General features: G+C 39.0%; 1 protein-coding gene across 3 annotated transcripts; it reads left to right on the top strand.

The window, feature by feature from the left end:
- Positions 1–7,578: 7,578 nt before the first annotated feature.
- On the top strand, positions 7,579–43,057 carry LOC113114095 (A disintegrin and metalloproteinase with thrombospondin motifs 2; the record flags this gene model as incomplete). Of its 3 annotated transcripts, XM_026280836.1 has the most annotated exon segments (19): positions 7,579–7,662; positions 20,248–20,404; positions 20,665–20,770; positions 24,937–25,080; positions 25,161–25,293; positions 28,526–28,555; positions 29,950–30,063; positions 30,147–30,292; positions 30,374–30,549; positions 31,638–31,771; positions 31,858–31,978; positions 32,607–32,687; positions 32,784–32,947; positions 33,037–33,202; positions 33,561–33,693; positions 35,589–35,796; positions 35,924–36,053; positions 36,996–37,085; positions 40,726–43,057. In XM_026280836.1, coding segments are annotated over 19 exon segments (3,324 nt in total), but the record flags the coding sequence as incomplete, so codon positions are not given.
- Positions 43,058–66,757: the final 23,700 nt, after the last annotated feature.

The following is a 66,757-nucleotide window of genomic DNA, read 5'->3' as shown; positions in this document are numbered from 1 at the left end:
AACACACAAACACAAACACACAGATTACAAAGATAATACTTGAATTGCAGGATAAAAAATCTTGCTGTCTGTTGACGTGCAATAAATATTGAAAGTTATGTACGAACACTTGTCTGTTCTACTCATTTCAAAAATTTTTTTTTTTTAAATACAGTAACGCAAATAGTTACTTTCCCTGGTAACGAGTTACTTTTATTATAGAATAATTCAGTTACTAACTCAGTTACTTTTTGGAACAAGTAGTGACTAACTATAACTAATTACTTTTTTAAAGTAACGTTCCCAACAGGGTTCATGATTGCAATGCCACCTATAGAATAGGAATGCATATTAAATGTAGAAAATGTTTACATATATTATTTTCCTTATATTTAACAAATAAGAACCTATAAAATTCTTAAATTCTGAATTCAAAATGTTACACCCCCTTTCAAAAACAAAGTTTGAATTTTCTATCCTCATCTGAATAATGGGTTTGTTCAGAGCAGTGTCAAAATTAAAATTATATTATATTAGCGGTATTTGCCCACTGAAATAGATTTTTAAGGGCACTTTGAACCCTTTATGAAGGCATATTTTATGGGAGAGGATAATGGGGTCATCAGATGCCCAATTTTCACAAGTTGAAAGACTGTAACATAGTTTGGTTAAAATTGATCATTGTTAGTGTAAAAAAAACATTTTTTTTTTTACCATGTCAAAAACAGCTCTTTTCAGAGCAAGCCGTTTTATTACATTTTCCTTTTAAGGGGTCACATGATACGTTTTCAGTTTTCCCTTTCTCTTTGGAGCGTTACAAGCTCTTGGTGCATAAAGAAAGATCTGTAAAGTTGCAAAGACTAAAGTCTCAAATCCAAAGAGATTTTCTTTATAAAGGTTAAGAGTTGACCACTCCCTCCTAAAACAGCTCGTTCTAACACGCCCCCAATGTGTCACATTTGGGAAGATTTGCATAACGCCACCCAAATGTTCATGCAAAGAAAGAAGCCATAACTTTTATTTCACGCTATTGCGACCGCCACCATGTTGTGGAGTCGCTGTGTGTTTCGTTGTGAAAGCGAGACTACTTCCAAAAGAGGACACAACTAGAAATCAGTGTTCCAGAACAGTTTCAACCAAAAATATTTGTGTGTCCATGCATTTTATGGAAGATGAGGACTGTTTCCTGAACCAGTAGCCTACAATATATATATTATACATGAAATCTAGTCTGTATTTCAGTTGATTTAAGTTTATCATAAAACAAATCTAATAATGTTACACATTCAGTGAAGTTGTATATTGAGGCATTTTAATACATAGCTGTTCATTCATTTTCACAATATCTGGCATTTTTGTCACAGTTCATATCTAATTCTGGTCTGTTAAATATGTTAATCTCTCTGTGGAGTTGTTGTTTTTGAATGGGATTTTGGTTTGTTCTGGAGAACAGATCCAGTGACTCCGCTCTGCCCTCAATTTATAGAACCGAGTGAAATAATTCTTTAAAATGCAGTAAAATTGATTGGCTTTACATTCATAGGTCCATGGGAACGGATGAGGAATCGATGAGTCAGACAGGGATCAAAAGATCTGGAGGCCTCTTGACTCACGCCTACCCTTCCAATCCACCAATCAGCCATCCTTTACCTTTATTCTGCCCCTTTAAGACCGGATTTAGTGTTGCAGTGTTGAGATAATGGATCATTATTTAATGTGGAAGCTCTTTTTGGTTTTGTTGTTGTTGATTTGCCTTTTTTTTCAGTCTTGGAAAGTTCACAACATGCTGATCTAAGATTGCCTTTAGCTCAAGACTGTAAGTACCTCATCAGATCCAGGAACACGCCACCACAGACCCTCAACGGTGCCAACGGGCTCTTAATGCTTGTACTCAGACTCATTTCACGTATTTGCATGAGCGACCAGCGCAGCCAGCTGTGTAATGGAGCTGAGACCTTTGTGTGTAGCATTAATTGTGTGAATTGAAAGTTGACAATATTAATTGCTTCCCTCTATATTAGTTGCTCCTCAGGAGTAAACAAGACGTGCGGGCGGACGGACCATTATGTAATCAGCTCTTCATAGACACGTTGATCTGGCCCTCAAATGTCAGACAGTAATAATGGTCCAAAATGTCAAGTGAAAATGGCAGAGATTCAGTAATGCGTCTGAGCAAATACTGTCCACCAGTGCGTACCTTCATATCTTTGAGCATTCCTGTACCATTACAGAAGAATGAAGGGGAGTTCTGCCAGCCAAGAGCCTGATGGGATTTCTATACTCGTTCACTTTCATCTCCCAGACTGAAACAGGACGATGATGATTCAGCATAATATGATATTGACTGTAGATTAAAGCATTATTATACTATAAATTACTTTAGTCTCTCTTTCTACATCCACTTTTAAAGAAGTAGTTGAAAGAAAGAGTTTACTTCTTAGTAAAGAAGCAAATCAGTGTCGGTGCAAATAGCCTCGTGGGCAGTGTGCCGACTTATACAGTAGTGCTGTTTTGCCTCGGCATCCTGATTCACCTCTCTCCCACTTCGCTTCCTGTCCTAGCATACTGTACATCCTAATAAAAATGCTAAATGACAAAAATAAAATAAAAATAAAAATACATATATATTGTGCATTATATATATAAGAAAAGGAGTAAATCAATAAAACACACTTGTCTCCACAACATGGTTGGAGGCGGGCAGTAACAATACTACAGTGATAATCAAAGTTACACCTTCTTTCTTTGCGTGAACATTTGGCCAGTGTTATGCAAATCTTTCAACACAGTGACCTAGACATGTGGGGGTGTGTTTAAATGAGGCAATTTAGGAGGGCGTGGACGAGTCTTAACTTTAATAAAGAATATATCTTTGGGTTTGAGACTTTAATCTTCACAACTTTAGGGATCTTATCTATGTACAAACAGCTTGAAACACTCCAAAGAGAAAGGACATTTTTTAATTGCATCATATGGCCCCTTTAATTTGTATAGACTGGATAGAGGTCATTTATGTAGTTCATTTTGAGGCATTTAATTATTGCAACTTACCCTTACCTCATTTATATACGCATTATACACAGATCTAACTAGTTCCCACCTCCACTCAATCACACCTGCTTTGATCTTCTCTGCTTTCACTTAGTTAACTTGAGTAGCAAATACTATACAATAGCAAGTGGAATGTTGGGAGAAGTCGTCACCGAAAAGTGAATCCGTGATGTTTTTTTTTTTTTTTTTTTACAATTTCTGATTAGATTATAGCCTAGAAAGCATGTAAAGAGTGCTATTCTTATAATAACTATTACTAATAAATATTGGATTGGTTACAAGTTTGTGAAGTTAGGAGCACTTTCAAACAGCATTTTTGAGACAGTCACTGCCGTATTCAAGGATAAAAGCTTGGCAGTGGTATTGACTAATGAATTTGCACATGGTTTGTCTTTATGCATATTTAAAGCAGCAGACAGACATATAAAAACCAGGCAGACAATGGTAAAAACTTGATTTTCACCACAGGAGATCTTTAACAGGTTAATAATGTTAAAACACCAAAATGCCTGATTAAGGAAACACTTTGGAACCTAAATCCCTTCTACTGAATTAAATGTTACAGTTTGTCAGGGCCAGATGATAAACAAGGCTGATAAGATAAGATAACATTTGTTCTCTTTTAAAAGGTTTCTTTTCATGGCTCTTTCACACATTTTATTTTGGAATGTTTCCATTTCATGTGCTAATATGCTAATATTTCTCAATGTCAACCCTTTTTTTTTTCTCCTCACTCGACCAATGGCCACACGCACACATACTGTAGACATTTTTTCTCTTCCCCCTTTCTCTCCTCTAACTCTATCTTACTATCTGCACCCTCTGCTATTTTCTCCACTCTCCCCTCCTATCTCTAGAGCGGTGAAGCCACAATGCTAGCCCCTTTTGCATTATTAATGGGATATTAATGATTTTCTGACTTGCCGACCTCTAGGTCTCCATTAGTTACCTGTAGGCTGATGAAGCCCAGTCGTCCTGAACAAGGCCAGCAACCAGGGCAGTACTAATGAGACCTACACTCTCACAATCATTAACATAGAGAGCGAGGGGTGGAAGGGGGCTATAGGTTTTTTGTTCTGTAGAGGTTGAGGAAGAACCATATTGGTGTTGAGATTTGTTGATATTTGTGACTCCAATTTTAATGAGAACAGAATATCAATCCAGCATTGCTTGTGATAAGCTTTTCTATTAATGTGCGCATGTTGGGGTGGGCGGTATACAACAGCATATTAGTGGCATTTTAAACCATTTTGAGGATCTTCTTTCAATACACCTTTTACGAGGTCATTTACTCTCATAATTATTAATATATAATTAATATTTCGAAATATCAATATTTTAATCTCCTAAACATCTTAATTTGCAAAACTTACTTTTATGTAAAAAATTATATCTGTTGGGTTAGAACAGACAGCGTTCAGATTGTGTGTTTTTCCCTGCCCACGAAAAGAAAAAGATATTGGGGTAGAGACACATGCAGTTTGTGTGTCTCCTTGAGAGAGAAGCACACGAATGAGCTCTCGAGGGAGTTGACAGCCCACGTGGCGAGTGTTTGTTACTGCACTGTTTCACTCTCAGAAGGTTATGTTTGAGGAGGGAGCCTTCACTTGTGTCTCTCGCGGTGCCGGCCCTGCTTCCGCTGAGGCGGAGTTGTGGCTGTGCTCACAGGTTTCGCTTTCGGATCCGGTAGAGGGAATGTAGACGGGCGAGTTCCTATCTTCTTCCTCAACAACCAGATCTGGCATCAGTTGGACTAGCATCAGTTACACAAGCATCTTCCTATCTTCAAACATGTTCCCTAGATCTAGAGCTCATTCTCGAGGTTTGGAAACCCGCGCTACGGTTTCTTCCCCCTCTGAGAGAGAGCTTTCTGCTGCAGCCATCTTTCTCTGAGGAAAGTTGTTGTTTGTGTGACTGAGCGGCTCGCGCGCTGCCAAGGCAATGCGTATATTACATAAGATCATTTTTTTTTATGTGAATCTTACTACTCCAGACCGTGTTTACTCATTGTTGTTTGACTGCATTTAATTCTGAGCAATAAAATGAAGTATTTATCTGACTATGAGAAGTTAGATATACACGGTCTCTTGGGATATAAATTTCTAGAGTGAGAAATTTCTAGAGTTCTCTTCCTCTGAGGAGTGTTGAGACGGTCAGCAGGGGCTCCCATGTTCCAGCCTCTCATTCTGGGAGTGTCACTTCTTGCACTTTGCAGAGACAAGAGTCAGAGTGCTGCTCCCAGGCTGAAGGCTTCTAGTGGAAGGCAGTACTAAGAGGCTCGAACATCTATGGAGGTCTCTAGAGCAGCTAGTATGGTCATGCGTCTAGTTCTGCGTCTTTTGAACCACCCAGTTAGAGGAGTTCAGCACGCTCAGCTCAATATGGCACATATATCTCCTGATCTGATCAAGTCGGTCCTCACCGCAGTTGCAAGAGTATGAGAAGGCCGGTCACTCATTATCAAGCAGTTTCAGACACATTAATATGTGCTTTATAAGTAACAATAAACAGCCAATATGCCTGCTAATAAGCAACTAGTTAATTGTGAAAATTGGCAAAACATCTAATGAAATTTGCAAATGTACAGAATTTCTACCCTTTTTACACTACAATACATACTATACTGTTCATCCCCAGCATATGCTGTATTAATATAAGAGAAATAAACTTTTACTGGCAGCCGTGTCTTTTTTTTTTTTTTTCTTCTTTGAAGTGAAGCCTGGAAACAAGACAGTAGTCATATCCCATCATGCACTGCTTCTCCTAATGCAGAGTCCTGAGGTGTTTCACAATGTGTGTTCTCTATGAAAGTCGTGCCTCAGTTTAACGATCATTAACATTCAGAACACTAGAGTCACGGTCACCTGGAAGTCATCTATGCTTTTACCAGTCATCTGTATTAACGCGGTTACTAAGGCAACCGAGCCTAAGAGCTGCACTCTTTAGAATTTCTCAAGAAATCTTGGACGAATGCTACAGAAAAGGCCTATACACTAGTTTGAAAGATTAGCTTTTGGAAGCTACAAACACGCATACTGGTTTAAAACTGAAAGAAAGGGGATGATGAATTTAGTAAAGTTGTGCAACCAAAAGATATTCCAACAGTCAAAAGGAGTGACAGCAAGCAGAGAGGGAATGCCAGGAATACAGACGTCCAGAAAGAGAGAGAAACATGGCCTCACCCCACTCTAAAGTTTTCCGGTTGCGCAGCAACTAGTGAATCGTACAAATAAAAGAGCAGGTGAGTCGGTGCAGGTGACACAACGGTTTCAGAAAGCGCAATTGTTTAATCCTTTCCCATCGCTTTCCTTCTTCACTGCCGCCCCCTTTTAAGCCCCTTTCTTCTTGTCTGTCTTCATATCTTATTCTCGCTCCCCCTCCCGCAGTCTGTCCATCAGAAATCTCATTATTGTTGGCTGTGTATACATCTCGGTGTCTCATTAGCAAGCTTCCAGAGCGGCAGAGGACACCATGTCTGAACTTCTGTACCAATTTGTCTGCCTCTGTCTCCCTCTCTGTCTGGGAACAGCGTTTCCCACAGTGCATTAGGCCCATCCTTCTGCAAACTGAATAAGTAAAGATGGCTGAGGCGCGGGGTTAGAAGTCAACCTGCAGAATCTTGGGAAATGAAAAAGGCTCTCTTAAACATTATTGGGTGCAGCTTTGCAGGTTGTCTATGAGTTGCTATGTGTGTGTGTGTTATACTTTTCTGTCTCTGAGGAATGGCCCCAAAAATTTGGTAAAACCTTACTAAAAATAACCTAGCCTTAGATGGTTTGCTGGTCTTAGTTGGCTTAAGATTTGGAATTCAACTGAAACCTGAAACATTTTATTTCGCAGCTTTAGTAAATAATATGCTGATTTGCTTCTCAGGAAAAATTATTAATTAATAAAAATTCTTACTGACCCTAAACTTTTGAACATACAAATAGAAAAGGTTTTGGGGGTTAGTATTCATAATAAATATATTATTTATAATTAAATCCCAAGACATGAAAATATCCAAATGATGTGTCATTAGTAACCCTTTGAAATAATAAATTATTATTATTATTATTATTATTATTATTATTATTATTATTATTATTATTGTTGTTGTTATTATTATTATTATTATTATTATTATTATTATTATTATTATTATTATTTGTTTAGTTGGAAAAAGTGTATGAAAAATTGTATTTTATGGTCGGTCACAACCGGTGGGATAATGTGTGTACTGAATTAACATATTATTAACATATTATTATAAATCTTAGCCATGCTATCTTAAACAGTTTGATCACATTCTAGGTTGACTATTATGCATAAATCCCCTTTATACAACATTAGTAGATAAAAGACAAAAAAATACATACATCAACATATTTTCTTGGATATCACTTAGTCATAATTCTCACTTAGAGCACTTCTGACCTCTATTACATGAGTTTCAAAAAAGCAAACATAATTTACTTTAATGGAATGTACTCTAAAATTATGCATTTTGCTCTTACAATATCTCAATATTAAAATCTTGCATCTAACACTGCTTTTCTCTCTTCACAGGTGAACGAGATCTATCATGACCATTCTCTCGGGGCACGAATAAACGTGGTGCTAGTTCGGATTGTTTTGGTTGACGCCAGAAAAGTAAGAAGCATTAATTTACCTAAATTATGCGTCAGTTGTCAGATGAAAAGCTTAAATCATTTTTTTTTTTATTACACATTTCTGTATGATCATTATGTTATGCTGCAATTTGCTCTGCCTATGAAACGACTTTACTTTTTTGACTGATGTCACAAATCTCTCTTAATTTTATGAAGCCCTGTCATAATTGTTTATATATATATATATATATATATATATATATATATATATATATATATATATATATATATATATATATATATATATATATATATATATATATATATTATATCGCTCAGAAATAAAGCCTTTCATGCTGAATTTAATTGAGTCATATATCTATAGTTACGTTGGTGAGCTTGGGTGTCATTTTGTATAGTTTATAATGGTTCATATTCATATCAAATGTGAACTGTGTCATTCCGTTTGTTAAATACGTCACAGACAAATATTTGTAAATGATTTGTAGGCTAGCTTCCAAAAAAGTTGTAAACACGTGTGACAGTTGCAGCATTTTTGAGGAGTCCCACACACTGCAATGTGGCTTAACCAGTGGTTTGAGTTTAGGATTGAGCTATCTGTTTTTTATTTGTATTAATATTTTGTTTAATGGAAGATGGATGGTGTTATTGGAAAACTTGTTTGGTGCTGCTAGTAGTGCATAAATTATACACTTCTTTGTAGTTGAGGTTTCATGTCCGGACTTTAGTTTTCACAGTGAGTTAACAATTTTTTTCTCTTTATGCAAATTCCCAAATGATGTATTTCGCTGTCTGTAGCCGTTTAGCAGTTCTGTATCATTACAGTTTGACATATTGCATCAGTGGCAAACGTATAAGATACACACTCCATTTCTCCCTCTCTTCCACCCTCTGTCTCACACTCACACCTACATAAATACATAAACACACCCCTAGCTTAGCTTACATGCACATCTTTTCCCACCCCCTTCTGTTGGGTGCTCACCATGGCCTAGGGCCTGTTATTCCACCGGACTGAGCAAACGGGAACTAAAAGCATAGAGTTCCCATGGGAGTCTTTTCAAAGTCGCACGCCTTCACAGTTCAACACCAAAGCACACAGAGTGCTGATGTTATGCAATTGCCTTCCCAATACCCCCCCCCCCCCACCCCCCAACACATACACACACACACACACACACACACACCAGCACCTCCCCCATGGGACCAAGCAAAGGATTCTGGGAAGAAGAATCAAGAATTCAAGATAAACAATCAATGATGACCCTGCCTCATTCATAAACACAGCTCCACAAAACACTGTTCTTCCTGTAACTGGAGATCAGGAAGAGGCTGATCTCAGATCAGGTGTCCAGTCTCAGATGTGGTTGACCTGATAGTGACCACAGTATTAGGTTCAGCTTTCATCTGACACAGTTACTCTCTAAGAAAATCTCATATCTCTTTAATATCTCACATAAACAGAATTGAGGATAGTGTTAATTAATTGACTCTTTTTACGAGTGAATCATTGATTCATTCCTATTCATAATTAAAGCCTTCTTGTTAATCCCTGAAACAATGAGTGAGTGAGTGAGTGAGTGAGTCATTGAAAGATTCATTCAAACTATTAGTTCACAACACAGATTCATTCAAGAAGTGACTGTCGAGTCACTGAATTATTTTCTTAACCGATTTGCTTAAGACACTACTTAAGACAGCATTATTAAATAAACGGCTTGCACGTATGACAGTTAGAGGAAGTGAGAGAAAATATGAATATTTTTCTTACAAAAATGCATCAGTACACTACAGGAGGTCTTTATTCACCCCCTGGAGCTGAGTGGGGCATATTTTATTATGGATGAATGCATGTAATTTGGACTTATTTTGGACTGTTTAAAAAACAACACCCATCCACTGCCATTATAAAGCTTGAAAGAGCAAGGTAAATTTTTAATATAACTCTGATTGGATTCGTCTGAAAGAAGAAAGTCATATTCACCTAGGATAACCTGGAGCGTGTGTTAAACATGGCCTAATTATTATTATTATTATTATTATTTTTATTTTTTTTGTGAAATAACCCGTTAAGCCTTTCAGTTAATTTGATCTTTCAACATTGTTTGTAAGAGCTATCTGACACAGCAACACTGACTCAAACCATAGTCTGATTTAGTGCCACTAGTGTCTCAGAAATTACACACTTCTAGAAAATCTAGAGACAAACTAAAGTGAGCTTTGCAAGAGCAATTTTCCTCTGGGATCATCTGAATAATACGAAGTCTGGAAATATACATCTTAATCGATATTGAAGTTAACACCTACTCCATTTATTCAATCAGTATCAGGTTCAGGAAGAAAGGATCTTTTCTCCAGGAGTGCTATCTGGATGCTTAACCCATGAGGAAGATATTTTTAAGCCACTTAAACATGACAATCCATCACCTTTCTATCTCTGCGATGGAGCTTACCATTACCACAAATGTCAGTTCACCCAGCAGGAGGAATAGCTCACAGCGCTATGGTGCCCTCAAAATTTGCTCTTCATACTGAGACATTATACCACCCCCAGCCATTATGATAAATGGTGATTTTTCCTCTGTGACAGCTAGTGTGTGGGGTTACATGGTGATTACGTGCGGTTTCAGGTGAGATGGAGAGACAGAGGTCCACAGCGGGTCAGGCAGATGGCGTTTCCTGCGCTGATTGGTGGTGATTGTCCCTCTGGCCTTGTCTTTCCAGGATTAAGTTCTTAAAATGCAAACTGTCCCACATGAACTCATCAGGCGGTTGGCACACAGGTCTCTCTCTCTCTCTCTGTTTATCTGTCAGTTCTCTCTTCATCTCTGTGCCTGTGCTCGTACAACCTCTGCTTTCCTTTCCATTCTGTCTTTTTCCATCCATCTGTTGCTGGTCATGCTTCGTCTGCCTCTCGCTGTGGCTTAAAATTCTGTTTAACTCCATCCAGGGATGCAGTGGCCCTAGGGAGCACCGGGACATTCCCAGTGGCTCGGTTGACCTGTGGGTTGGCTGTCAAAACCGTATTTAGATAAAAAGTAAATATACAATGATTTTAAACAGCAAAAACCATGCCAAAATCATATGGCAGGCTGGCCTCGTCCCTGTGAGATTGGCATAGAAGACAAACTGTAGACACAAAATCAAAGCAATTGAATGCATCACTTATCTGTTTTCATCTCATTTTTTATTCAAATTTACAAACAAATATATATATATATATATATATATATATATATATATATATATATATATATATATATATATATATTTATTTAACTAGTTTTAGTTACCTATTATAACCCTGGTTCCCTTTCAGTCGGTCACGTTCGACGTTACGAATGGGATCTCGCCCGAGAGCCCAATCACCTTCGAGTGGTACAAAACGAGCCAATGGTACACAAAGTACCTTGGTCTGCGGAATTTGCATCGCGAGCTCCGCCCCGCAGAGCGGGTATATAAGGAGCAACGCGAGCAACTCGCATTCAAGCTTTCGCTTCGGAGCCGAGCACATCGCTTGCTGCAATCACCGGAGTGTTTACAAACAAGAGCTGGTGTTGGTGTGACGGCGCGATTCAGCGGTTCGTCTGGGTTTCCTGCGACAGCTCCCGCGTTCCCCTGAGCGCTTCAACACCTCTAAAAGAGACAAATTTCTCTCACAAAAGAGTTACGGGCCGATTTGCGTCTTTTTAAAGATGTCATTTCGCCCGTGTGTTTCTGGGTGCGGTCGATATATCGCTCCTCGTGACGGTCACGATCGCTGTGTCACGTGTCTGGGCTTCCAGCACGCTGAGACTGCGTTCGTGGATGGCTCATGTTCTCATTGCGGGGACATGACCATCTCGGCGTTGAGATCGAGACTCGATTACCTTAAAAGGTATAGAGTCCCCTCTGCCACACCCCGTTCTAGCTCTTCTCGTAAGAGAGCTACTTCGGCTGGTGGCCAGGGTGATCTGAGGGTTACCGTGTGGGCTTCCCCGACGAGCGAACCTCCTCGGGCCACACCCCCCTCACATACGCCGCAGCCGGTTGAGTTCCCGGATGTGTTTGCTGGACCCTCTCAGGCTCCTGACATCTCATTCGGGGCTCGCGAAGAGGACCGTATGTCGATCGCCGCATCACAAGGCGGGCTTGAGTCCTCGGGAGATGAGGGTTCGGCTGCGTTGCCTCCCTCGGGAGTGCCAGCGTTGTCCGAGTCTGATCCCGAGCTGACGGCCGTGCTTTCCCGGGCAGCGGAGAGCATCGGGCTTGAGTGGAATCCTCCGCCCTGTCCTGAGCGCTCGAGGCTGGATGATTGGTTCCTGGGGGCTGCTCGTGCGGATCGCCAGCACCCCCCTCTGGTTCCTTTCTTCCCGGAAGTGCACCAGGAAGTAACTAGTTCATGGAGGGCACCTTTAACTGCCCGAAACCGTTCTGGTTCTTCCTCCGCCTTCACTGCCCTCGATGGCGGGGCGGCCAAGGGGTATGTTGGGATTCCCCCGGTGGAGCGCTCTGTTGCGATGCAACTGTGTCCACAGAGCGCCTCCGCTTGGCGTGGTGGTCCCAAGCTGCCCTCCAAAGCCTGTAAGTTCTCATCCACGCTTGTGGCCAAGGCTTACAGAGCTGCGGGCCAGGCCGCTTCTGCCCTGCATGCCATGGCCTCTCTGCAGGTCTATCAGGCCAAGCTGCTCCGGCAGCTGCACGAGGGCAGTGCTGACCCAGGGGTTCTGCAGGAGGCGCGCACTGCAACCGACCTCGCTCTCCGGGCGACGAAGGTCACTGCGCGCTCCTTGGGTCAGGTGATGTCCACTTTGGTGGTCCAGGAGCGCCACCTATGGCTGAACCTGGCAGACATGAGGGAGTCTGATCGGGCTCAGCTCCTCAACTCCCCGGTCTCCCAGGATGGCCTCTTCGGCGACGCGGTAGAGAGCTTTGCCCAGCAGTTCTCTGCCGCCCAGAAGCAGTCTGAGGCCTTCAGACACATCCTGCCCCGGCGGCCCTCTGCTGCTTCCACCCCGCCGCCGGCGCAACCTCAGCCTGCTCGTCGCCGAGGGCGCCCCCCTGCGGCCTCCTCCACTCCCGCTCGGCCACAGCAGCAGCCTTCACCCCGGCCGCAGCGAGGAGACGGCCGCAGAAGGGCGGCGCAACCCGTCTCTGCCCCTAAACCTGCCAAACGCCAGGCCAAGCGGCGTTCCTGAGACGGGCGACCTGGAGTTGGAGACGTCAGCTCATCAGGAGATGGTAGCAGGACCACTCCTTCCCCCGGAGGAGGGCCGGGGGAGAATCCTTTGTTCTCGTTTTCCTTTTGTTCCGCCCATATCTTCACTAAAAGAGCTGTTTCCTCTACCTCCGGGTCCCAAGAGGCCACGAATGACAGCTGGCGACGTGCTCCTCGCCGCTCTCGTTCCCCTCTCCCCTTGCCAATTTCCATGCAAAGACGGCTCAAGAACGCTTCGCCTTCTCATGCCCTCTTTGCCACTTGGAGTCAGACGAGTGCCCGCACTCCGCCCCCGCTAAGGGACGCTATGCCTCCCATGCCGGGGCTGTCTGCTCCACCACGCTGCCCCACTGTGGGTACGCCTGTAGTCCCCTTGACCCCGCTGGTTCGGTTCCTGGGAGCCTGGCTAGAGCTCCCCAGGCCTTCCCGCTGGCTCATCCGGACGCTCAGGCTCGGCTACGCGATTCAGTTCGCCCGGCGTCCCCCCAGGTTTCGGGGTGTCCACGCGACGATGGTGGGCAAAGATGCCCCTGTCATGCGCGCGGAGGTCGCGACCCTGCTGGCAAAGGGCGCGATAGAGCCGGTCCCTCCAGCCGACATGAAGTCCGGCTTTTACAGCCCTTACTTCATAGTACCCAAGAAGACAGGTGGGTTACGGCCAATCCTGGACCTGCGTGCCTTGAACCGAGCTCTACACAGACTCCCGTTCAAGATGCTAACGCCCAAGCGCATTTTCGAATGCATTCGTCCGATGGATTGGTTTGCAGCGATCGACCTGAAGGACGCGTACTTTCATGTCTCCATTCTTCCTCGACACAGACCGTTTCTTCGGTTTGCTTTCGAGGGGCAGGCATATCAGTACAAGGTTCTCCCATTCGGGTTGGCCCTCTCTCCCCGCGTCTTTACGAAGGTTGCGGAGGGGGCCCTGGCTCCTCTCAGGGAACAGGGTGTCCGTATCCTCAACTACCTCGACGACTGGCTGATCCTAGCTCACTCTCGAGAGCGGTTGTGCGAGCACAGGGATCTGGTGCTCAGACACCTCGCCCGACTGGGTCTTCAGGTCAACTGGGAAAAGAGCAAACTCTCCCCTGTGCAGAGGATCTCTTTTCTCGGTATGGAAATAGACTCGGTCGCCATGTTCGCGCAGCTTACAAACGAGCGCGCGCAGTCACTGCTGAGTTGCCTGAGACAATTCGAGGGCAAGAGAGTGGTTCCACTGAAACTGTTTCAGAGGCTCCTGGGGCATATGGCGTCCGCGGCGGCAGTCATACCGCTCGGGCTACTCCATATGAGACCGCTTCAGCACTGGCTTCACGACCGAGTCCCGAGATGGGCATGGCAACAGGGCACGCTCCGAGTGACCATCACTCCGGCCTGCCGTCGATACTTCACCCCGTGGTTGGACCCCTCGTTTCTACGGGCCGGCGTGCCCCTAGAACCGGTGTCCAGACATGTTGTTGTGTCAACAGATGCCTCTGCCACGGGCTGGGGTGCCATGTGCAATGGGCATGCTGCGTCAGGCTCCTGGCCAGGACCCCGACTTCAGTGGCATGTCAATTGCCTCGAGTTGCTAGCAGTACGTCTTGCTCTGCACCGCTTCAGGGCCCTGCTGAAGGACAAGCACGTTCTGGTTCGTACGGACAACACTGCGACCGTAGCGTACATCAACCGTCAGGGTGGTCTACGCTCCCGCCGCATGTCGCAACTCGCTCGCCATCTCCTCCTGTGGAGTCACAAGCATCTGAGGTCGCTTCGTGCCATTCACATTCCAGGCAGGCTCAATCGTGCAGCCGACGAGCTCTCACGACAGCAGTCTCGCCCCGGGGAATGGAGACTCCACCCCCAGTCGGTTCAGCTGATTTGGGAACACTTCGGAGACGCCCAGGTAGACCTGTTTGCCTCTCCAGAAAATTCCCACTGCCAGTTGTTTTACTCCCTGACCGAGGGCACCCTCGGCACGGACGCCCTGGCACACAGCTGGCCACTGGGCCTGCGCAAGTATGCGTTTCCCCCAGTGAGCCTTCTTGCACAGACGTTGTGCAAGATCAGGGAGGACGAGGAGCAGGTCCTCATGGTTGCGCCTTTTTGGCCCGGCCGGACCTGGTTCCCCGAACTTGTACTCCTCGCGACAGCCCCTCCCTGGCCAATTCCTCTGAGGAGGGACCTTCTTTCTCAGAGACGGGGCACCCTCTGGCACCCACGTCCCGATCTATGGAACCTACATGTGTGGGTTCTGGACGGGTCACGGAAGGTTTAGGTACCTTGCCACCAAAGGTGGTAGCTACCATCACTTCAGCTAGAGCCATGTCCACCAGACATGCCTATGCCTTGAAGTGGAACCTCTTCGTCACTTGGTGTTCTTCACGGCGTGAGGACCCCTGGAAGTGCCCGATTGGGTCAGTGCTTTCCTTTCTTCAGGAGGGGTTGGAACGTAGGCTGTCTCCTTCCACCCTCAAGGTCTATGTGGCTGCCATTTCGGCTCACCATGACCCTGTTGAAGGTAAGTCTCTTGGAAGGCACGATCTGATCATCAGGTTCCTGAGAGGAGCAAGGAGGCTCAATCCGCCTCGCCCTCAGCAAGTCCCCTCTTGGGACCTCGCAGTGGTTCTATCAGCACTGCAGAGAGCTCCCTTCGAACCCTTGCTCTCAGTAGAGCTAAAGTTTTTATCTTTGAAAACTGCGCTCCTGACGGCTTTGGCTTCGGTGAAGAGGGTCGGGGACCTGCAGGCATTTTCAGTTGACGAAGCGTGCCTGGAATTCGGGCCGGCTAACTCTCACGTTATCTTGAGACCCCGGCCTGGGTACGTGCCCAAAGTTCCCACCACTCCTTTTAGGGATCAGGTGGTGAACTTGCAAGCGCTGCCCCTGGAGGAGGCAGACCCAGCCCTGGCGCTGCTCTGTCCAGTACGTGCGCTCCGCACCTACGTGGACAGAACTCGGTGCCTTAGGACCTCAGACCAGCTCTTTGTCTGTTACGGAGGCCAGCAGAAGGGAAAGGCTGTCTCCAAGCAGAGGTTATCCCACTGGATAGTGGATGCTATTGTCCTGGCTTATCAGGCTCGAGACCTGCCATGCCCCCTAGGGGTGAGAGCTCACTCAACTAGGAGCGTAGCTTCCTCCTGGGCGTTGGCGCATGGCGCCTCGCTAGCAGACATCTGTAGAGCTGCGGGCTGGGCGACACCTAACACATTCGCAAGATTTTATAATCTCCGTGTAGAGCCCGTGTCCTCCCAGATACTCGCCCCTTCGGGCCAGTAAGGACCTGCTCGGTGTCAATCCGCTTGATGCGCCATTCCACTCCGCGGACTGGATGCGTGCGCTATTCCCCTCAGGTGAGTTCCTCAGTCAGAACCCTGGGTTCCTCCAGCACTGTTGATGTCCAACACTTGCGTACATGCCCCTTGGTCAGCCATGTGTGGGACTAGGTGCCTCCATGTGTCGTGATTCCCCTTCTGGGTAATCCCACGTGTGTATGTCCACAGTAAGTCTCTCCGCAGCATGTGTCTTTCCCTTGGCAAGCCCTTGCCAGCTCTGTCGTTGAAAATTCCACCCTGCGGGCTGGGTACCTCAGAGTTCTTATGTATCACCACCTTGGTAGATACCTACTTCTGTAAGTCCTCCCACGGGCAGGCAGCCTGCTAGCATATGTCCAGCTGGAATGTGCTACCCAGCGTATTCTGTGCGAGCTGTAGGCCCTCACTCGTGCTGGCCTCACGACAGGGTGCTATCACTCACACGGGTCGCTGGAAGACAGCCATGTGGCGTTTTGTAAGGGACCCCATTCGTAACGTCGAACGTGACCGACTGAAAGGGAACGTCTTGGTTACGTATGTAACCCTCGTTCCCTGAAGGAGGGAACGGAGACGTTACGTCCCCTTGCCACATCGCTGTTCCGCTGAACGGCCGGGTCACTGGCTCGGCTCCTCAGCGAAGACTTGAATGCGAGTTGCTCGCGTTGCTCCTTATATACCCGCTCTGCGGGGCGGAGCTCGCGATGCAAATTCCGCAGACCAAGGTACTTTGTGTACCATTGGCTCGTTTTGTACCACTCGAAGGTGATTGGGCTCTCGGGCGAGATCCCATTCGTAACGTCTCCGTTCCCTCCTTCAGGGAACGAGGGTTACATACGTAACCAAGACGTTTCTGTCCAAGTTAAATTTTTCATAAAAATCTGAATATTTAAAAACATTCATAAATACACCAGCATTTCCATTCTTTGTCTTCAAATGGAAAAAAAAAAACTGTCTGCCAGGGGGTCGACACAAACATGTTTTCTTCTGTGAGTGAGTTATTCAGTCACATGACCTGAGGCAAAGTCACAATTTTTGTCTTACTCAATAACAAATTATCTACCTTCATATTGACACATTGGTCTTTCCACCCAGCTTTTTATGCTATTTTCCATACTCTATTTTTAAAATTCATGCAGACATTTGTTTTAATACAAAATCCTGGATCAGCATTATTGTCCAAAAATATAGACTTAACCCAATCCCTACCCCTAAACCCTAACCCTACCCCTAATTTATTCCTAAAATCAGTGGGAAATGAAAGCTGATTAACAAGGGTGTAGAAGCACCTAACTCTGGTTGCAAGCCTTAAAACAGATATTTTCTGTTATATCTCAACTCTGATTGGCTGATTGGAATGTTGTTCCAGGATCAACAAGGATGTTGATCCAGGAACATGTTGTACTTTGTGAAATCACGCTCGCCATTAATCCTAGTATGTTTGTCCTCTTTTTACACAAGTACAATTCCAGAATGTGTCTGATTGAATATGCATAATTTTTTATAATAAACACATTCTCACAGGATTATCATGATAGCAATTACTAAATACCCAAAGTGCTTTTAATGTAAATATACTAAAAGCAAGTAAAGCTAGTTCATAAAAATTCATCATTTAATTCAAACAAAACACAATAACGCACACGGACATAACTCGATTCATGGCTTCAATAACTCAAACGCTCTATGGTCAATGTGGAAATGTCCTGGAATGTTAAAATCATCATCCACATGTAGCACTTAGAGATACTTTCGATAAATAGAGGCACATTGATGGAGTTGTTCCATTTTAAGTAAATTCAGTACAGTTTTGTTAACCTTTATCTCAACCTCAACCCTCATTCAGTGTGAAAGCCTTTCCATGTTTTTTTTTTCTTATTCACAATCACTCTAGATCACCCACCTATTTCAAAAGCACTGTCACAGATATACATCTTTCTCCATCTGTATCTTTTTCTCTCCACGTCTCCCTCCCTCTTTTCCTCGCTCTTACACAAATGCCTGGTCGTTCCACACCCACTCCTCTCCCCTGCCGCCTCAGCCCCAATCAGCATGCAGCCTCGCCCGTCTTGCCAGCAGGTTGTCCATCATTCCCAATTACTGTGGCAACCGTTGCTGCCGGCAGCAGCACGCACCGATCAACCGAGTGACACCGCGCACCTCCAACAAGGTTCCAACATCACAGTCTCTTCCGCACATCTGTTCCGCTCTTCCCCTCACCTAGCACTGAAAAGATAAAGAGACCCTGACATGACACACCCAGCATCAATCCACAGAGCGTGTGTGCATGTGTGCATCTACGGTGGATCAGAGAGAAGATAAAGATGCCTGAGACGTTCTTTTAATGAGGATGCTTTCACGTCTGTCATGTATTCCGTTAACAAGAACAAGAGGAAGTCTCTTGTGTACAGAATTCTGAGAAAACACCCTTCATGACATTATCAACAAACATCTCAGCAATGGAATGAAGATAAGTGAAGATAAATCATGTGTTTATTAACTAGTTTCCATTAGCCTGCTCTCTGTGCACAAACCTACGGCATAAAAATCATCAGTCACAAATAAATTAAGTGTAATGAGAGAATAAAGCGCTGGATGCACTTGTTTTGAGAGTGATGCTGAGTTGAGTTATTTCTCACCACCCTCTTTCTTCCCATGGTGCACTTTGGAAAGGTGAAGCCTCCCTCTACTGGTTTGTGAAGACATTGCAGCGTAGTTCTCAGAGTTTATGAGCTTGATGGAACTAAAATGCACACGAGTGAGGCCCAAGGAAAGAGAGGCAGTTTCAGGACACGCATCTGGAAAGGATCTCCTACTTCCATGGCTCTCGTGGCCACATCATCAAAACACAGCCACGCATTCCTGTCTGGATGTTGCCTTGCACACATTTATCTCACTGCACAGATTATGGCAGTGTTTACATCTGTGTTCACACAAGCGTGAAATATAGCAATAATAACAGCATCACGGCTGCCGTGGTGCATAATATAAACTTTTTTTTCTGTTGTTGTTATTATATAAACATTTCAAGTCATCATGTTCAGTTTCACTTATTTGATTGGATTGTTCAGTACTTTAAACATCAAAGGACGTTAATGATACTAGATGATACTAGCTGATTGATTAACAATAGTGCTTAGCTTTTGAAGTTTGTGTTAATGTCATTGTTTAGGAATGTGTCCTCTGATTAAAGGAATGGTCTAGGTTCAACATCTGTGATTTGATTACAGAAAAAAAGTTTTGAGTCATCCCTCAGTATTAAAACAAACAACAACTGTTCAGTGTTCAGTAATGTACTAATAATGGATGTCTAAGGGTACATCATATTAAATTTACCAGCTTTACTAGCATTAAATGGAACAGATGTTTGATATAACTAAAAAGACAGTGTTAGTACATATTTCTACTTTAAATAAATGCAGTTCTTTAAATCTTTATATTAATCAGAGAATCCTAGAAAACAAATCAGTTTAACAACATTGATAATGAGAAGAAATATTGATAGGAAGTTTTCTGAAAATAGCTTTGACATCACACGTTAATTAAATTTTGACATATTAAAACAATTTAAAATAATTATTTTAAATATAATGTATTACAATATTATTGGCTTGACTGTATTTTACTTCAGTGAGCACAAGAGATTTATTTTAGAAACATTAAAAAATCTTGCCGACCCCAAACTTTTGAAAGGTAGTGCGCATTACTTGGAATGGTCTAGCAGTAACAATCATCAGTACTTTCAAAAGTTAATCACTCTCATGTCAGTTCAAACCCTTATGAAACCCTTAAAACAAATAAAATGCTTTGGAATTCTAGTTGCTTTTTTCCCTCATGATTTCAAGCTCCAAAAAGTTTCCAAAGCATCATAAAAGTCATCCATTCAATCCATGTGCTGTATCCCAATCCCAGGTTTCTGAAGTCATAAAACAGAAGCAAAAGAAAAATGTTTTATAATAGATTCTTTCAGAAATGGATAAAATGTTAAATGGTAATCTATTCCTTTATTAGTGGTACTGAACCCATAATTTAATTTAATTCACACCTTGACCAGATGCCAACAGCGAAAATCAAAATGTAGCTTTGCTTGTAACATCCTTCTCATGTATGCTTTCAGTCCACGAGCCTCATTGAGCTGGGTAATCCTTCTCAGAGTCTGGAAAATGTGTGTCGCTGGGCTTTCGAACAGCAGAGGAATGACACTAACGACAAAGAATACCATGATCACGCCATCTTTCTTACTCGTCAAGAGTTTGGACCAACAGGAATGCAGGGTAAAATCAACACACATGCACACTAACACTTGTGATCAGCAACCTCCAGAGATTGAAACACGCTGCTAACAAGAGCAGATGATCTTTCAATCGTGAACACGTGTTCAGTTTAAACATATGTATCTGTAAGGACATGCCACAATGATCTTGAAATGACGTTGACTTCAGACCTCATACCAGTGGAAAGTAATTGTTAAAAATAACATGCGATGAAGATGTGAGGAGGACAAACTCAGTCAGGTGTTCTTATGTGTTGCTAGGTTATGCTCCTGTCACAGGCATGTGTCATCCCGTACGGAGCTGCACTCTCAACCATGAGGACGGTTTCTCGTCTGCTTTTGTCGTCGCGCATGAAACCGGCCATGTGTGAGTATCTGCTACAGTATGTCAAAAGATACCTCATATATTTTCATTTATACCGCAGTTTGTTCCTGTGCTTGAATTATGTTTCTTGAATCTGATCATTCGAACAGCTGACTTTCCACTATTTGTGTCGCTAATTAGTGTAGGTGGCGATAAGTGCTTGTTTTGTTATAAATAAATCAATGAATCATTTCCAATAGTTAAAAACAATTTATTCAACATGGATTCATTGACTACATTTACATGTGCATGAATAATGCGATTATTAATTGCATTACGATGTTTACATGTCAAGAGCAAAGCTTTACACTCCCGTTTACATGCAATTTCCATTATTCTTATTATTCCCTATTGGTTACATTTTCAATTGGTTTGCCTACTACTCGCCATTTCTGGATGAGGTTAAGGAACAGATTGGTGGCAGTGAGTTGTGTTTTCCCCAGAAATGCTATGCTTTCTTCCCAACCATTGGGTCTCATTCACTAAATATGCGTAGGCACAGATTTTTGCGTGAAATGTGCGTACGGATGTTTTCACGAATAAATCATGATCCATCAAAAACTATCGTACTAAAATTTATTCTAAATGTACGAAAAGATTCAAGAACAACTTATACCACACGTACGCAATAATCATGTACAAACAGGGGCCTAATAAGCATGTGTTATGAACCCTATATAATTAGATGTTATTGATAAATTATAATTACAGTTCCAATTATATATATATATATATATATACACACAATATTAGAGGTCCAAACAATAATCACCTGATCTATCCTTATAGTGATTAATGTGTCTCATCTTGTGTTTAGAGGCATGGCACACTTGGTACTGCTTGAAGACATCGCGGCGCGTGCTCTTAGGAGAGAGCGCGTCTTTAGAGAGCGCACAGATATGTTTGTGGAGAGTGACGAATAGCTGTTCAGTCGCTTTAGGTTGCCCAGAGAAGTCCTCATTGATTTATGCAACTCACTGGAACCACACCTAAGCCACATCACCAACCACTCTCAGCACCTTATCTCCAAGTCTGTGTAATAACCCATGCTTCCTTTTTACCTGGGCCCGTTATGCCAGTGGATACACTTTTAAATAACAAATAATTTTTCCTGGCTTCCACCTCCAAAAGCAAAACCTCACGTTCATTATCGTTAAAGTTATTTTTCTTTGTCTTTTGTTTCGGTGCCATAAGTGCCTCGTTGGGGAAAGCCCTTATATGGAGCTGGTTTGGGCGTGAATTATGCTAATTACTTACCTCGTGCACGCGGGCGCTCATTTAGAAGACTCCAAATTCACTAACAGAAGAACGAGTTTAAGAACAAGCTCATGTGCGTACGCAAGTGTTGTGAATTAGGCGGAAAGTTCTCGTGAGAAGTTCAAATGTGCGTATAAATAAGAAAATTGTACGCGAAAATTAGTGAATGAGACCCATTGTTTCAAATTTTTCTGTTTTTAAGACTTTCTGTTTTCTACGACATTGAAAACAGTATTTCACAAGCACACACACACTTTATTCAAAGCGCAATACTGCAATTAAGGTGTTTATATGCCTGTATATTCCAATTAAAATCGGCATAAACCACCTATGTGAATACGATTATGCTTGCTGCGATAATGAGTTAAATCACATGATCTAAATCGAAGTATTGTGTTTACATGAAGTAAAGTTTAACCCCTTTCTAGTAACCCCCCTTTTTTGGCATGGAGACCGAAATTACATACCCAAAATAAAAAGGTTTCTGCTCATGATTCTTTCTGACTAGATACATAATCAACCTTTGTTCACAAAGCTGACACTTTAAAGTTTACTGTTCAGGAATCAGAATCACTCAGGACTGTTATGATAATAGAGATATATAAGCTCAAACATAAAAACAAAAATAAAAATATTAAAAACATATGTTTTAAATGTATTTAAAAAAATGTTGATGTAGGAAATGAGTTTGAAAACACAGTGTAGCTAAGGCCACAAGTCTTCCAAGACTTCATAAAAAATTTCATAATCGAATCTGTAAAACTGTGAATTTTATGAAATATTTTCTAAGGCCATGTCATGTGTGTTTTTAGAGAAGGCTAATCAGATTGATTTATGGCCCTTGTCATCTCTGTATTCCACCTTTATTAGCCTTGATTGTGGTTTTTCAGGCTTTACAAAGCAACAAAGCAGTGATCTCACTTCAGTCTCTCTTTGCATTTAGCCCTTATTTATCAAAAGTCTTACTATAAAAATACAACAAAACATTTTCTTACGACCTTACGTGAATTATTGAGACAAAAATGCATTATGAAGAAGAAAAGCACCTGCTATTAGTAGCATTGGTGCTAACGTTAGCATCAAGCTACATCTGACAATTTATGAAATTATTAGTACACTTTTACTCAAAACTCACTTTAAACCCCGATCGAGTGTTTATAATAACTTCCTTTAGCGATCAGGGGTGGAATTTGGTCGTTTACTGTTGTAAAAATATGTTATTTGTAGCCTTTTTCATCGCTGCACAAGTTAGCATTTCCGATGTACATTTTCGATTTTTTTTATAAAAACGCCCCAGATCTCAAGAAATTCTCATACCAAGCTTTACTATCGTAATCGCGGGTTTATTATTCGGATATTTTGTGTGTACAGAGGTGTTTCAGTGTTGTTTTGGCCAGATAACTACCAGGAAGTGTGCAGGAAGCATGTGACACGATGGGGCGGTGTCCAGATATGAAACTCTAAGATGGACGTTTGAAAGACCCAATCAGAGTCTGAGTCACACACCGCACGAGCTGTGACTACTGCACGCACACACAGATCGCTGGGAGAGGCTGTTTATCATCTGATCGCGTAAATCCGTGGAAAATGAATAGAAATGACGATTCTGTCTGAAGAAATATGAAGTAAACATCAGTAAATATATCCATATATCTCCGCAGATATGCATCTTTTGTCTATAAATCCTTATTGACGCTGTTCAGTGAGTCTATGTGAACACAAATAAACCGCTCTTGACGTGATTGAATATGAGTGAGTTGTGAATTTCTGTTCAAAATGTGGCATAATACGGATTTATTATTTTGCACTCCTGACATAAATCACTAAATATCTGTCACTGCAACAATGTTTTATCAAAATATTGGTCAAATATCGAAGCTTGAGTCTTTAAACTTTCCATTGATGCACAGTTTGTCCAGATGAAGTAAGACAGTGATGTTTAATGTGCTGTGAAAGTGAAACAATAATAAACTGGGGCCGTCAGCGATGTTTGCACGCAAAGGGGTTAATAACAATATTGTCAATCTCATTATAATCACATTAAGAGTGTACATGTAAACGCACTCATTGTGTAAATAATTAATATGTGCGATACCACTTATTTTGTTTTTGATATGATACCGCTTCTTTTAAAGACCAGTATCGTTGATATGGATGCCGATATGATCCTTCTAAATTCAAACTTTTAAATAATGAAATGTATTCGATTATTAAATTACTAAGAGTAAAATGGGTAATGATATCCACTTAACTTTATATATGAAATGCATTTTAACATTCAATATGCTTTAATTGCATCTTATTAGGTTATATTTTAGTTTACAATAGGTTAAAATATTGTAGTGGTATCCATGGTATGTTTTTTTGTCCAATTCAATGCATATTATACTCATACATTTTTTTGATAAACAAAATTAAGTTTCAGTTTCGAAATTTTTATTTGAGTATCGATACTTTCAAAACTCACATTAGTGTCAAAATATAGATACTTCAGGATCCATACTCCCATCCCTAGTAAATAAATGACTGACTGCATCTGAAATTGCATACTTCGTACTATAGATGCAAAGCAGTAGGTGGAAAGAGTAGTGTGTTCAGTATTGATAACATAGTACCCAGATGACGTACTACTTTTGGCAAGATTTTGAAGTGTGCATCAGAAAGTACCTCAAAGTTTATGCGATTTTGGACACCGTAACTGTGAGTTAATCGCTGGGTCATTTTCTCAATAGATTTGTTAAAAAACAAATTAATTCAGGAACAGAACAAGTCACAGCCTATATTATTGAATAATTAAATTATTCACACAGGCAATTAATTCAAAACTCTCAAATTCTCAAGTCTAAAAATGCCAAAATAAGGTGCAAGTTGTTCTCAATAAAGTAAATTGTATATATGCGTGTGTATTATAGGTTGGGAATGGAGCATGATGGGCAGGGTAATCGTTGTGGAGATGAGGTGCAGATGGGGAGTATCATGGCCCCACTGGTGCAGGCGGCATTCCACCGCTTCCACTGGTCACGCTGCAGTCAACAGGAATTGGGCCGCTACCTGCAGTGAGTGCTAGACAGACATACACAGACAATCTTGACTAGTGCAATTGTGGATTATATACCATCTCATTCTGCCTCTGAAGTTCATATGATTGTCTCCGTGATGACCCGTTCGAGCACAAATGGGAGGAGCTTCCACACCTGCCCGGGCTGCATTACTCCGTGCACGAACAGTGTCGCTTTGACTTTGGGGCCGGATACATGATGTGCACAGCGGTGAGTCTTGAATTTACTGCTGCACAGGCTTTTTCATTCAAGTAATGCATTATTATTACGAGATTGTAAAATCACAACGAGCATGTATAATTCTACAAGCATTCTTCCTTAACAACCATCAGCTTGCCATAACAATCACCATTTGTGGTCATTGGGTTCACCGTAGGTTGCCGTGACCCAGTATGATGTGTGTTATACATGCCAATAATGCATTATGAATGGAACACAGTATTTTGTGTTAAGTGACTGAGTATTGATATCTGTACATGCCAAAGGGAAAAGGCTTAATGGAACAGAATAGTGCATCAAAAATGTTCAGTCTATCATAATTTTACTCATGCTCATGTTGGTTCAAACCCGTATGACTTTCTTTCCTCTGTGGAGCACAAAAGAAGGAGCTTTCAAGCTTTATAAAGGTAGACAAAGGCACCATTAAAGTATCATAAAAGAGGTCCCTATGACTCATGCACTTTATTTCAAGTCTTCTAAAGTAATGTAAGTTATACAGCTCTTTTTGACATGTTCTTCAGAGAAGCAGCATAAATTCATTAACAAATTATCCTTTTGAGTCAGATCTTTTCAAATATATATATATATATATATATATATATATATATATATATATATGTATATATATATATATATATATATATATATATATATATATATATATATATAAATATATTTTCATTTTTTTTTTCATAATTATTTTCATAAGTTTGAAAGCATTTAAAACATGTTGTGTGTTCCACAGAAAAAAATGTCATATGGGCTAACATGAGGGTGAGTGAATGATGAAACTATTTTCACTTTGAATAAATATTTTAGTGAACAAGTGGAGAACAAGGGGCCAGATTCATAAAACATTCTTAAGAAGGAAAAAAAAAGTCTTCTTAACTGCCATTTTCATTTTCAAAAAAAGTTAAGAATATTTTGTATTCTCAAAAATTCTTCTTAAGTGAAAGTGACATTCAGCCAAGTATGGTGACCCATATTCAGAATTTGTGCTCTGCATTTAACCCATCCGAAATGCACATACACAGAGCAGTGAACACACACACACACACTGTGAGCACACACCCGGAGCAGTGGGCAGCCATTTATGCAGCGGCGCCCGGGGAGCTCGATGCCTTGCTCAAGGGCACCTAAGTCATGGTATTGAAAGTGGAGAGAGAGCTCTGTTCATGCACTCCCCCCACCCACAATTCCGTCTGGCCCGAGACTCGAACTCACAACCCTTCAATTGGGAGTCCAACCCTCTAACCATTAGGCCACGACTTCCCCTTTAGATTGTCTTTAAGATTGTTCTTAATACAAAACTTTCAAGAACTCTTAAATTTAAAATTGTAAGAATGATAAGTTTGAATGGTAAGTTAGAATTATATAGTTTAGGCATTACACTTGCTACATAATTTAAATTGTAGGACTCTTAATCAGGATAGCTACAAGACTAGCTACATTAGATTAGCCGCAACAGTACATAGTAGGGTTATTAATAAGGGTGTGCACAAGTTTTCTGAAGTGATCAGTGACAAAATTTAGTAGAAATTAATAGAATGACTAGAAAACCCAGGACGCATTTACTGTAGCAGAGAGGACGCACATATTGGAACAAAAATAGCACAAAATTGAATCAACGGATTGGTGCAGCTTGAGACATTCTATTTAAAAGTAACATGGCACATTAAAACTTATGATTATTAGAGTAATCTGAAGAAGGCGCAAGAAGGCAATCCTTGAAGAGAGTCTTCAGCCATGTATTCAGATAAAGACATTTTCTTCTTAAGAAAAAATATGTTTTTAGGAATATATTAGCAAACTTGGTAATCTTTTAATTGCAATTAGGAGTATTCAATAACACTTGCTGTCCTTGTTAGGCATGTTACATGTACTTGCTATCATAATAGCAATAAATTATGGATTATTACATGCAAGTAACCCTAAGCCAAACCCTAATCCATGTTAAAGGGACACTCCACCCTAAAATGTAAATTTTGATATTAATCACTTACCCCCATGTCATCCCAAACCCGTAAAAGCTCATGACATGTGGTAAGTGATTAATGACAAAACTTTAATTTTGGGGTGGAGTAACCCTTTAACTACAAGTACATTTAGTTCAAGGTCCACTGAAGTGCCTTGAAACAATCAATGTTATTCTATGTGGTGACGTAATTTCAACTGAACAAGGAAGAGAGGGCAGGACATATTGAGCATCCCCACCCCCTTTTCTAATAGATTACAACCTAGAATCAATAAGAAACTCTTAGTAAAACAAAATTGTGGTCATAATCATGCTGAGATTCGCTCTGTGCGATCCATAGACTGTATAAAAACATGGACGTAGTGTCCTTGACATCACCCATAGGTTTCCGAAGAGCGGTTTTGAAGCCAAAAGTAGGCAGAGCCGGTCATCTTAACAGCGAGTTACCTCTTGTCACCCCCGGATAATCGAAAATGGTTGGTTGCTGAAACCACGCCCACTTAGCTCAATAGCGGCAACAGCCGCGGCAATCCACCTGTCACTCAAGTGGCCGCTCCCTTAATTATGTAGAACTTTAAGGCTTAATATAATTTTAACTGATGAGTTATAAAAAAAATCCCCCCCTCACAGTTGTCATGAAAGAGACGAATTGCAAGCTTTGAATGCTTATATCATCTAAATGCGAATGGAGCACATTGCCTTATAGATAATCTTAACATTAACATATTGATGCTAACACCCAAAAAACAATTGATTTCATGAGGACTTTAAATATTATTACTTAGTACTTAAATATATAATCACACTGCGACATGGACACCTTAACATAAAGTGTAACCATGAACTTCATGGAACTCATCTTAAGAAATCTCTTTTATTTTGTGAGTCCTGCCCTAGGTTTTAAAACTACTCCACAGCACATCAGCTGGTTTTATTTGAATACAGTTGTTGATATTAAATAAATTCCAGAATGACCAAAAAAAAAAAAAACATTTGATGAGCACCAAATTTCAAAATGATGTCACTCGTCTATTGGAGAGAAAATGTGTGGCTATAATTATACTGTTTACAATTCACTATTGGGAATACAATTTATCAGATAATCAAAGCCAGATGTCATGAGTTTGATATCCCTTGATAAGCTGGATAAAGATGATTTCAAGAATCACTTCTGCTCATAAAATGAGATTCCAGCTGAACAGCACTGCTTGGACTGTACTTCACTGTCTTGTTAAACCATTCCCTTAGCTGCAAAAGGTGGGGCAATCAGGAGCCCAGGTAAGGTGTTCTCCTCAGTCGCAATGTGGCCTCTTTCGTTTGAACTTGATTCAATTCAGATGGTTTTATTGTTAATCATTACATGTTATTGGTTGGTGTCCAGCTCATTGTCATTTTGCAGACACATATGCACCAGGATACTAAACCCACAGTTGTTTCTGAAATAATTGGCTTTCACAAGAATTAAAAGGAGTGCTTGAATTCAATACAAATGTAAGAATTTTGGCTCGAAATTCCACAAATAGGAATTGCATTAGGATAATGCACAACTAGAGGTTCATCCACCCAGAACAGTAGTCCCATCGCTTAAGGCTTGATTTAGACACATTTGCAGCTTAAGTAGCACATTTATATATGGAAGATTTGATATAAGTGCTTTAGCAAGAACACGAGTGGCACATTTCTGCTTCTTAACCCTGTGGAATGCCTCTGTTTTTCAAACTGAAGGATAACATTATTCTCTTGGAGTAATTGAAAGCATGCCACAGATTCTCTCAATACTGAATATCTCAAACCTCTTTTGAACATTCTTTTAATGTCAAGTTAATCAGGTCATTGCAGTCTGGTGACTTTTCAGAGAGTTTTCTACATTCATTAGAAAAAAATATAAATGAAAAGATTGCTGATTTGAACAAGTTTAACCATACAGTTCTCAGAAGCATCTAAAAATCTCTACAGGTGCTAAATAATCGTCCAACTTTTGGCCTAGAAATCTTTTCGCTATTTAGCTTGGCAAAGTCCAAAAAATATTCAAACTGAGAATACAGTAGCAGCCAGCTGGCTACTGCTGAAAACTGCGAGCCATTAATTTGCACTTGGTGTCTTGATGTGTTTAAAATGCTTGTTGGGTTTAGGATCTTGCTAAATGTAGCGTCATCATTAGTACCACTGCCAGAGATTCTGCTCTTGTCTACTACGCCTCTAAGAGGAAGGAAAACAAAGAGAGACTTTGCTTAACATTTGACCTTAATAGAGGCCATTCCCAACACTGCCCAGCATTCTGTTGTCTAACTGTGCTGTTGGTCACAGGCTGTATCATAACTTAAAGAGTTTTCGTCATTGCTTTGATTTGCCTGCATGAGATTGCTTGGTTACATAAATGTAGCCTGCCCATGAATGAAAATGTATCATACTGTTTCATCATGCCTGAACAACTGTTATAACATTACATTTTATATTATATTAAGCAACTTTTTTTAAATTCTTTGAAATATACATGGCTGTTTTAATAGTGGTACAGTATTTGTACATCATTTTGTCTTTGTAATGAACAGTTTACTACATTTACCCCATCAGATGTCCTTCAGTTTGATCCTTCCCTGACCGGTGTCTTGTCGTCAGATTTCTCTGAGTTTGAGAATAATTTTTCTTCTCTCTGTTCCTCTGTTTCTCAGTATCGCCCCTTTGACCCCTGTAAGCAACTTTGGTGTGCTCATCCAGACAACCCTTTTTTCTGCAAGACCAAAAAAGGTCCGCCCATTGATGGCACTAATTGCGGTGATGGGAAGGTACCACTCAGCCTTTCATCCAGATCCATCCTGATACTCACTTGCTTCCTCTGTGTTTATGTGTTGCTCTCTTCCTCTCTCAGCACTGTTTTAAAGGCCACTGTATGCAGCTGACTCCAGACATCATAAAAAAGGATGGAAGCTGGGGGATGTGGAGTGAGTTTGGCTCCTGCTCTCACCCCTGTGGAAGGGGACTACAGTTTCGCACACGAGCTTGTGACAATCCGCGGTGTGTATCTATCTATCTGCTTGTCTGTCTAATTTTTTCATATAAATATTCATATTTTTCTCTTCTGTTAACCTCCTCCAGTCCAGCCAACGGTGGACGTATTTGCTCCGGCCCAAGCTATCAGTTCCAGATTTGTAATATGCATGAGTGTGAAGACCCGTACCAAGATTACAGAGCCGAGCAATGTAGCATGATGGACAACAAGTTTGAGTACCAGAATACCTGGCACCACTGGCTGCCATATGAACACCCCGACCGTAAGTAATATGGCAGATTTCATGAACCACACAGAATTGAAATAGCTTTTCCTCTGCAAAAAAAGACACCTTGAAAACAGTTATTATACCTTGTATACATACAATGTAAATAATAAATGAATATAATGTTTGAGTTTTAAATAGTTCAATTATAGTTTAATTAATTATATTATTTTAAATTATTTACATTTTATTTAAAGCTTACTTTAGATTGTTTCCCACTGCTGTCCTGCCCACTCTAGCTCAGTTTGTCAGCCAGGCCTGTAACCAGACTGATGTAATCCATCTCTCCGCACAGCTGTTTTCACTTACACAGTGGGTACACATGACAATATGATTTCATTCAAACCCCCCTTTTTTCCACTTCTGCAATATTCATGACATCATTTAGAACATGAAATCCCTCCCGAGTCATTAGTGATGTGGACATCTGCCTTAGTCGATCAACACAGGAACATCCAAAGTAATTATCATATAAACAGACTTTCTGAGCCTTTTTTTTCCTTCTTTTAACTGTCATGTCAATTACGACTGAACTGCAGAAATATTCAGAAAATAATGATTGTGGTTCATAAAATGGGCTTGGATACCTCTGATAATATTTTACTTGTACTTTTTCCACACAGAATGAAATTAAATGCGTTTAAATAACTGGGACATTCAACAGGCATCACAGTGTTCGTAGATAAGCTTAGGTCTTTATGAAAATTTGAGCTGGACTTATTAGAATGTTCTTCTGGAACAGAGGCATCCAGTTTTTGGATAAGCTGTGAAACTAACTGTTATATGATGATATAATGTACAATGCTTTTATAGACCATGTAAAGACTATCAAGAGACCTTTTTTTGTATAAACCATGGAATAATGTTATCTAACTATCCTCTGTTGGACAAAGACATATTAGATGTGGAATATTTCTGGAAATTTAAATGGTAAATGATCAACAGTGATTTTATATTACTTGATTTTTCTTCTTAGAATTAGAATTTGTTTATTTTTCTTAGAATTCAAGAGCATTTAATCTTTATAATTGTGCATTTGATCTCAGTCCATCACTCGGGGATCTCTCTTGTCTTGTTTTCCATAGCTAAGCAACGCTGCAAACTGTTCTGTCAATCCAAAGAAACCCGAGCTGTAGTCAACATGCAGACTCTGGTGGAACCTGGAACACGCTGTTCCTACAAAGATCCCTACAGTGTGTGTGTGGCCGGAGACTGTGAGGTATATAGCTGTGTGTACCCTTTGGAAAGGTTTTTTTTTTTTTTTTTTAAAGTGGCCTGTTGCTCATGATGTCTCTCTCCCTTCAGAAAGTGGGCTGTGATAATGTGGTTGGATCAGCTCTACAGGAAGATAAGTGTGGTGTCTGCGGGGGAGATGGAACCAAGTGCAAGACTCACAAGTTTAACTTCACCTTTGTAGAGAAGACAGGTACGTCTCCGCAGCACACACGTAGGCTGTGTCCTAGCGGAGGCAGCATTTTAAGGCATCACAGGACCAGTCCAGACACAATGGCTCTTCCAAACATAGGCATAATTATAAGCCTCATAAGATACAGGTACCTACTTTCAGACAAATTCGTTGCAAAGGAAATCCCATAACAAAATGCACATTGGAACTTGCAAGATCACTGAAAAAATACTTGAATCAAATATTGGTTTCAAATACTATTAATTTAATACTTAAAAGCAGTGATGGATGCTTTCGAAACACTGCTTTGTGAAGCTTGTATGCAACTGCCATGAGTCATGTGATTTCAGGAAATAAAGCTTTGTTGTATCATATCTGTTTCAATGTTTACATTTTTTAAATGTTTTAAAAAAACATTTATAACAAAAGCCAGATTTGTAGTTACTAGTCTAATACTGGCCTGATTATCCAAGCTCTCGGTATAACAAAAAATAAAAACAAGCGCTACAAATTAATAAAATAACACACCTAGAGAGTTCATGTTTAATAGCATCATACATTTCCGAAAAACTTTGTTTCTTTAATCACATTTTAGGTTTATTAAAGGATTGAAATAAAGTAATAGTGATTTGGAAATGTTTTGGTGTAGGTGTCATTAAAGTGCTGGAAGTTCCCAGAGGGGCGAGACATCTCTTCATCCAGGAACTTAATGGAACTACTCACATTTTAGGTAAAGCCTAATCATTTCCTGTAGTTTTTCATGCATTAAGTGTTGTGTCTGTTTGACTGCAGATCTCTCTCTCCATTTTTTGTTTTTACCAAATAGCTGTCAGGAATAAAGCATCGGGTGATTTCTTTCTCAATGCCTATGGAGACTACCCAGAGACACGCTCAGTTATTGAAAAAGGTCTGGAATGGGAGTATGAAAATAAAAACAACAAGGACACCATTCAAACCAGCGGACCCTTGAAAAACGACGTGGTTGTCATGGTAATCTCCTGTAGGAATCCACACACATACATCAGTGGATACACAACTTGTCTTAATTGGTTGTCTTTAAATGTGTAATTGTTTACTAGATCCGAATGCATGGATCAGCCAAGGTGAAGGTGTCGATCAAATACATCACTGACTATGACAGACTGAGTGATGGTACCAATGAGAATAACATGGTCCCTGATAATGCAGTGCCATATTCCTGGGTGGTGAAGAGATGGACACCCTGTTCCAAGACTTGTGGAGGAGGTACTGTAACCACACTGTAACCACAATCATTTATTTGAGAGAAGTTTAAGAGTCAGCTAAGTTTCTACTATGACTGATCTTTTTCTACTGTAAGTCCTGCCTTAAAACATTGCTGACCAATCTTGCCTCAGCAACTCTTGCTCTCCACCATATTATCAAGCTCTTAAAAGTGACTAAAATTGGGGGTAATACTTAGCAAAGAGTCTATAAAACACAACATGGGCATTACTTGAGGACAAAAGAAGTGGAAGTGCTTGACTGAACTCAACATGATTCTCAATTATTATATTTATTTGTAATTCTCTATTCATGTTCATGAGAATTTCATTCACTACCTTCACTACCTTCTTATGGATAGGTATTCAGATGACGCGTTACGGCTGCCGTAAGAATGCAGAGATGAGGATGGTCCATCGCAGATTCTGTGAGAAAAACAAGCAGCCTCCGCCCCTGTTTATAGACTGTTACTTGAGAGAGTGTGCTCAGCCCATGTGAGTGTGTGTGCCAAATGACTTAGAAGCAAATTATTATTATTTTTATTTCAGTTTTGGGGGCAAGACACACCAAGTGATACTTTATTTTTAATGGCACTTAATGATGTCTTTTGTTAACATAAATATTTATATATAATTTATAGATTTAATACACATTAATACATAAAAACGTGTGACATAAAAATTCCCCTAGCACTACATTTACAGGTGCTGGTCATATAATTAGAATTTCATCAAAAAGTTGATTTACAGTATTTCACTAATTCCTTTCAAAAAGTGAAACTTGTATATCATATTCATTCATTACAACACACACTGATATATTTCAAATGTTTATTTCTTTAATGTTGATGATTATAACTGACAACTAAGAAAAAAACTAAATTCAGTATCTCAGAAAATTAAAATATTACTTAAGACTAGTACAAAGAAAGGATTTTTAGAAATCTTGGCCAGCTAAAAAGTATGAACATGAAAAGTATGAGCATGTTCTGCACTCGATACTTAGTTGGGGCTCCTTTTGCCTGAAAAACTGCAGCAATGTGGCGTGACGTGGTGTCGATCAGTCTGTGGTACTGCTCAGGTGTTATGAGAGCCCAGGTTGCTCTGATAGTGGCCTTCAGCTCTTCTGCATTGTCAGGTCTGGCATATCGCATCTTCTTCTTAACAATGCCCCATAGATTTTCTATGGGGTTAAGGTCAGGCGAGTTTGCTGGCCAATTAAGAACAGGGATACCATGGTCCTTAAACCAGGTACTGGTAGCTTTGGCACTGTGTGCTGGGGCCAAGTCCTGTTGGAAAATGAAATCTGCATCTCCATAAAGTTGGTCAACAGCAGGAAGCATGAAGTGCTCTAAAACTTCCTGGTATACGGCTGCGTTGACCTTAAACCTCATAAAACACAGTGGACCAACACCAGCAGATGACATGGCACCCCAACCCTCACTGACTTTACTTTACACTGGACCAAGCAAGCAATGTGGATTGTGTGCCTCTCCTCTCTTCCTCCAGACTTTGGGACCCTGATTTCCAAAGGAAATGCAAAATTGACTTTTATCAGAGAACATAACTTGCTACCATTCAGCAGCAGCCCAGTCCTTTTTGTCTTTTTTGGCTTCTGACGCTGTCTGTTGTTCAAGAGTAACTTGACACAAGCAATGCGTCAGCTGAAACCCATGTCTTGCATACGTTTGTGCGTAGTGGTTCTTGAAGCACTGACTCCAGCTGCAGTCCACTCTTTGTGAATCTCCCCCACATTTTTTAATGGGTTTTGTTTCACAATCCTCTCCAGGGTGCGGTTATCCCAATTGCTTGTACACTCATATCTACCACATCTTTTTCTTCCCTTCACCTCTTTATTAATTTGCTTGGACACAGAGCTCTGTGAACAGCCAGCCTCTTTTGCAATGACCTTTTGTGTCTTGCCCACCCTGTGCAAGGTGTCAATGGTCGTCTTTTGGACAACTGTCAAGTCAGCAGTTTTCCCCATGATTGTGTAGCCTACAGAACTAGACTGAGAGACCATTCAAAGGCCTTTGCAGGTGTTTTGAGTTAATAAGCTGATTAGAGGGTGGCACAAGGTGTCTTCAATATTGAACAAAACACAATATTCTAATTTTCTGAGATACTGAATTTGGGATTTTTCTTAGTTGTCAGTTATAATCATCAAAATCAAAAGAAATAAACATTTGAAATATATCAGTCTGTGTGTAATGAATGAATATAGTATACAAGTTTCACTTTTTGAATTGAATTATTGAAATAAATCAACTTTTTGATGATATTCTAATTATATGGCCTGATTTTCTGCAACTATAGTCTGTGTCCAGTAGATGTCCCTATTACACTGTTGTACCTGTTTAAGCTTTGACTGTGTTTGTTTCTGTGTTTAGCTGGGTGGCTGGAGAGTGGGGCGAATGCAGTAAGTCCTGTGGGAAGACGGGAACTCAGACACGTTCCGTAAACTGCGTCCAACCTCTGGGCGACGGCAAGATCAAATCCATTCGCAGCCGTTACTGCAGTGACGAGCGCCCAGAGTCCCGTAGAGAGTGCAATCGCAACCTGTGCCCTGCTGAGTGGAGGCTGGGCTCCTGGTCACAGGTACAGACCTCTGACATGCTGTGTTCCCATCAGTTCAGGTCTGAGAGTGGGATTAGTTTGATATTCTTTAACATGAAAATAATGAATGTTTGTTTGTGTGTGTCTGTGTCTGTGTGTGCTGTGTTAGTGCTCAGTGACATGTGGTAATGGTACGCAACAGAGGCAGGTGCTTTGTCATACCCGTGACAACACTATTGGACTCTGTCTGGACTCCAAACCTGCTGCATTGAGACCCTGCAGAATGGATCCCTGCCCAAGTGCGTATTTGATCATGTGCTCACATCTTCAGAAATGTTCTTTAAGTCTAAAATAACAACCTGAAATGTCTAACAGATCAGTACATTCCAATTTCAAGTCAACATGAAGGGCTCAGATGGTTGGTGGGAAAGGGTTAAAAGTAATGCATAATGAGGGTGTATATAACTAGTTAAACTTTAAAATAAGAATGTGTTCATTATTTAACATGAATGAACTATATTTGACATCATGAAATAGATATAAGATTTTTAAATGTTTTTGAAAGTAGTCTCCTATGCTCACCCAAGCTGTGTTTTATTGAACAAAAATACAATAAAACAGTAATATTGTAAAGTTTTATTACAATTTAAAAGGACAGTTCTATTCGAATATATTGAAATTGAAATGTCTTCAGTGTCTGCAGATTCTTCAGATATCATTCCAATATGCTAATTTGCTGCTAATTTTTTTGTAGCATCATAAATTACTTTACTCCCAGTTTTGATCAATTAAATGCATTTTGCTGAATAAAGGTGTTAAATTATATAAAAAAAACACCCTCACCCTGACCCCAACAATTTACTAGAACTTTCTAACATTAACTAAATTAGAAAATAATAAACAATAATTTGCAATGCTAGCTTCCTATGTCATCGTCCAAGTGCTAATCAGAAGTCGTGATATCGATATTTTCATTTCATGTTGATGAAGACCAAAATATATGAAGCCAATGAGTTGGGAATATTGGAATGTACACATACTAATGATCTGTCCAGAATGCTTATTAATGTTATTAATGAAAGTTGTACTATTTATAGCCTACTAGTTTGGCAGAAATAACAGACTAATTCTTAACACAAATGATCACACTAATATAGTTGATTGGATTTTTCTTTCTTTCTCTCGCATTCTCTGTGTGTCCTGGGCTTTCTCCTTCCCAATCCCTCTCCCACATGCGACAGGGAGCACTTCTGACTTCAACAATCACGGCAACTTCCTGATACAGTGGTTGTCACGTCACGACCCCAAATACCCCGTGCAGAGGATGTCAAGTAAAGCGTCTCTCTCCAGCCACGTTGTGGCGCTGCGCTGTCTCACCTCTCTCAGCTGGACCTTCCCTCTGTCTCTCTGCCTGGCTTTACAAGGCAAACTCCCCTGACTGCCTCCCTCTTCCGAGGCTTGCACGCTTCTTTTTCCTGGGTGGTGGTCCTCTTTCATGGGGCGTTCTGATAGGGGGAGGTTTCTCTGTTTCTCTCTCTCTCTGTCTCTCGCTCTGTCTCTCTCTCTCCTTTGTGGAGCTCTGTGTTGTGAACGCTGGCCAGTAAGAAATTGTTGACAAAACAAAACATGTAAAAAAATTTGGGGTTGTTCGAAGGGGCTTTGTGATTGGACGGGCAGCTTGCGGAGCTAATGATTGCACTGAGGTTACCGCAGGGGCGACACATTTGTTTGAATCACTGCCCTCTGCAAGCTGTTTCCATATGGCTTACGCTCTTAAGGCGGACGCCGTTTTACAGAGGCGCCGCCTGAGCTGCAGGTGTGAAAGGAAAAAATAAACATGAAAAGTGGCTAAAAAAAAAAAAAAAAAACTAAAGCTTTATTGTGAATGTGAACTTGTCACAATGAGGAAACCTTTGCTAATTGCTCATTCCACATCCTATTCATTCTGGAAACCTGATGGGACAAAAACAACCACTCAAACTAACAAGTTAAGATGTTAACATGGGACGTACTGTTGAACCGCCATCATATGTGTTGGTGGCCATGAGGTGGAACTTGTAAACAGGGTCGCTTTACTGCACACGTTCGAATGCCACAACCACCTCATCCTCCATCCTCTCTTTGACTGTTAACAAATTCAATAAATGCAGCTTATTTGTGCTTGCAGACTTTAAACAACATATTAATATATTTGTATTTATATATGAATATAAATCTATATGGGTACCAATAATATAAAATATTAATAATTTGTTTTACCATGAATAAGCTGTAGCTTATTAGCCTAACATTTTGACTGCTATTGATCGCTTTAATTCTTGACTGTTACGTGTATTTTTTTATTGATTTTACATAAAATACAGAACTATTGCTATTTAATAACAGAAGTTAAGTGTTTCGGGGGAAGGGGAAGACCTATATTATGCAGGACTCGCTCAGCCAGTTGCCTCTCCATTTTTATTTGTATTTTTTTTTTTCAAGAGAAGTGGTTTCATTTTATCGGATTCATCGTGAACGAGAGAGATTCATGCACATTAAATATTTCCACTTGGTGATGAGTGACATGCGATTTCGTTATGCCTTCGTATGTGCGAGGGTTTCTGACACGCGTTTGCATGCGTGTACGTCTGCCAGCATGCGTTTTTAACGACAGTTACCAGTGGCCATACAAAAGACGACACATAAATATACCTCATGAACTTTCATCCACATCCGAGCGCACTCTTTTCCGGGCTGGGGGGGGCTGGGGGTACATAGAGAGTAAGAACAATGCCTTACACTACGTTTGAATGTATCGGCATTTATCTGTGAAAGTTATGGCTTAGCACACAGAAACCAGAGGCAGCTTCAAACAAAACCTGAAATAGAACCAACCGATCAACCAATCATCACACATCCGAAAACAGTGGCTAACTCATTGGATACGGAGAGCGTTTTAGTGGAAACCTACACTCGGCATCTCTTTATCACTTCAGACGTGTCATTGTATCGTGAAACACATTTCTGTTGTGACTATGTAGCGAGCTATCCGAATTTTCATGCTCAAAGCCGTGGAGAAAACACTAGGAAAAGCCAGACCTTGCAGTGAGATACTGTAAATAAACATTGGTGTTTACTGTATTTAATAACATTTATGACTGTTATCTCCTTACTTATAAGAAAAAAAAAAATGCTAATATTATATTCTATGAGTAACTGTCATGTTACTTCACTGGCCTAACTGCGTCTTGGCTGGCTGTTGTGGGGGAAAATGTCTGGGGAACATTCAGATGGACTTACGTGCACTGCGTCTATATGCACTTTGATTTATCAGGGAAACTTTATTAATGTTTTGTAAATGTTTAATATATGACACTTGTATGTGCCATGCCAGTTTTTACATCATCATGGAAATCCTGTATTTTATTTAACCAATGACCTATTTATTTATTTACCTCTTCATCTGAATTACCAATGGATTAATTGTTCTCAAAGTAATGAAGTGTTTAACCAAAGTTACTGTGAACTTGTACCTTTCAATACAGTTGATTATTTATTTTTCTGAAGAAGACAACTCTATCTGTATGTTTAAATGGGGGTGGGAGTGCATTTCATTGTTTCAGTTTCTGTCATGATCAACTGCAAAAGTAGGAATAAAAAAAAAGTGTTATAAAAATGGAAAGAAAAGAAATCGAATGGCTTTTTTCTGCCTGTGTTGTCGCCCTGCTTTCTGTCTGTTTCTCTTTCACCATCTGTGGTGGAATTGCAGGTTATTTTGCAGTTGTTTTATTCTCATGTCAGTTGTGCTGAAAATATAAGGCTTACTGTAGTGAATCTGGGTAAAGCAAAAACACAGATATTTGCCACGTTTTCAAAGAATAATGGGTTTTTGTAGTGCAATGAACAATTTGTTTTAAATTTTAACTCATTTTCTGTTAAAGTTGTGTAAAACAGTTGTTTTTGCTATTTTGTGAAGGACTCCTAATCTGTCATTAAACTGTTTTTGTATATATCTGAAGCATACTGATATTCGCAGATATATACCCTGTTAGCCACTAAAAAACCCTTTGATGATAACACATTTTTGGAGGATCTTGCTAAATGTTTAAAGCCTGGCTCACACTACAGGTGTTTTAAAATCATAACCGATATAGAAATCTGGTTGCAGCACACGCATAAGGAGAATCTTTGCAGATTATCTTCCCTCAAATATTAGACATGCACATACTACAAGATTTGAACATTGCAAGATATCATTAAGATCATCATGACAGAAGGAGCGCCTCACGTGATCTCAAGCAGCAGATCGTCACTTAATTTTTTTTTGTTAATTACTATTTTATTTTTTTAGCGTGCTAGCTTTGTGTACTCACCCGGTGTATTCAAAACTGAGGCGATTTCACTCCAGGCAAAAAATCCTGTAGTGTCAGTCAGGCTTTAGCTAATGATTATATAAATAAATATAATCAATTTTCAGAAGGACGAAACCACATTCATAGTCCATTAATAACCACATTCACAAGGAAGATTATTATTATTTATTATTATTATTAAAAGAAAACTGCATTTTAACCGATAAACCGATAACAACCTAACGTTTATACCTAGTATGCATCTAAATGCTGGTTTTGCAGAGTTGCTTAATGGTCGGGTCATAACTCTGTTTCTTCCTTTGCTTCAACTAATGCTTCTCTTTAAATTGTTTTTATTTTTTTATCCCACATTTCTGCTTATTTCTTACTCAGACTTAGGAAAAGCATGAAGCTTGGAAGATGTCTACTGTAGTTATCTGCACGTATCCTCATTCAACTCCTCATTATACGTAGAACATAGGAAGCTTTTTCAACTTGATCTGGCCTTTTTCTAAATTTAGTTTTGATATGTTAACAATTGTATTTAGATTGTTGCAGTGATGTTAAATCATGCATTTGACTTTAATTTGATTTCAGTGTACACACACACGTCTTATTAGGTCCCTCTCTTGTTTTGCAGAACGTTGTCTTGGTGACCGTTCTACATTCTGTCACATGGAGGTGCTGCAGCAGTATTGCTCTCTGCCGGGCTTTCAGCGCATGTGCTGCAAGTCCTGCAAAGTTGGCAATATCACAAAGACCACTGTGACTGCAAGAAAGCCACCATCAAAATTGAAAATTACCACCAAAGGACTATCCACCACAGCCCAAAGTCCCACACGCACAGAGTCCACCACCGCGATGGCCTTTTTGCCTTCCACAGAAGGGAAAAGTGCCACATCTGTAAGCACACCTTGGTTATATACAATTTTAGCAACGTCAACTGATACTCTCGGATATTCGACAACGCCCTTTTATCCATATACTACAACTCCTCTCTATAAGCACACTACTCCAGAACAGAGCACATCCTTTGCCATTGCTACACCAAGTAGGATCACACCTGCACCTGCAGATGATGTGGCAAACAGCACCGAATTACCTGTTAGCACTGTTTTCCCAGTCATTTTCAGTGATCTGAATAATGGCACTCTCGTTCCCAGCACCACCGTCCAGTTTAAAGAGTCTGGTGAAGGTAGTGGTGCACCAGTTGTGGACAGTAGTGGTATGTTGCAGTCAACAACAGCGAATGGTGTGAATGAATGGGAATTAACAACCTCAGTCAATATGGATGTCAGCATCCCTGTGACATCTATAGTAGAGGTGCTAACAACCACTGAAGAACCTGCTCCCCTGGTACCAAGCATTACAACTTCAACTTCCAGTACACCACTGTCCAGTACAACAGCATCTGGCACAGAGAAGACGAGTGGACGGCCAAATAAAGTGGAAGAAGTGAGTGAGAGCAATGCTATTGATATACCGTATCGAATAATCCCATTGGACAATGATTTTCCTGTGAATAACATCATCCCCAGAAGAGGACGCGTGTTTCTGCGTGAGAAAACACGGAATAAGCGCATCCAGGAACTGCTTGAGGAGAAGCGCAACTTTTTGAGAAGGATGAAAAGAGCACAGGGGATTTGAGCCCTGTCCAGTTTCTCTTATAGAGATACAGCTGCCAAATGCAACTTCTGAATCTAGACTTTATTTTGGTGCTTGGGTCAAGAACTGGAAAATGTCCAAAATATTGCTGTGAACTGACGCTTTCCCCTCTTTTAATGACATGGCAAACTGATCTTTGTGAAAGTCACTAGTGTTTGCACAGTTGTTTCGGCAGGTTTCACTTAAGGATATTGTAATTCAAAGTGATTTATCATTTTAAAGGATTAGTTCAGCCAAACATATAAATTCTGTTATCATTTATTCAACCTCGTGTCTTTCCAAACCTGTACGAGTTTCTTCCTGCCATGGCACACAAAAACAGAGATTCAGCCATTTTTTTATTTCCATTTTCCGTATTACATAAGTGAATGGTAGTGAGGAGCTATGAAGCTCCAAAAGTGACAATAAAGCATCATACAAATCATCTTCCAAAGTCTTCTGGAACCATGTGGTATTGTACCAAAAAACAAGTAGTTTTTCACAGACAGTATCATAACTAAATCATAAATCTTTAATATCATTCACATTCCAAGAAATCCGAACACGGTTCATTAAGATTTTTATGGTACTTTTATGGTTCTGTTTTATCTGTTTTGGAAGCTTGACTGCTTCTCGTCCCCATCCCCTTCCACTGAATGCAAAAAAAGCAGCATGAAAAAGAAAAGAAAGCCAACAAGAGGGTGAGTGAATGATGATAGAAATTTCATATTTGGGTGATCTAGAAATCATAGAAAAAGAGTTAGGCAAATTATCATTTGCACAAATCGATGCTTCCGAACATGTTATTCTCCAAATATGCTCAATGACAGATACAGACGATAGGCACATACTGTATTATGAATAAATTAGCAAAAATAAAATCAGTTGACACCAGTCTGAAATGTACGTTGACTACAGTGTGTTTCAGCTGCACATTTTTATCATAAACATTTCTAATAATTAAAAAAAAATGTGGTGATGTGTATATAGTAATAAACAAAACAATTAGTCCAGTCAATAAGACATTGATTTTATTACATGCACCTATATCACAGTCATACTAATGAATCATTTGATAAGAACAATTCAGGGATGCACCGTATTACACAGATGTTAATTTTGTGCTTGTGAATTATATTTCCTTTCACCAGTATTCAAGCTTGTGCTGAAACTTTATCAGATCAGGTCAAGATGACATATATTTTTATTTGTGAGATTCTGACTTGTTATAAGAATACTTTACACCCTACCCAAAGATGTCAAAGACTCCAGCATTATGTAAAAAGCAGAAAAAAATGTCAAAAACAAAAATAAATTGTATATGTTGCAAAAAAATGTTTCACGGCTTTATATCTCTCTCATTTTTTTTAATTAATTTTTTGTGTGTGCTTTTACATACCTTTTTTAATAATAAACTGCTAAAGTAAGTATACCAATTAATTATTGTTCATTGCATAGTTTACTTTGAAAAAGTTGAATATGGAACTGGCATGTTGAAGAATTCCAGACAAACTTTTACAGCTGTTTAATTAATTAAATTATCCATACAAATTCTTTAAAAAATACTTGGCGAAAATGCTTGTACTCTTCTCTTTATTTTACATATTGGCCTGAAGGTTTCTCAGAGAAAGAAAGGGCCAATTAGAACAGAAGGAATTAGAGCTGTACCTCTCTGCTGGAGCTCCTTACCTCACTTTATCCTCTTCATTAGCTTTCATCCTCACTGCAGGTGAACGTGTGGATGGACTCGGGGGCTAATAACAGAGGAACAGGACCCAGCTTAAAGCTTAAAGACGAATCACAAATAAAATATAACTTGTTTTCCCCCAGTAAGGACAAGAGATAAAGATCATCTACATTTCTTTGTTCAAGTCTACTGAGAAAAATACACTATTAACATCAGTTTGTCAGAGAGTTAAAGAAGAACTTTGCCAAAGTAGGTCTACAAAATTCATATTCAGTATGAATATTGCTTGTCTGTTTTATATCTTTTAAGTAATTATAGAAGAAGTATTCTGAACCTCCTGAACTATGAAAATCAAAGTTGATGAAACTGAGTTATTTATTCACTCCCAGAGCTGTGCTAGGCACTTTTTATTATGGATGGATGCACTTTATTGGACTTCTTTGGAACTGTTGAAAAATAAAACACCCATTCACTTTCATTACAAAGGTTGGAAGAGCCAGGACATTTTTAAATATAACTGCAACTGGATTCGTCTGAAAGAAGAAAGTCATGCAATCCTAGGATGACGTGAGGTTGAGTAAAACATGAGGGGTAATTTTCATTTGTGGCCTGTGACATCATTGGTCCAGCAGATGGCGTTATATTACAATACAGCAAACATCAACAGCCTCTGTCTCCGTAGTGTTACACGAGCAGGTGTGATGGACAAGGAATATATTGCTCTCACAAGTCTCCAGTCACTGTATAAATCGTATTTTAGAACTACGTTAACTGCTGGTATACATAAATGTCCATTCAGTTGTGTTTAGTGTTGAATTCTTGACAGTGTTTCACTGCTAATACATGGACCCACATTCTAGTATGAGACTATTGGGTAGGACTGGAACCAAGAGAGATATTTAGTGAGACTAATTGAATAAATTAATTGAATGGAATCATAATCTTGCATTGTATGGCAAGAAATTAACTTTTGAAAGATTATGTAAGATTAATAAAATGTACGCGAGGAGCCGCTTTAAACACCACTGTATTCAAAATTTGATCTCAGGGAAAATTATATTTTTACCCCTGAAATAAATTTCCGGTATCTTTCAAAGACATTTTAGAATTTAGCATTATGGAAGTAAGTTTAAAAGGAAATACTCAAAACACAAGGCAGGAAGGGGAAAGGAAATAAACTACACAGAGGGAAGGAATGGAAAACATCAAAACAAAATGGAACAAAAGAAACTAAACGAAAAGAAAGAAGAGGAGTAGCTACATATCATGTCCTAGTTTGAACCTTTGAAACAAAATGTGCTTTTCTTGCTCAAGCTTAGTAAAGATGAAGATGTCTGGGGCATTTTTATTATTTAAAAAAAGATGTTTAAGTAATGACACACCATCATTTTACAAGCTAAAATGAAAACAAGAGGATTAATTGGATCTCTCAAGCGGAAGCATAAATCTGTGGCTGTTTTCAGACGCTGAGTTTATAATTGACCAGATTAGACATATTGGCTGATGAATATACTGTAGGATTACAGATGCTCTCGCTGTCCAGAGGCCAAAAGAAGCGTAACTGTTTGTGACTAATTGTGTTTGTTCATAAATCAGGACAGCCATCTGTATAACGATCACCCCCTGCCATGAGTGTGTGTGTGATGTACAAAGGTGGGCTGTTTCTGTAGCAGATTCTACTGCTTAGATATGGGAGGAAAAGCTCCCCACAATCCACATATATTTATATCTTCATTCAGGCCTGATTTTCTGGTTCCTCCACGGGAGCATGGCATGAAATTGGGAGCAGGATTCCATTAAAATCGCTGTGTTCAGTTCTTTCGCCCACAACAATCCCCTTTAAGGAGGCTTGCTCTGTCATTGCCTTCATATAAAGATTGAAAAAGCATATTTTGCTGATTATTTGTAATACATCATAAGCTGACCTTTAGTCAAAGAGCCATAAAGGCACCACAAGGGTCAGCAAAAGTACCGGTCACATAACATGCTAAGATCTGTTCAATAAATCCCACTTAGGAATTTTGTCTGCAAATTAATTTATGTCTTTAACACAAAGTCTTAATGATAATCGCTGTAAGAACTTCAAACTTCTGGTCATAGTCTGATTTTTTTTTTTTTTTTTTTGAGTTTTCTTAAGGACAGTGTTCAGGAGGTCATGAACAATTCATTTGAATGGCCAAGGACATTCTGTCAATAGCTTTATTGGTCTCAGACTGAAAAAAGGAAAAGGGATGAGTTAATTGGATCAGCACTGACTACAGTTCTGGCTTGAAGACTACTGTATATGCAAGCATCTGGTAAGTATTGATCTTTTTTTTTTTTCAGGTAGAACTTTCCCCCAGAAAATATTAGTAAAACTGAAAACATTATATGGTATTTTTAAATGGGTTTTTTAAAATTTCATATAATTTAAGTATATGATTCAGTAAACATTCATGTTTCAGAGTGTCTCAGTTGCATAGGATGACATATTGAGAATACAGTGATTTATACACACCTGGAATGTGTGTCTTTAAGCAGCAACATCCGTTTCCTGCAATGATCAGTGGGGCCAATCAGCTGCCAGCTTGATGAATAAGAGATGCTATAGCTGCCAGAATTCATATTTAGAGACTGATTAAATCTAATAATGTGAAACTGAAGGTGAAGATAGATTTTCTGCTCATGCAGAAACTAATAGTCTCTTCGGTTTTGGCCCTGCAGCTGTGCACATAATTCTTGTATTCAAAAACTTAGGAATTTATACAGATAAACAATTTCATAATATCACATTACTACAGCTTGTTGAAACTGAGCAAGCCCCTCAGTTGTCCTTTCTATATGCCCAGAAGCTCTCACCAATAAAAAAATGAAATTCTGTTTGACTTGCAATATATCTAACTAGACATCGAGTCGTTGTGATTTTGCCAAGCAAGACATGTTCCTGGATCAACATTACTGTCCAAAATTCAGACTTTACCCAATCCCTACCCCTAAACCTAAGCCTACCCACAATTTATTCCTAAATCAATGGGAAATGATAGCTGATTAACAAGGGTGTAGAACCACCTAATCCTGACTCTAAGCTTAAAACTGACATTTCCTGAAAAGTTATATCTACAGTATATTCTTAGCGGTAGATTGGAACGTTGTTCCACGATCAACAAGGATGTTGATCCAGGAACATGTTGTACTTGTTCAAGTCACGTTCACCCTAAATACACCTAGAGAGAAGTGGTATTTCAATATCTATATATTAAATAACAGTTGGCAAAACAAAACAAAAGTAATAATAATAATATATACATATTGTGACGGGGTGAAGAAGCACACGACACGAGGGTCAAGGTAAGTTCCCCGAAGGGTGGATTTTATTGAGGTGGTGTAGGGAAAAATAGCCAACGTGAGGGGTTTCCAGTGCTCAGTGCTCAGCCTCCTCTTCCTCCTTTGGTGGTCAGTGCTGTGTGGGTCCGTGAGGTCCGTGTCTTTAACGGGCTGGCGGACACACGTTTGCTGTCTGGAGGGGAAACACAGAAAAGTGTAAGCTGAGTCTTCTGGAGACATCTGTCACCTCTGTATTCGACGACGCTGCTTATAAAGCCCGTTTCCAATGGGCTGCAGGTGTGACCACTCAGCCCGTAATGAGCAGGTGCAGGCGTGTCTGTTCTGTTTCCAGGGCGACGCTGATGAGTGCTCGGGCCACGCATCACAATATATATATATATATATATATATATATATATATATATATATATATATATATATATATATATATATATATATTAGAGTTACAACCTTTGGGCATTAACACGTGATTAATTCAAAATTTTTAACACATTAAAATGATCTAATGCAAATAAACTACTTAAGCATGTGAAGTTGCGTCATTAATGTATTTCACCACATGCAGTTAGATGATCTTGAAAGTCAGGAGTTAATCACTCAGAGAATCTACAAAGGCACAAGCACTTGAAACCCGGTAGGTAAGAGTGTCTATTATTTTAAGCTAAACTGTGGAAAAAAATGCACCAGTAAGCCTATGCGTTCCAAAACAAATGTAAAGAAATTTAAAGAAAACCAGGCTTATGATTACATCAGAGATGATAGAGAGAATAGACTCACATTGCGTTTTCAGTAACTTTTTTAATATGGTTAGAATCCATGTGCAGAATTTTATTAAAGGTCAAAGCTTTAAACAGATGTCGATTATCAGGCAGAGGGTCAAAACCAGAGAGGCAAGCTTGGTAAGGCAGATGAACTGGCAATACTTCATGATTAGCAATTGAACAGGTCTGAGTTTATATGGAAGTCAAACAGGAAGTTTAAGCAGTGGAAGCAGAGGAAGTGTAGAGCACGATCAGTACTTAGGCGTGGGCTCCCTCTGCTGGTTTGGTGTTACAGAACCCCCTCCTCTAGGAGCGACCCCTTGGAGCTCGATGTGGATGTCCCCGTGGTCTAGGTGCTGGGCATCTGGGACTGGCTTGTTGAAACTCTTCGATGAGTGATGGATCCAGAATCTCCCGGGCGGCTACCCATGACCTCTCCTCAGGTCCATAGCCCTCCCAGTCCCCCAGATACTGGAGCTGCGCCCTCTTCGTCTTGAGTCCAGTAATACATTCACCCTATATGCAGGAGCTTTATCAAGGTTGAGTGGTAGTGGACGTTCTGGGGCTTCATGTCCAGGGTCATGTCCAAGGTGGACAGGTTTGAGAAAGGACACATGGAAAAAGAGGGAGAGATATGATAGTTAGCAGAAAGCTTCAACTGGTATGTTACATCATTGACCTGTCTTATTATCTTGAAAGGACCAACATACTTGGGACTAAGCTTCCTGCTTGGTAGCTACAACTCGATAGCCAGACCCATTTTCCTGGTTGTTAGGGAGGGTGTGGGCAATGTTGTCGGTTTGCTTGGAATTCCTGTGTTTTCACAGATCCCTGTAGATGGACATGAGCATTGTCTCACACCCTCTCACTACATTGAATCCAGCTGTCCACTGCACGAACTGAAGAGGGATCGCCAGACCATAGGAACAGAGGTGGTTGGAATCCTTGGATGGACTGGAAAGGGGTTAGACTTGTAGAGGAGTGAGTCAGGGAGGTTTGTACATATTCTGCCCATGCCAAGAACTCAGACAATCTGTGTTGTTCCCAGCTGCAGTAGTTTTGGAGGTATCTTACTACCTCCTGGTTGAGTCAATCGGCTCGTCTGTTGGCTTGTGGGTGATATCCTGAACTTAAGCTGACATTGATATCCAACTGATTGCAGAATCCCCTCCAGACCTGAGAAGTGTATTGAGTACCTTGGTCACTGACTATGTCCTCTGGTAGTCCATATATCTGAAAGATATGTTGGAAGAGGGTTTGCACAGTTTCCATGGCTGTGGGCAGTTTGGCTTGTGGAACGAGATGGCAGGACTTGGAGAAAAGGTCAATGATAACGAGGATCGTAGTAGTATTATTGGATGCTGGAAGGTCAGTGATGAAGTCGATAGACAGGTGGGACTATGGTCGTTGAAGAATGGGCAACGATTTGAGGAGACCTGAAGGTAATTCCTTTGGGATTTTTGACTGAGCACAGATCTGACAGGACTTAACATATCTAGTGATATCTCGTGCCATGTTATTGCACCAGAAAGAGTTTTGCATGAGCTGGAGAGTTCGAGAGATACCAGGAAGACCTGAGCAGAGTGAAGTGTGAACCCATTGCATGATTTGAAGTCCTAAAGCTTGAGGTACATAATGCTTGGTGAGGTGTTTACTAGTAAAGCATCTTTTGTTAGACATGATGTCCTGATAGATGGGATTCAGGGTGGCTCCAGAGTCAATCATCACTGTGAGGTCGAGATAGAGAGAGAGAGAGAGAGAGAGAGAGAGAGAGAGAGAGAGTACCAATTCTTAAGGTGACAATATTTACCCGGGGATTGGTTTGAAGCTTGTGGGTGCTTCCTAAACAGCGGTGGCCTGCTTCACAACACTAAAAATACAATCGATGATGATGTCTTTGTTGTCTCTCATTCTCAAATAGTTGGGACGTGTTGATTTGCATGTGTCCTTCGGGAGAAGACACTTCATTACAAATATTATGTGATTGTTTCTGAAAAACATGAGCTGGAATGGAACAGCTGCATTGCCATAATATCCAAACTATGTTTCTCAGCTGACAGCTGGATAAAGCAAACCAATGTCTTGCTGGTTAAGTTTTAGTGTACAGTATGAGGACTGTAATCAAGGTGATCTAAAGGTAATGTTGATTTAAATATGATAATCTTGTACCATAATGATGTAAACATACAAAGAGTAAGAAAATGTATTGCATTCATTGTAATTAACAACATGAAGTGTAATTAAACACCATATAACATCAAGGTTTCCCAAACTGGTGTTCATAAAGGAACTGCAGGGGGTTTGTGAATAAATGAAAAGCTAACAATTATTTAATAAATCATAAATCATGTAAAATTCAAATGAATAATTTTAAAATAACAATCACTTACTAAAAAAATTAAATATTTTATTTGCCTACATGCCATATGACCATTAACCATTAACTGAAGCAGGAACACATGTTACAGTGCCACCCATTAACACCATCAAGACATCGAAAATAGCTGGTTGACCACCCCTTTAAAGTAAATGCATCAGATTAAAGCGGTTCAGATGACAAAAAGCTTGGGAATGTCTGCATTACATAATAAATAATGTGTTTGAAACACAAAAGCCTTTCAATAATACATAATAATACATAGTTAACCTACAAAAAACAAAAACAAAAAAAAAGATGAAAAAGAGAAATTAGGAATAATCAATAAATTAGGAATAATTTATAGCTATTGTGTGAATGTATAATGTAATCTATAAAAAAGTAACTGTAGTCTGATAACGAGTCTTTTATAATGTCATTTAATCTGATTACAAGTACTTAATTTTTGGAATCTGATTCCATAATCCAACTCATGCAATCAGTTACTACCCATATATATTACAGTTATACTGTATATTTATTTGGATCAAATCAATACAGCCTTGGTGAGCAGAAAACGACTTCTTAAACTTCATTATATCAACATATACAGTATTGTTCAAAATAATAGCAGTACAATGTGACTAACCAGAATAATCAAGGTTTTTCGTATATTTTTTTATTGCTACGTGGCAAACAAGTTACCAGTAGGTTCAGTAGATTCTCAGAAAACAAATGAGACCCAGCATTCATGATATGCACGCTCTTAAGGCTGTGCAATTGGGCAATTAGTTGAATTAGTTGAAAGGGGTGTGTTCAAAAAAATAGCAGTGTGGCATTCAATCACTGAGGTCATCAATTTTGTGAAGAAACAGGTGTGAATCAGGTGGCCCCTATTTAAGGATGAAGCCAACACTTGTTGAACATGCATTTGAAAGCTGAGGAAAATGGGTCGTTCAAGACATTGTTCAGAAGGACAGCGTACTTTGATTAAAAAGTTGATTAGAGAGGGGAAAACCTATAAAGAGGTACAAAAAATGATAGGCTGTTCAGCTAAAATGATCTCCAATGCCTTAAAATGGAGAGCAAAACCAGAGAGACGTGGAAGAAAACGGAAGACAACCATCAAAATGGATAGAAGAATAACCAGAATGGCAAAGGCTCAGCCAATGATCACCTCCAGGATGATCAAAGACAGTCTGGAGTTACCTGTAAGTACTGTGACAGTTAGAAGACGTCTGTGTGAAGCTAATCTATTTTCAAGAATCCCCCGCAAAGTCCCTCTGTTAAAAAAAAGGCATGTGCAGAAGAGGTTACAATTTGCCAAAGAACACATCAACTGGCCTAAAGAGAAATGGAGGAACATTTTGTGGACTGATGAGAGTAAAATTGTTCTTTTTGGGTCCAAGGGCCACAGGCAGTTTGTGAGACGACCCCCAAACTCTGAATTCAAGCCACAGTACACAGTGAAGACAGTGAAGCATGGAGGTGCAAGCATCTTGATATGGGCATGTTTCTCCTACTATGGTGTTGGGCCTATTTATCGCATACCAGGGATCATGGATCAGTTTGCATATGTTAAAATACTTGAAGAGGTCATGTTGCCCTATGCTGAAGAGGACATGCCCTTGAAATGGTTGTTTCAACAAGACAATGACCCAAAACACACTAGTAAACGGGCAAAGTCTTGGTTCCAAACCAACAAAATTAATGTTATGGAGTGGCCAGCCCAATCTCCAGACCTTAATCCAATTGAGAACTTGTGGGGTGATATCAAAAATGCTGTTTCTGAAGCAAAACCAAGAAATGTGAATGAATTGTGGAATGTTGTTAAAGAATCATGGAGTGGAATAACAGCTGAGAGGTGCCACAAGTTGGTTGACTCCATGCCACACAGATGTCAAGCAGTTTTAAAAAACTGTGGTCATACAACTAAATATTAGTTTAGTGATTCACAGGATTGCAAAAAACAAAAAAATGTTTGTACAAAATAGTTTTGAGTTTGTACAGTCAAAGGTAGACACTGCTATTTTTTTGAACACACCCCTTTCAACTAATTGCCCAATTGCACAGCCTTAAGAGCGTGCATATCATGAATGCTGGGTCTTGTTTGTTTTCTGACAATCTACTGAACCTACTGGTAACTTGTTTGCCACGTAGCAATAAAAAATATACTAAAAACCTTGATTATTCTGGTTAGTCACATTGTACTGCTATTATTTTGAACAATACTGTACATGTTTACCTCAGTTCTGACTACTGAAACATTTTCATTACATTAATGTATAATGTTCTTTTTCTCACTCACACCTGCAAAACTTTTTTTTAAACTGTTCTGTGTGTGTTCATTAAGTAACCTGAATTAGATCAAGTGAGTGATAAAACTTTATTACTTTTTAATAAAATATATTCAGAATCAGAATCACAATGATCTTTATTGCCAGGTATGTTTACACATACAAGGAAATAGTTTTCATGGCAGAAGCTTCCACAGTGCAACAGAATGACAGTGATCCCCCCCCCCAAAAAAAAGAAAAAAACACAGATTGCAACAGATGTTCATTAGATGGATTGCCTTGAGGGAAGAAACTGTTCCTGTGTCTGGTCGTTCTGGTGCTCAGAACTCTGTAGCGTCGACCAGATGTCAACAGTTCAAAGAGGGAGTATGCTGGATGTGGATTTTACTAGCACTTTTGCTCACTCTGGATGAGTACAGTTCTTGGAGAGTGGGGAGGGTTGTACCTGTGATTAATCACTCAGCAGTCTGGACTCCCCTCTGTAGTCTTCTGAGATAAGATTTGGTAGCTGACCTGAACAAGAGAGTTATTGAAGTGCAGAGGACAGATTCAGAGGATGGAGGTGTGAAAGGATGTGAGGAGAGGTGTTCTGGGTGGGTGTTTTTTTTTCTTCTTTTTTTTTGCAGTAAAACTCATTCAGATCATCTGCCAGTTGTTGATTCTCCACAGTTCTGGGGGATGGTAGTTGGTGATCTCTTTCAGACCTTTCCACACTGATGTCGCTGGAAGTAAATCTTTTCAGAATAATTCCTCCTTTCCATCCTGATCTCCTTTTCAAGTGTGAATTTTGCCTGTGTATACAAGACACTGTCCCCCTTCCTGTAAGCATCTTCTTTGGCCTTACGGAGCTGTCTGAGTTTTGCAGTGAATTATGACTTGTTATATTTGTAGGTTAAATGAGACCTGGTAGGAATGTACATGTCTTCAGATAAACTGATATAAGATGTTACAGTCTCTATAAGCTTGTCCAGTTGGTGGCAGCAGCTTAAAAAACCATCCAGTCAGTGAAAACAAACTTGTAAATCCTGATCTGATTCATTAGTCCATCTTTTTACAGTCCTTATACAGGTTTAGCTGATTACAGTATCTGTCTTTAGGTCGGTATAAAAACTAAACGGTGATCAAAGAGACCAGATTTGCTTTATTAAAGTCCCCAAGAATTATTAAAACAGAGTCCGGGTGTTCTGTGTCTGTGATCTGATCATCGAGTTGTTGTAGAGCTCATGTATGCTTGCAGAGAATGAACAAGCTAAACTCAAAACATATAAACAACTGCAATATCTTCAAGATATTCGTTTAGTTTTGGTAACATTGCATTCAACATTGAGCAATGCACAGGACTAATTGTAATAAATAAATAAACAAACAATGAAAAAGATACCTTGTTTTGAGGAAAGCGGAGGTTCTGATGCTGAGGCGAACACCTTATCTACTATAAACAGACAGTGTTGAAAGAACTGGTCCTGAAGACTGGCCATCATCTGTTCCTGAAAGTGCTGACAGCATTGCTCCAAAAACGTACAGTCCTTTAGTTCAACGCAGGTGCCTGAGACAGTGAATATGGGAACGCTATCTTTTTCGGTTCTGATTAAACATGTCTTTGACACTGACACATTGGTTTTTCAGAAGCCAATGGAGCTGTTTTGCATAGTGTAATGATTTGAGACTTTACAGTTAGAGAAATAATGAATAAACAAACAAACCACTACAGATGTTCACCGCTGATAGGAGTGTGGGTGTCTTTGAAGCAGCAGTAATAATGCTGCAGAGGTCTTTGATATCGGGGTTTCTCACTCATGCATCCGCTTAATTAAGAGTGGTGGCAGCTACTTCCTCATGGCCTATTTCAGGGCATGAAATTGTTTGTCATCATGACATGTCATTCCAGACATAAAATATCATTCATTGGCTTCAAGTGTGCTCTGCTAACATGTTATTTACAATGTGACCTGTTCCATCATGTGTCTGAGAAGGATTCTTTTTTTTTTTTTTTACAGAATGATATTTATTGGGGCTATTTGGCTTTTCACGTTTCTATGGAAGACTGTTTCTGCATAAAATAAAAGATAATGATAATTAAAGTTTGACTAAAATAATTGTAACGTCTCACAATATACTTTTTTATATTAGATTTGTGAGGTATACATTCAAAATTGTGAGAAAGTAAGAAGTAAGAATTTAGAACAGAAGTCTAAATTCTGAAATTTTCTCACAATTTTTTTTAATGTGAGGTATAAACTTGCAATTGCGAGCCATAAAGTCCAATTTTAAGGGGGGGAAATACGATGTTCTCAGAATTGTGAGTTTGTCACACAATTCTAATGTACTGTAATAACATAATTTTTTATTAATGTTTCATTTTGATAGGTGTTATTGTAAAATGTTCATGTATTTTTTATTCCTTTACAAATCATAGTTTGGATTTTTTTTTTTTAAACAAAATGTTAAATGCTCTTTATGTTGTTAATTACAAGTTGAAAATATTGTCTTGCTCTTTGTATTTTTATATCAGTGTGGTTAATATAAAATTAAACTTTATATCAATATGATAAATGAGTTAGGTCAAAAGTAATCTGAATTTAATCAAAAAGATATTCTATATTAATAAATTTATATTAATCAGTCCACTAACACTCACACTTTCAGTTCAAATGGGCTATTTAGTCTTATTGTTGAGCTTTCGGATGCAGTGATGAATCTTCAAAAGAAGCAGAAAAAAACGTGTTTGTTATATGCAAATTACTCCATTTTAGCATCCATAAAATCAAGCTGACCCTTCCAGGGATGAATCATTTTGGAAATCAGGTTTCTCACCCATGACAAGATGAAACATTTGTGAGCACACTGTGTTTGTGCTGATGGTATTTTTCTAGGGGGTGGCATCAAATGTGTATGAACAGCTTCCTGAAAATGATTCAGTCAAAAGGTTCTAAGAAACCATTTGAAGCATGCCATTTTAAAGGGAAACAGAAAATTGCTTTCTTTTTTAAACATCTCACAGCTGTGGCATAGCATTGGTCAATTTGAACATGCTTACTTATATATATATATATATATATATATATATATATATATATATATATATATATATATATATATATATATATATATATATATATATATATATATATATATATATATATATATATATACAGCTTTCAATAAAGAACTGGGTGTAATACAAAATGTAACATAGTAAGGGTGTTGACATATTTACAATTTATTTACTTCACATTGGCTCAAAATCAGTAAGTAGCTTATAGTAAATAAACATATTTTACTATTGCTGACATACTCCTGATTCTCCTTAAAATCACCTGTGTTTTTACAGTGTTGTCAGTTTAGGCAATGAAGATAAAGATAGACCTGGTTTATTCTAAATATATTTTACAGTATACTGATAATATGGTGACATCCCTGCATGCTCTAATGATTCATAGTAATCTTTAGATATTTTATGTTATGTTAGTTTAATTAATCTATTTTATTCATTTATTTATGTACTGGTGGAAAGCAAGGTGGAGGCTGATAGAAATATTTCCAGAAGCATATCAAAAGACGTAGTGAGAGGGGCGGGGGGCGGGGGGTTAGAGCGATATTTTATCTCCTTCCACAGAGACCATCTTCTCTCATGCCAAACGCTTTGTAGTGTCCGGAGTGTGTTGTATACTTTAGAGACCCATCTGCAGTAGAAGTCTCATAGTAAATGTCTGCCTGGAATGTATAGGCTCCCCTCTTATATCTAAATGGGGCATTCAAACCCAACTGTCGGTAACAAAATATCACTGTATGTATTTCAAAATATAATTCCAATTAGAATAATTTTGATGCAATTGCAGGACCTTAATGCCCCCCCCCCCAAAAAAACAAAAAAACAAAACAAAATGACAAATCTGCAAAAATCTGCAAAATGGACAAACCCAAAAACACCACAAGTTGTAAATGTTATTAATTGTATTTTATTTATTATATTTATTCATTTAAGTTGTAAATAACATTATTGAAAAAAAAAAAAGATTCTTCATCGGAACAGATTTGGAGAAACTGAGCCTTACATTATTTGTTCACCAATGGAACTCTGAAGTGAATGGGTGCCATCAGAATGAGAGTTCAAACACCTGGGGCCTGTACCATGATGGTAGCTGAACAAATTCAGAGTTACAGGATTAGTTTTGAGTTGACAAAACCAAACCTCTCCAATCCGGCTTTGTTGGTACTATGATGCTGTTCATCAACTTTCTTTGTCAATTCAGGTTTTGATCCTGAGTTTGTGGAGCGCGTGCACATGAATGTGTGACATGACTTGTGAACAGCCAATCACGAGCCTTGCAACACAAAGCATGTTTGATTTACTTCTCGTGAGAGACCCAGCGAGATTCGAAACTAAAGGTTAAAGGTTTTGTTAAAGGTTAAGAGATTGAAGAATATGACAAATTTAAATGTCATATGAAAAATGGAGGAATAATAAAATAAATGATCTTGCTCCATCAGTGTAGTCCCAAGTGGAACTTGTTAACTTAGTTTATACATTTGAAAATATATAGTGATAGAGACATGAACATCTAAGTTCAGATTTGTTAATTTTTAAAATAGTGCAATCTTTTGATTCTACAGCTTATTTATATTACATGATCCTTATACATTAATATTTATTTAAAATAATTTCATAATAACTATTAAACTAAAATTGCTTGTGTGTAAGAGATAAATAATAATATGAATCACAATAATTATATAAATCATAAAATGACTCAGTTATTATCATTAAAGCCAGACTTCTATTTACTTACTTCTTTTACTATACTTCTTTTACATCTGATTGGTTCACCTTCAGTTTGAGATCTCTAACCCAGAACATAACCTGCCCTGGAGCAGGTTAGCCGTGCAGCGTAAGATACCATGGCAACGAACACCGATTAAAGCCCAGCTACTTTCATAGTACCTAAAACCCAGGGTTGGCGGAAACTAAGTTGAAACATAGCTGGCTAGCCACCTAATCCAGCTTCATGGTACAGGCCCCTGATGAAAACATCACAATAATAGACAAATAATGCATACAACTTCAATCCAACATCTTTGCGAACAGACATGTTGTGTTTTTGTAATAAACAAATCCATCATTTTGATGTCTTTAACTTTGTTTCTGGCTTAAATAAAGGTAATCTAAAGCAGGTTTCATCTCGTCTGAATTCAGGAGGAAAATATGCACAGATCAAGAGAAAACGGCTCCGAATTGTGCTAAACAAATGCATTGTTATGTAAGAGGACAATCGGGAATTAATTTTTTCATCAGCTGTTTTCATCAACCGATTCAATCATTTCCATCAACCCTAAAACCGACAATGCAATACATAATTCAAAATAAAAGTCCTATGAAAAATCCTATGTAAAATTGTACAAATCTTTACAAATCTGAGACACTTTTTTTTTTGATGCTGTTTTAGTTTTAAAGCATGCATGGTTAGCAATCATCTTTATACATATGAACTTTTTCACCATTAGCTGTTCTAACTTCTTTTTATTTTGCTGAAACACATCAGTGACCTTAAGCCTGGGTGTTATCAAAGTCATCACACCAGTCATCGCCTCCCGTCCACACACCTTACCGGCCTGCAGCAGTGTTACTTGCTGACTTCACTTGTCCCAGCAGCAAGACACCGTACCCGCTTCTCCCATCCTTGGCTGTGTGACCAATTAATTCATCTATCATTAAAGAACTACTGTGAAATCCCCTGATGTGTTCAAGGTTGCTATGACTGTCTGCACTGATGAAAACTGAGAGTGCAAAAAAAAACAGGAGAACTGGGTGTCCGGTGAACACTTACATCACCAAACAGGCTCCTGAGGTGGAAGCAGACCCCGATGAGGGAGAGAAAGAGAAAATAGGATTTTTCTCTCTTTTAAACTTCTTCCACTCACAGACCTTAGAGGCCCCTGTGTGGGCCTTCAAATGATTCCACCCATATGCTCCTTGTCGTCTGCTCAAGAGGAATAAAGAATTGAGGATCTGTCATATGTCTCTGCAGTGCTGAGGCAAGACTTCATCTTCTGCAGCTTATAAGCATTGATGCCTTGTCAGTGGCCTTGTTTTCTTAGGACAGGCACCCTGGAGTGCATTAACAACCCTGATGATTTCAAACAGATCTTAATCTTGCCTAGTTTGAACCCTGCTGAGGGACATGTAGCCTGCATAGGTCACGCCAGGTAATAATTGAAGTAGCAATTACACTAGGTGCAGTGGTCGGTTCTGATATACAGTAATAGAGTGGAACGTCTCACACAGCTGTGGGGGTACTGATAAGAGTAAACGTAAAACCATACCAGATATTTTACCTTATAGCTGATTGATGTTACTTGATATTACAGGAAATAAACTCCCATGTTTTTTTTATTTGTTTTTTAAAATAACAATTAAATATAGTAATGCATTTTGTCGGTATTCTCTACTTAGTTAAGTTTCCTGTTGATAAACAATATGAGTAAAAATCCAGCTTCTCAGTAGGGCTCCAGCCATGGCCTCCCAAATCTCCAGCTCCGCCATGACTTCCCGAGTCTCTTGCTTGCCCCGCCATGGCCACCCGAGGTTCCTTCCCCACCATGCCCCCCACCCCCCACTGTTGGTTGTTATAGGGCGTGAGGACTTCCGGAGGGGGAAGCAGTCCTGTGACCCAGTTTTCGTCATCATGTTGATTATTACTTCGATTTCAGGTGTGTCTCCTTAGTCCCTTATTATCCTGTGTTTAAAAGCCCCAGTCCTTTCAGTTAGTTTTTGTCTGTTAAAAAATGTAATTCCACAGTTCCTGTATTGGTATCTCTTTGTTTGATGGAATTTAACTCTATGGAAGTATTCTCCTGTGTCTCCTCACTTCTTTCTCCAAGTGAATAGTGACACCTAAAAAAAGTTGGTTGTCTAGGTTTTATTATTAATATTATTTTACAATAATTAGCAATTAACCAACTAATGTGCACAACTTGGATGATTATAATATAAAAGTATATACCTCCTACATATACAGTATAATCCCAATGGTCGATGGAGTTCCTTGTAAAGATAACTTCAATGGGGCTCTGTATTTATGAAAAAATGTTTCAAATGGTCATAGTCTGTAATCTCATTTTCCTAGAGACTTACTGTAATAATAATAATAATAATAATACTAATAATAATAATAATAATAATAACAAAATAAAAATATTGTAACCATTTTTTTTTTTTTTTATCTGCTGATTCCTCTTGCCACTAGTATTCTTCCCAATTTTCTCTTTTTTAACCATCTGAGTTCATTATCCCAATTATTGCTAACATGTTAAGAACACCATGCTTTTACATGCAGCATGCTGAAGTATACTGTAGAATACAGGGTTTAGAAAATGCTCCGGGGCATTAGGCTAATTGTCTATATTAAACATATATAGAGATATGTTTGGAAGTCTAATTTACAATTACAAAGCATATTGTTAAGAGAAAGCAAAAGAAAAGGTCAGAGAAAAAGAATATGGGATGGAATACAAAAGGCTCTGATTCCAAAATATTCATTTAAAATGTTTCTTCCTTATCAACTAGTGACCTAGTGATCTATCTTAAAACAATTCTGGTGAGACAAAATTGGCTTTTCAGTTTCCTGCTAAAAAGACGTGCATATTCTTTGGGTAATGGTCTAACCTGTCAGACAGAAGACCTAAAAACATACATCTTCAGAGCTAAGAAGGTTCTTTTTAGCGTTATTCTGTGATGTCCACTAAAACAGGTTCATTAAAACTACAAGAGGACTTTGATGCTCCCATGCTAATGAACGAGGCAATCACTATTTGGCGTGCCAAAGTCTGCATATTCAGAGTCAGCACAGACAGCAGCACAGTTGTTAGTGATAAGACAGCACTGAGACCCTTGAAATTTCATTTTTAATGCTTTGAGCTTAATAGCAGGTGTAGGTGTGCTTTGAAGAACCAATTCTCTGATTGTCAAAGCATTATATGTATCCTTTCTTGTCAGTTACTATGAAGAAAGCCCCTGCCAGTAACAGAGATATGTTTCGAAGTCTAATTTACAATTACAAAGCATATTGTTAAGAGAAAGCAAAAGAAAAGGTCAGAGAAAAAGAATATGGGATGGAATACAAAAGGCTCTACCTGCAGAAAACATAAAAGGTGACAAATAATTTATCATACAAATGCATTCTAATGAGCAGATTATCATAATAATGGACAGATCAATGAACCTAAATTAATTACTATTCCAAAAAGCAATTTCAGGAATAAGAATCCCCTAGCGAGTTCCATTATATCACACACAAATGATTTTTCCCAGATTAATTAATATCAACATGCATCCTGTGAAAATAGCTTTTGAAATACCAATTGTTTTATTAATATCAAAAGGACAGAGGACTGTTGTGCACAATAAGAGGAAGATCAGTCAAAAAATGGTGTTGTCAATGTCCAATTATGCATCACATTTAAATGTTCGCTGTAAATACAAGCTAAAAAAGGAGAAACCACAACACACACACACACACAGACACAAATTGTTCATGGTGGCTATGTGGCAAAGGTTAATAGAATGATCTGCTAGCAGGTGAAAGGAATTGGATAAGTCAATGATGTTAGAAATCTCCACGGACTGCCTCAGGATGAGAACCGCTGATGGGATTGCTAACCAGCAGCAGGCTTGAGTGGTAAAATCCCTCTGTCACAGAAAAACACACTTCTTTTATAATGTTTGGCTAAGTTAGATTAGAGGATGACATGCCAATAGCCCTCAAGCTTTCTTCAGTGCTTAAGAATATAGCTGAAGGAGCCTGGGCATTTGTGTCAGATGTCAGTTTTAGTCTTTGCTAAACTGAGCAATGTTCTCTTAAACCATCTAAGCTAAATGGAAAGGACCTGTCAGTTGAAAATCCATGAAAATTTGTATTATTCTCCAAACAAACAAACAAACAACAAACAAACAAACAAATACTGGTGGTCTCACTGCAATCTGTAGCCTGTGAAAGTGAAAGGTTTTGTTTGATATGGTTTTCAGGTTAATTTAAATGTATTGGTTAAATTAAGATCTGTCAGTCATAGAAATCATTGGAGCTGACATTCAATTATACGTTATACCATTCCTTATTTTATTTTAATGGATATAATTTCAAAACACATCAGATATAATTGTAAAGTCTGTTAAATAAGCAGTCGTTGAGCATGCACTTATATCTTCTAAATATATTCTAAATATATTCAAATTACTATATGTGCTTTTGGCAAATGACACTATTAATGTAGCTACATCAGCCTAAGCAAGATTTCTATTAACCAGCCATAATGGAATGGATCTGTCAGTTGTAAAATAAATGTTATTCACATAGTTCTCAAAAAAAAAAAAAAAAAAAAAAAAACCTTGGCTTTTTTGTACTGTAATTTGTAACCTGTCATTTTGAGCTGTAAATGGCGAGGGCTTTTGTTTGATATTTTCTAATTTGGTTTGAATGCATTGGCCAAGTTATCATATTAAGATGTTAAGTGGGAAATACTTAGAGCTGACAATCAATGTACTTTCATTATATAATTAAATTTTAATGGATGTTATTGCAAAAGGCTTTGAAAGCCTGTCTGTAAAGCATTAGTTGATCATGCAGTTTCAAACATCTCCAAATTACAGTAGGTGGATAACCAAAAGGACTAATAGGTAGACCTGATGCAGTTGGTACACTTTTTGCTTTTTCCATTACCACACCAAAACTAGGGCAGAAGAGAAGTGATTTTTCATAAGACGTTTCTTTTACTTGTATTTTAAAATATTAATAATTAACACCCATAAGTAGGTAATATTTGCCAAAAGAAACTGCACACTGTGTTCACTGGGCTTTACACCTGCTTGTGTCTGCATAGATATTACAGATAAACCTCACACATGGTTTCAGGGAATGAATCATTAAACTAAGAACAGGAACTGGAAAACAGCATGGCTCCTGTTAAAACCTCACCCTGATTGTGTCATGCAGCCCTCAGGCAGTTTTATACATCCTGGGATGGACTCTCTCACGAAGGCAAACTGCGACAACTGGGGAACAAAATTGGCGATGACAAGATATCTGCAGTTATTTTTTTATTTTTTTTGCTTCTCCTGGTATCTCTACAACCCTAAATGGAAATATAGTTTGACAGTCTGGCAGACAGTCTTAAACAAATATCAGTTATGCGGACATGTCAGCTTATGCAAGTGTACACAGAACAGATTTTAAGGCCATTATGTACACCATTTGAGAGGCTCATGACACATGCAGCTGAATGGAGGGTGGTTTGTGTAAGGTATTGACTTTGTGGTTTAAAGTGGTTTCTAATGGTTCCAGGTTGGTAGAATGGAAGAAAAGTCTTGAGGGGATGCTCACATCCCTACATCTGCCATAGGCGATAACAGCTGCTATGGTTTTTGAAGTCTGCCGTCAAAACATAAAACGTTTACTCAATACGTTTGGCTATTTTGTGATAGCTCTCTAATAAGGTCAGAGGGGAAGGGAATGTCAGTCACATGTCCTTGTGAGATTCTTTGCATATACATAAACCAACATTTAGATTTGAAAATTGGCTAAAATACTAAAATACTAAAATGGGTGGCAGTGGCTCAGTGGTTCCTGTAGGTTGTCTACAAACCGGAAGGTTGGTGGTTCAATCCCCAGCTCCACCTGACCAAGTGTTGAGGTGTCCTTGAGCAAGACACCTAACCCCAGCTGCTCCCGACAAGCTGGATGGTGCCTTGCATCGCCGATACCACCGCTGTCAGTGTATGAATGAGTTGGGTGAATGTGATACAATTTGTAAAGTGCTTTGAATGGCCATGGGTCTGTTGAATGTGCTATATAGGTACAGTCCATTTACCATAAAATGGAGACACTTGCCAGTCAGCTTGATACTTTATTAGAAGGTAAAAAAAAATACTTGATTGGTTTAACTGACCTATCAGTAAGCCCCTCCCCTCAAATGCAGATGAGCAAATACAAATGCAGATATATAAAAATAGAAAAATTATATTATAATATATTATATTATAATATAATATAATTATAATATAAATTACTTTTATATTGAAAAGAAGTCATTTTGTTTGTTTTTTTTTCCCCCAAATCAGTGACATCATTTATGAACTTGGCAATTAAAATTGCCTCTCCTGAAAAGTCACACCACTAATGGACAACACAGTAAGTAATACAACTGTTAAAAATAATTTCACTGTCATTGTCAATAAAATATGTGATTTAATTAAACATAAGACAATTAAAAATGTGATTTAATGGTTAGTAAGAATAATTTTGGCTGGCAAATTTTCTGTCTTGCTCTGAATGTGTGACAATAGCAAGGTGTGTGCATTAAGCTTAATTTAATAAGCCTTTTTCTATGACATTTTTATACTGTCAACTTTGCTTTCTCCCCACAGACTGTAGCATTGTATGAATCTCAATCAGAAAAGCATGCATTTCGATGTTCTTTGTAACAGCAGAATTCTAAGTACACATGCGTTATTCAGTTCTCTTAACTGTGCCTTTAGGGAGCCTGCAGCCTCAATATTTTTTTTACATAATAATACTAATAATAACTTTTCTAAAAACAATTAATTATGAATGCTAAAAAAAAACATTATACGTAAATGAAAAAATAGCTAAAAGACTCATTGAAAGACTGAATTAGAAATGTAGTGTGCAGTATCCCTGACCATGTGACCAGATGATAGATATAGAAATAAATACGATGCCTCATAAGTTACATGTTTCAGTGGCAGACCTCTTGAAGCGTCAGAAAAGTTCCAGAAAAGTGGTTTTAAATTTTTAATATGTCAAATCACTATTTTTATTTAAGCAACTGGGGAAAATATGTGTGATATGAAATAATCATATCTCAGTGGTGACAGGTGTCTAGAAAGATATATCCTCAGTCAAGCAAATGATTGGATTATGCCAAAAAAAAAAATCTCTTGTTGATGTTGATGGAATGAGCATAAACCCAAAATGTACCTTTTTATGACACCTTTGGTTTACTTTAGGTGAGTTTGAAAAGTCTAAGAACAAGAAGCAGCTGTGTGAAGTACACCAGAGTAACTGTAATTAATTACTTGACTTTTTGGGAATTCGTAATAAGCTCAAGTATTATTAAGTAAATTATAGTTAATATAACATTTATAATGTTTCAAATTATTTACATTTTCAGTTAATGCTGTTTATTATAAATGCTGTTTTTACTTTTTAAATGCAGACTTGGTGTGCATAAAAGACTTCTTTCAAAAACATAAAAAATCTTACTAACCCCAAACTGGATAGCTTGTGGACTTTTTAAATAAATTCTTTTTATCGCTGTATCTTTACTTTAAGTGCATATATATATTTTTAAATGCCAGTCAGTCAGATATTATAAATTCTATTTTTAATCATCAAACAGAGAAACATTTTGCTTGTGTTTGAGGTGCTGTCGCTACATTGAACAGGGATTTAAGATCGATTATTTAATAAGTTAAAAATGCTGCAATATGGCCACCACCAAAAGCCATTTATGAACATGGTCAAATGTGAAGAGAGTACATATCAAAAATTGTAAATCCATAAGAACACTTTGCATTTACAGAGTTTTGGTAGGATGTTTGTCAGAATTATTCAAGAGTGGGATTTGCATACCTCTTCCTCCCAGTACTGCTTATCCATTCATTCATTATCCCTCCGGGTATAGAGCTGAATTTCAAGAGCTAATGAGACACCACGGACCCATCAGTCACTATAAACTCACATACTCGCAATGTCACTTCAATCCCTCAAAAACAATTCAATATGGCATCTCTTTATAAGCTGCTGGCATCTCCATCCTTTGTAGTATCTTTATGATGGCGAGATTTCAGTCAAACTATCACATTCATTTAAGCACAAGGCATTCATAATGCTGAGCTCAGACGTTTTTAAACTAGTCGGAGCAGGGTTTGATCGCACATGGCTCAGTATCTACAACTCTATAGCACTGGCTTAGAAATTCAAAGAGCATGGGAAGAAGATTATGAGTTGGATCTCAGCTGTGCTTTAAGAGCAGAAAGTCTTTTATCGAGTCTGCTCTGCTGTGACAGACAGCTTTGTGTCCTGTCTGCTGTTGGAAGTACCCTGTTCATTGGATGGGATAAATGCAGAGCTGTCTCATTCTGAGTGGAACAGACTCAAATTGTTCCGTGTTTGGCGTTCTGAGGGGCAGGCTGCTGCCAGGCATCAATTTTCCAGCCATCAGACATTTGATGGGAGCACACCTCTAATGCTTGTGTATTCAAGGTCTGAAAAAGAGGGAGGTAAATTACACCGCAGACACTTCTCAAATGATAGATTGTCGTTATAGATTTCTATGCGCTTCCCTGTGAGGTAGCAGTCAAATGTGGTATAATAGACACAGCGCAACATGCTGTGTTATGCAAACAAAGTGTGTGGATTAAATAAAATCTTGTGAAAGAGGGGTGCTACCTGCTTTTTTTGTCAAGATAAAACAGTGGAACTTCTGTGATTTAGGATGTACCTTGGGATGAGAGATGAGAGGCTTAGGTTGTCTTACTTCTCTCAAAGACTTAACCAAAATCTTAGATCTACAGCTTTTAAAAGATCATAAAAGCAGCTGCCCAAACCAAACGCTGTGGCAGTAAAGCTCATAAGATGGGAATATAGAGGTATGTTAGTGAAGATTTATTTGATATGTTCTTTGATATAAGTTTATCATAATCAAGAAAATATTTCAGAATTTATCAGGTTAATTTATCGTTGTCTCAGAAATGCTTTAAAGCAGTTAATACAAAATTATAGCATATATAATTATTACAAAATTTATACAAATTTATACGTTAATACAAAATTATAGCATATATATATATATATATATATATATATATATATATATATATATATATATATATATATATATATATATATATATATATATATATATATATATATATATATATATATATATATATATGCAGTCACTTTTGATCCGTTTCATGCAATCTTGTGGAATGAATGAATGAATGAAAAAAGCATACTGACCCAAAGTTCTGGAATGCTCAGTGATCATTTTGTATTTCATTTTTAAAAAGCAGGAACAGTTTAAAATTTGGGGGAACTTAAAAATATGTTGTAGATGAGTTGTGGAGAAGACAAATATTTTATCCTGTAAATAGAAACTCATGAATTTTATCTTTATTTACAGGATGAAAGTGATATATGGCAAAGAGAAGTTCTTCACTTTTTCTTTTTCCAGTAACATGAGGTACAGCACTTTACAAGCCTAACCGAGCTGCTGAGATAACATGTACGGTTCCCAGCTTATTTCTTTTCTCACAAGTTCAGCGTTTCTTAACTCTCATCGACACTGTGCAGTAATCCTTTAGCTTAAAAGTTTACTCTCTAAATACCAGAGTTACCAAATCTTTTCTCTGTGCAATCCAGACTATGTTATTTCATCATTTGAGAAGATAGTGTTCCTGTTTAGCCCAGCCAAGGGTCCTTCACTTGGAATCGAACACGATGGAATTGCAAAACAAACTTGAGTAATGAAATCATCTCCCTCCTGTGTTGGTGAGCTTAGAGGAGTTCAGAGAGCTCTTATATCTG

This window comes from Carassius auratus, chromosome 14 (genome assembly GCF_003368295.1).
Source record: "Carassius auratus strain Wakin chromosome 14, ASM336829v1, whole genome shotgun sequence".
NCBI classification, from domain to species: domain Eukaryota; kingdom Metazoa; phylum Chordata; class Actinopteri; order Cypriniformes; family Cyprinidae; genus Carassius; species Carassius auratus.
Note: the sequence above shows the minus strand (reverse complement) of the source record. Positions and strands in the feature narration are given on the sequence as shown.